Genomic DNA, 72,089 nt, shown 5'->3' with positions numbered 1-72,089 from the left:
ATGGCAGCCTGTCCCTCACCTTGCACACACCCCCAACAATGGTGCATTGCCTCTGGTGGGCTCAGGCTTCTTCCCGGACTCCTTTGGTTGTGGCACACCATTCCTTAGACCCCTCAGGCTGTCTTTGTGCTGCCAACCCCTGTCCTCTCCCCAGGGTCTGACCTCTGAAGCCTGAGCCTCAGCACTCAGCCCCTGCCAGCCCCAGTGGATGAGTATCTCAGGCTGGGTAGTGCTGACTGGCACTGATCGTCTGTGCAGGTCTCTCTCTCTCTGCTTTGCCCTCCACAAACCTGTTGCTACACTCTCCTCTGAAGCTCCAAAGCTCCCCCCTCTGTCCTGGCTGATCTCCCCACCAGTGATGGGACTGCCCCACATGTGGAAACCTTTCCTCTTTCACAGCTCCCTCCCAGGGATACAGGTCCCATCCAGATTCCTTCCTCTCCTCTCTTTTTTTTTTTCTTTGTCCTACCCAGTTACGTGGAGATTTTCTTGACCTTTTGGAAGTCTGAGGTCTTCTGCGAGTGTTCAGTAGATGTTCTGTGAGAGTCTTTCCACATGTAGATATATTTTTGATGTATCTGTGGGGAGAAGTGAGCTCCATGTCCTACTCCTCCACCATCTTGATCCACTTGCAAGTCCTTTTATTCTATATGTTATAATATTGTTTCATTTCAATCAATCATTAAGTGGTAATATTTCCTAAGAATAAAGCTTTTAAATTCTTTTCTTTCTAGCATAATTCTCAAGTCATTAATTATTAACATTTAAGTAAATCAGTTGCTATTTTATTTTAAGGAATTCTTTTATAAAGTGAATTGCTTTAGGAATACAAAGAACTTTTTAAATAACAGTTTTTTATCAGATTTCCCAGATAGAATCATCACTATGTACAAATTGTATATCTGATTTTCTTAGATGGTCAAACTTGTTTCTTCAGCAACTCGGTGGGCGGTTTTCTCTTAACCAAGTAGCCTATAATTTTGACATGAAGTTTCCTTCCTTTCAGTTTCTTTTTAAAATGAATCAGTGTTGCTGATGTACATATATCATCTCCAAGGAGACTATGAACCTCTTGAAGGTTAGGATTGCGTCTCATTTTTATACACCCTGTACCTTTCAGAGGCTGACACATTTCTGGCAATCAGAAAATGTCTTATGAGCCAATTTTATATTAGTGCTGTATGCTCCTTTCAGTATTTCATAAGGAAATAAGAAATGATTCCTTTTATTTCTCCTGTCCAAATTCTTCTTCTTTGTTATCAAATTTTATTAGGTAGCTGTATTAGTATCCTAGTGCTATCATAACAACTTACTACAAACTGAGTGGCTTAAAAACAATAGAAATTTGTTCTCTCAGTTTTGGAGACCAGAAACCTGAACTTGAGATGTAGGCTGGGCCACGCTCTCTCTGAAAGCTCTAGGGGAGAATCCTTCCTTGCCTCTTCCAGCTTTTGGAGGCTCTAGGAGTTCCTTGGCTTGCAGATGCACCACTTAAATCTCTGCCTCTGTCTTCACACGACCTCCCTCTCCTTTCTCTCTGTATTTTCCTCTTCTGTTTCTTATAAATGCATGTGTTATTTGACTTAGGGTTCAACCAGTCAATCCAGAATGATCTCATTTTGAAATTCTCAATTACATCTTCAAAGACCCTTTTTTCCAAATCAGCTGACATTTACAAGATCTAGGTAGATTTATATTTGGGGGGCCTCTATTCAACTGACTATAGTACCTAATTGTACAGAATTCTTCCTATTGAATATTTTAACAAATATCATATAGAATAGGCATAAATATTTGTACTATTTGGTATAAATGTTGACATTAAAAAAAGACCCATGAGTGGTGGGGGCGTGGGATGAATTGGGAGATTGGGATTGACATATATACATTAATATGTATAAAATAGACAACTAATAAGAACCTGCTGTATAGCACAGGGAACTCTATTTCACTTTGCTGTACAGTAGAAACTAACAACATTGTAAAACTATACCCCAATTTAAAAAAATGATTAAAAAAATAAATGAAAATAAAAAGAGACCAAAAAATCACAGTGGCCTAAATAGGTAGAAGTTTATTTCTCTCTCATCTTATAGTCTGGCCAGGCTAGGTTAGTAGAAAGGCTCTGCTCCATTAAGTTATTAAGGGTCCCTGGCAACACTGGTCTCTGCCACATCAGCATCTCAGCCCAAGAAGGGGAAAGAAAGTGGAGACCAAATCATTTCCATTTAAGCAAGTGAGGTTGGAGTTGCTCACATCACTTTTACTTTGCCATTCCATTGGTGAGAACTTATTCACATGGCTACCCCTACTTGCAAGTGAGACTGGGCAATAGTTTCTCTAGCTGGTGGCCATGTATCCAGCTGTAAATTTACTACTATGGAAAATGGAAAAATGGTGTGGAGGATAACTAACAGCATGTGACAACTTTTAAAAACTTTAATTCCCCTAATTATATATATTCAATAGATCATTGGTGGAATCAACACAACTTATGCATCTAAATACAGATTTTGTCATCTTCATTCATAGCGGGGAAAATAAATATTAACTTTCCTGATTTTCTAAAATTCCTAATTGTGTGACATTAATTATCTTAAAGGAAGAAATTATTTTTCTACAGTTCAGAAGTCATTGTTAGACACTGTTATGATTAACCATTGTTATTTTCTTATAACTCTTTAAAATTCTATTATAAAATATCTGGTTTCCATGAGGAAGTGTTTATCTTGACTTCTTGCCCTCTACCCCTTTACTCCTCCACATGGTGGTGGAATGAATTACCTGGGAGGAGGGTAAGAACTTAGGTTAATGTGTCTGTCCTCCAGATTCAAACTTTTCCTCTACTGGGTTGTCCAAAGGACTAGACTGGCAGCAGGTTGTTATACTTGGCTCTCACTCTAAGATACATTCTTCATCAACGTTTTGAACTTCGTTTTCCAGACTCATGTCTCTCTCAATTAGTTCAGAATTTATATGGTGAGAAGAAGGAGTAATTTATTAACCCCCTCTAATTCCAATAGTAACTAAATGCATTATGAAGATTTTGTTTCCCACAGGAATTATGAGCATAAGAGAGTGAATCAGAAAAGTCCCTGGAAGGCTGCAGCAAAGACTGTATTTAATGTTTAAAAACAGAGTAGTATTTTCTGTCTAAGGGAGGGATCTGTTTCCAGTTTAGACCCAATCTGAAAGTTACTCTTCTAGTCAAAAGGAGAAAAGTATACCACGTACCTTACCCCCACTCTACTCCATTCTCTCCTTCCAACCTACCCCAACCTATCACTACCAAGGGGCAGAACACAGAGGCTGCAGCCCAATGCAAGAAGCACAGAGGGTTAATGGGCTGCAAAAACAAAGAGAAGTTAATGGCTTGTAAGTATTTAGCAATGAGGATTGAAGAAAGCAACCTCCTTAGAAATGCTATTGGCAGAGATTATACTGATGGAAAATTTTTTTAATTGCAAAAAGATAAAAAATGGTTTATACAAGGAGCTGACCATTTCAACAGCCCTGCAAGAGAAAAGAACAGCACGAACAGAAGAGGATCAGCAGAGCCTTAAGAACAACAACATTCAGAGAAAAAGAAAGCAGATCAGTGACCGTTCCTTTGTTACACTTGGCTAAGGGATCAGTTGCTAGAAGGAGAAACTAGAAGTTAAAATCAAAACTTCACTGCACGTTAACAATGGGTTTAACAGAATTAGAATCAAGCTAGTCACATATACTTCTCTTTACATTTTGTGGTTTCAGCCTGTCTCAATTTATCCTTCATGTTACACCTATAAATTCCTATGTATTGAGGGAACCTCCTACAGTTAACAGTAAACTAAGGTCTTTCCAGACCACAACTGATACTTGCAGTCAAGGTTCTGATACTCAGAGTAGGCACACTGGATAAACAGCACCCCTAGAAGGATGCTTCCTTAGGAAGGCTTGATCTTACCTGAGTGGGCTTCATGTCATACATTTTTAAGGTGTGACTGCTGAATGACCATGGCCAAGCCATCTCACTTCCTTTAGATGTAAAGGTCTAACCTGTGACACTGGCAAGAAAATGATCTGAAACTCTGAATGAATTGTTGGACCCCATTTTTAAGATTTTGGTAGGATAAGATTCTTTGAATACCTAAGTATTATAATGTTTCATTTACATTATGGAACATAATTTTAACATTCTGAGATTTCTTCCCTTTCCTTCATTCCCCATATTAAATCATTCCAAGCAATCCTGATCACACCTCAAGCCATTCTATTTCATCTTTCCAAAAATATGTTGAGGCCCATATACTCTGTCTCTTAGACATGTGAAATAATCTACTAATCCTTCCCTGATTCTCCTCATAACTTCCAATAAACTTTCTAAATTCAAATCTGACTCCTTTCTCAGCTATAAAAATTCCAGATATTCTCAATTGACTATAGAATAAAATCCAAACTCTAGAAAAGTGGTTCTTAAGGTGTGTCCCAAGACCAGCCTCATCAACATCACTAGGGAATTTGTAAAAAATGCAAATTCTTGATCTCCCTCACCCCAAACCTTCAGAATCAAAATCTCTGGGGGACCCAGTAAACTGTGCTTTTAAAAGAACTCTAGGGGAACTGATGCATGCACAAGTTTGAAAGCTACTACTAGAGAATGGTGACATCTGCCTTGCTTCCTCCAGACTCACAAGTGTGCTCTGTGCATCTGTCCTCAAATCTCACCACTTCCCAAGCATATCGTACTTTTTCACACTTCTGTGCTTTGGTACTGCCTGTGTCCAAAATGCTATTCCACTCTTCCACTGTGTGGTCAACTCTTACAAGGCACATAAAATCCTTTTGGAATGAGCAGGATATAAATTAGTGTATACTCATCCTTTAACACAAAGCTCAAATAATCATCTTTGCTGCAAAAATTTCACTCCCAGACTTAGTCATTCCTTCCTCTGTGCTGTCATTGTGTGTAACATGCTGTGTGACAGTTGTTTATGGTTGTAGCACTGGAAGAGGAATCCTTGACGCCCAGTCTCACCCTCAAGGTGCCCTTTAAAATACTGGGATTATAGATTTTCCCAAGTAAATTATCGAGTAAGATCTTACTGGGTGGTTTAGCAGGCAAGTCTGTCTGCGTCTCCTGTGTTTGTTTGTTTTTTTAACTCCTTTATTTTAACTGAAGATGAATCCTCTTCTTTCTGGGGAGATTCCCTTCTTCATCCTCTTCAACTGAGAGCACAGATTTGAGAGGGGATGACACGAAGAGATGAGGGGAAAAAGTATCAGCCAGATGGGTTATTTATGCTTGGAGATCAGCAGAGTATGCCTTTCCTCCCTAACTCACACCTAATAAATGAAACAAATACTCTCTATAAATAAAAATAGACTATAATTTTTTTAAAAAATACAAATTCAGTTTTTTTAAATGTTCTCTAATCATATATTGTCTTTCAATTTTGACTTGTGAGAAGAGTTGAAGGCCATGAGTACTTAATAAATGTTGGAGAAGATATACTTCCGTGCATGTGTGACTAAAAAATAAAGGATTCATTTTGTGGAATTAATCAATATCAGTCTCAATATCAGTATCTAACCATATTTTCTATACTGAGAAACAAGGCTCATTAGCACTAGGATATTCTAAATTTTCCTTTCTCTTTCTAACAAATTTGTTTTGTTTTGTTTTGTTTTTTTGTTTTTGCGGTACTCGGGCCTCTCACTGTTGTGGCCTCTCCCGTTGCGGAGCACAGGCTCCGGACGCGCAGGCTCAGCGGCCCTGGCGCACGGGCCCAGCCGCTCCACGGCATGTGGGATCTTCCCGGACTGGGGCACGAACCCGTGTCCCCTGCATCGGCAGGCGGACTCTCAACCACTGCGCCACCAGGGAAGCCCCCTAACAAAAATTTAAAGGTGATATTTTATACTCATTTTTCTCCCTGATATCCTATATGGTATTAATTAGTGTAGAGGCTAGACTGAGCAGTACCTTGTGTGTACATCAACTTACACAGTAACAGAATTATAACAACTGCAAGGTTTGACATTTTCATCCAGTATCATGAATAAACAACAGTTTTCTAATTGAACCCTGAGTTACTATTTTCCACAGAATTGAAACTACTTGAAATGGGAAATACAAATCTTTCTGACTATTCTGAACTGGAAGTTTTATCTGTAGAGTCAGCCTATTGCTTTTCATTTTCTTACTGTGAGTAGTAATTACTAAACAATTACTTAGCTGATATGAGTGCATTCTTCCCTTCTTTCCACTAATCCTTACCTGCCATCTCTGACAAGATCCACTTCTTTTGGGTCAAATATATAGTGAAGAGCAATGAAAGAGGAGAGGGGAGCTGGAGATCCTCCTCAGGAAGATGTGTACTTGGTAAAGGATGGACAGGCATGTAAGCGTAAGGATGGCAGATCCAGTCTGGATGAGATTGTTGCATTTCCCACCATAACTGTAATGCTGGACAGAAGGCATTGTAGAAGACTGATTATATTCACAATTTAGCTCAGGGAATTAAGGAAGCCTTTAATTGGAAGTATTCTAGTTAAATACAACCCAGGAACAGAAGTAATAGCACTCTTTGGAAATGACTACCCCATCAGTAATTATCTTCCTTGTCTCTGCCATCCCAAACCTTTGGCATCACTCTGATGCACCTATCACACATGATTTGTAGTGGAGTTATTTTTCTCTTCTCCACAATTAGACTCCCCAAAGGTAGGAAATGCCTTTAATTCATCTTTACATTCTCAATGGAGTCTATCAAAGTATGTACCTTCAATATGCTCTTGTTGAACAAATAAGTTAAATACACGTCATTCAGAAAGAACTAGTTGCTAACACTGAAATAGCAACTTCATACAGGGTCCAGATATACTCATTTAAATTATATATCTTAAGCAGGTCTGAAAAGAGAAGGTATTTGTCTTTTATACAGTGCTCCAAAAGGGTGTTCAAAGTATCCATCTTGCTAGCTAGAGAGCCTACTGAAGAACAGCCCTGTTCTCCTGTTACTACCATTTGATGCAATACTTACACTTACACTTCCTTTGGCTGCAGTAGTCATTGAAAGATGCCTGACGTGTGTTTATTTGACACAGAGTTTGTCATGAAGAATTCAAAGGCTTCTGGAACCCTATTATAAAATAAGCCAGATTCTAATTTTGATCCCAGAGCCCCAAAATCTCCCCCAAAACATACCAATCAAAGAGATAAATAGAAGCAAGAGAAAGGCAAAGACATCACAGGCCACCCAAGTCAGAAGAAAAAGAGATGCCTAATAGTGCATGAGAAATAATTTGCATGAATAATAACAAATCACAGCAAGCCAATTTTAACTGTTAGCTTCAATATTCACATATCAAATTGTATTTATCACTACTTAAATTTAAGTGAAGGTAACATTTTACAGTACATGGAAATCCATAATTGTAAAATAGATAATTCAGAGTTTGCAGAGTAATTTACCATTGAATTAGTTTTTAATAGCATCTTCCCATTTTGCATTTAAATATGATTACATAACAATGCTTGACTGAATTCCCTCTTCTACCCCATTCCCTGTTCTCACAGATACTAACAAAGAAAGGTATCTAAATGACAAGCACAGTGGAAAGTCTACAACAAGGAGGCTGGAAAAGTGTACCCATTGTATGACTGACACCTGAAGAGCTGAGAAGACAAATCAGTCCTTATTTGTGATCAGGGAAATTCATGGAACTCATGCCCTAGGCTACCAAAGGAGAAAGAAAAACTATCAGCATCTCCCCAAATACATTCAAATAAACCCTCAAATGACGGACTCCATTACAATTAGAAATAAGCACTAGCAACTCTGCATTCATTTCTATATCTCTTCTTTGAACTTCAAGCATTTTCTCCTCTGCATCTAATCCTTTCCCCAGATCTTAATCCCATTCCTTCTAATCTCCTTCAGAACCTGGCTTCATCACTTACTTTCCCCCTTCTGTTCCTTAACTGTTTTCTCACTCCAGCCTTCTTTATCTCAGTTTATAAACACACTGGAACATCTCACTTATAATATCCCCATCTTCCTCATCTTGCATTACCTTCTAGCTGTCATCCTTTCTTTCCTTCCTTTTTTTTTCAGGATGATCAGAAGAGCTATTTAAACTCACTCTTTTTTTTTCTCTCTAATTTTCTATTGTAAAATACTTATAAAATTTACTATTTTAATCACTTTAAAATTTTTATTAAAGTATAGTTGATTTACAATATTGTGTTAGTTTCAGGTGTACAGCAAAGTGATTCAGTTTATATATATATATATGTATATATCTACACATATATATTTTTTCAGATTATTTTCCATTATAGGTTATTACAAGATATTGAATATAGTTCTCAGTGCTGTACAGTATGTCCTTGTTGTTTATCTATTTTATATATATCAATAGTTGTGTATATATGGTAATCCCAAACTTCTAATTTATTCCTCCCCCTCTTTCTACTTCGGTAACCATAAGTTTGTTTTCAATATCTGTGAGTCTATTTCTGTTTTGTAAAGAAGTTCATTTGTATCTTTATTTTACATTTCACATATAAGTGATATCATATACTTGTCTTTCTCTGACTTACTTCACTAGGCATTATAATCTCTAGGTCCATCCATGTTGCTGCAGATGGCATTACTTCATTCTTTTTATGGCTAATATTCCATTTTATACACATACACACACACACACACACACATACACACACATACCACATCTTCTTTATCCATTCATCTGTTGATCTGTTGATGGATATCTAGGTTGCTTCCATGGCTTGGCTATTGTAAATAGTGCTTCTATGAACATTGGGGTGCATGTATCTTTTTGAATTAGAGTTTTCATCTTTTCTGGATATATGTCCAGGAGTGAATTTCCTTTTGATTGAAAGTACTTTACCTAAGGCCCTAGTGGTTACTTTTGAAATAGATACCTAAGGGGCACTTATTGGTCCTTCTCTCACCTTGAATCCTTTGCTACATTGGGCACTGCTGACTCTTCCTTCTTTCTTAACATTCTCTTTTCCTTAGATTTCTAGTATAACAGTTTCTCCTGATCTCCTCAAATTACATGAACTTACTTTGAATTTGAAACCTGATTCCATCACTTTCCCTGTATAGCCTTTGGTAAGTTATATGAACACAGGTGTTGTGTTGAACTCATCAGTCTCTGACCTGTCCACCTATGTCAGTCAGGGTCCCAGCAGCAACAGCAGCCATAGTAAAGAGTCTAATCAAGGGAGTTTTATAAGGGAAGGTGAAGCATCAGGAAACCATTACCAGAGCTGGGAAAGAGCTGGAAACTTAAAGGCCACTCAACAGGAACTTTGGACATGGAAGAATTCAGTTACTACCAAAAACACAGTGAAGCTGGGTTGGGAAGAGGAAGAATTCAGTTACTACCAAAAATACAGTGAAGCTGGGTTGGGAAGAGATAAATACCCTGACCACCTCTCACTCTACTATCATCCAATTTTCTTCTGGTGACTCTCATTGGTCAAACCTAATTGGAAACCCAGAGCACAATGAAGATTGGGTGATGCAAACTCTAGAAGTCAACCTCCTGAGATGCACAGCAAGGCAGGGAAGAGTAGAGAATGAAACTGGATAGAGGACTAGCGAAAAATAGCCAGTAGATGAGCACACTACCTACCATCTCCTTCATTCACTTAAAAAGTATTTTGTGGGGCTTCCCTGGTGGCGCAGTGGTTGAGAGTTCGCCTGCCGATACAAGGGACGCGGGTTCGTGCCCCGGTCCTGGAAGATCCCACATGCTGCGGAGCGGCTAGGCCCGTGAGCCATGGCCGCTGAGCCTGCGCGTCCGGAGCCTGTGCTCTGCAATGGGAGAGGCCACAACAGTGAGATGCTCACATACCGCAAAAAAAAAAAAAAAAAAAAGTATTTTGTGTGTCAGGGACTATTCTCAGGAATACAGGGGATCACAAGCCAGAAAAGATGCCCATTTTCATGGTGTTTTCATTCTCCTTGGGGAAGACAGATAGTAAAGCAATAATCATACAAGACAATTTCAAATGGTAGGTACAATGAAGGAAAGGATTATATGACTCTAACATAGATGGGGTGATGGCAAAAGAGCTTAAAGTGGATAATAAGAAGAAAGGAATAATAAGAAAGCTTTCTAAGAGGTAGGGGAAGAGTATTCAAACAAGGGAGATCATCGAAGGCAGAGTGCAAACGTCCTGAGGTTGAAACCAGTTTGGCTTATCCAAGGGAGAGACAGGAGGCCAGTGTAGCTGGGGGAAGGGTGGCAGGAGATGAGGTAGGAATGGTAGGTAAAGGCCAGATCATAAAGGGCTTGTAGGCTAGGCAAGGAGTTGGGTGTTTTTGCTAAAGCAACAGAAAGGTTTTAGGCAGAGGGTGGGAGGTCGGAACATTTGTAGGTTAAGACACATCTAATTAACATTTGTAAAATACAACTTTCACAGTTCTTTGAAAAATAAATTGTAGTGGGACAAAAATGGAAATGTCCCATTATAGTCTGACCAGAGCTCCCATGTTCAGGAGTGGTATTTTGCAAAGTGGTGGCACTGTTTGGATCAGGATGGGCACCTGATATAAGAATGGCCCAACCACAGGCTGGTTGGCAGCCCATGATGTAGCTTAGAGCTATGGGCTCTTGCAACTGAATTGTGCTCCTCTGAAATGTGTATTATAGGATAAGAAGAGGGTTAATTAGCTGTCAGTAGTGTGAGAACTGATCAAAGAGGTAGAGAAAAACAGAGATACAATGGGAAAGAAAAGAACAGCTTCTCTTTAGAGGTGCCTTGATTCCTAATAGCTACTAATATATCCATATAAATACTCCTGCTTCCAACCCTTTTAATTAAGGTGGCTTCTTGGTCTCTCTTTCTTGCATGCAAATAGTCTAATGAGCACACTGGTGTATCCAAGTTTTCGCTCTTCTTCTCATTCATTCAGTAAGAAGTGACAAAGATTTGCTCTGAAAACAAACAAACAAACCAAAACACCCTCAAATCTCAGTTGCTTTAAACAACCAAAGTTGACTTCTCATTCACTTTAAATACCATCATGAAGTGGATGGGACACTATGCTGCATCATCCTTCCAAGACCAAGATTTATAGAGCATATTCTCTGGAACATTGTTGACTGCCATGGCAAAGAGAAAGAGAGTTCAGGAAGGTCTTGCATCAGCAATTAAACGCTGTGCTCATGATGCATGGGCAGAATGTGTCACTCAGCTCACCCCAACCACAAGGAGGCTGGGAAATGCAATCTTACCATGTACCTGAAAGACAACAAGAAATATTTGACACACCCACCACCATTCACTCATCCATAACCATGGCTTTAACTGCTGTCTATATACCAATGTCAAAATTTCTAGGAGAGATGCCCCATTTTCCCTCTTTATCCATATTTTCAACCACCTACTAACATGCCACAACTGGATTGTATCATAGACATTTCAAGTCCCCTGTACCAAGACTGAACCCTTCATCTTTCTCACAAACTTTCTGTATTTTTTCTCTTGGTCAGTGGCTCCAATATCTATCCACTACCTCAAATAGAAAACCCAGGTGTTATCTTTGACTCTCTCTTCTAACACCCAATCAGTCGACAAGCCCATAGCTTCTAATGTATCCCAATTCTACTAACTCCATGACCATTACCTTACTTTAGTCCCTCCTGGATTCTTGCCCAAACAATTCTGTTAGCCTCCTGTCTGGTTTTCCTGCCTTCATACCCTCCCTTGTAAACTGAAATTTATTCATTCAACAAACATTTAAAGAGTGCTTACTGATTCTTAGATTAAATAAGTAATGGGCCCACCTTGAAGAAATTCAGTGTAAAGAGGGAAACATTGATGTAAACAAAAAATTTCAACACAGCGGACAAATGATAACTATGTAAAAAGAGGGGTGGGAACAGAGACACCAAACTGGGTGTGATGGTGATGGGAAGGTAGTGTTGGAAGCTTCTAGGGAGAAAGTAAAACTTTAGCTAAATAAGGGAGTTGCTCCTCCATGTGAACCACAGGAGTTAAAAAAGAGGTGAAGGAAGCAGCTTGTGCCTGACACCTTTGAGAGACTTTGACTCAGCCAAACCAACATGGATTGAGAGGAATGGCATGAAAGAGAAAGCAGGCACCCAATCAATAAAGACTCAAAGTGTCCTGGTGGCTACATGGCTGGTAAGTGGGTGGAAGATCATCCACTGAGGTTAGAAAAGAAAGAGCAAGTCTATGGGGTACAATACTTTTTAATTATGGATACCTTCCCATATTGATTCCAGGCACAGGGCCAAGCATCATTATTATTTTATTTAATCCTCACAACAGTTTTATGAGGTAAAATTGTACTATTGTCTTCATTTTGCAATTTAAAAACAAATACTGAGATTCAGGGATTAATGACCAGTTACATAGTTACCAAATCTGTTCTGCACCAGAGCCCAAGTTGGTATCTTTCTACCATGCTATGCTGAGTTTGAGGTGCCTACAGGAATTCCATCTGGATGTGTCCATAGGCAGGAGTGCAAGGGAGGGATAGGAAAAGAGACACAGACTTGGGGCTTATCAGCATATGGGGACACAGTGGGATCAAAACTATGGGCTCAGATGAGAGGGTTTAGCGAGCTCTAAATAGGGAGAAGGAAAAAAGAGGACCTGGGGAACACTAACCTTAGAGGGCAAAAAGAAGAAAGGAAACCAGCAAAAAAAAAGGGTTTGAGAAGGAGCCATCTGATACTGCGAATCCTAAAAATGTCCCTCGGTGAATCTTTTTGAGAAGTCCCTAGTCCAGGTGTCTGGCGCTCAGTAAAGGACTTCTGGGGTCAGAAGCAGCATTCTGTCATGGTTGGGCCTTTGTACCTAATTCCTTCAGTTCCTTAAGGACCAAACGACGACCTGAAACCTACACGGAGACTTCACTACCTGGGTAGGTAAAAATTAGCAAATCCTCCTTAAAGCAGATCAAGAACTTTTTCCTCTAGTGTCACCAAAGGAGCTGTGGATGTGAACGATCAGAGGTTACTGCAGAAACAACCAACAGGTATTAGGCAAGGATCCAAGCAGCTGGCGGACTGCGACTGGGTCCGAGGAAAGGAGAGCTTGCCCTGACAGGCAGGCACGCGCACGCCTAATAGGAAGGCCGGGAGCGCCCGGCGCTCCCCGCGCTCACGGCGCGTCGCCCGACTCTACACCTCATTGCAGTCCCCTCCTTCTCCGGTGCCCGCATACTCTCTGGTCTTTCTGCCCTCCCAAACGCTCCCCTCAGCATCCCAGCCCTCCCTACGCGGTCACTACCCCTCTATTTACCCGCTCAGCCGGCGGGGCTGTGCGTCACAGGGGCGGGGCCAAAATGTAGCTCACGCCAGGCCCCGCCCCGCGCGCCTAAGGCCCCGCCCCCTCTGGCTGAATCGGAAAGGGCACTGCTTGTGCGGGGTCCGGAGTTTTCTCACTCAGCGGCATCATCCCACCGTCTCCGAGTCCTTGCCTTTTTCTGAGGCCATCTACTGCCACCTGAACGAACGCGGGGAGTCAAGGCCAGGCGTGCGGGGCGCCATGAACGGCCGCCGTCTGATGGGCGCGGCGGCGGCGGCGGCGGCGGCGGAGGGACTGGTCGGCTGAGGGCCTGTTCGGGGCCGAGGCATGTGGAGCCCCGGCGGGAGCTTGCTTCAGACTCTGCCCCGACTTCTGCAGCACGACACCCTTCCGGGCCACGCAGAACTGCCGCCCTGCTGGGCCCTGCCGCGGGCGGCGGGCGGGGACGACTCAGCGGACCGCCTTCCCCGCGGGGGCGGGGCGAGCGCGGCGGAGGCAGCGGCAGCAGCGGCCTCTGGAGCCTTGCTCGGAGCCTATCTGGGGCACCACGGTCAGCCTGCGGCCTCTGAGCTGCCGGCGCCGGGCGCGGCCTTGGCGGGCAGCCCCGGGAGCGGCAGCGGCGGCGGCGTGGTGGTCGGCGTGGCCGAGGTGAGAAACTGGCGCTGCTGCTGCCTCGGCAGCACCTGTTGGTGCCGGAGCCTGGTGCTGGTCTGCGTGCTGGCCGCGGTGTGCTTCGCTTCCCTGGCCCTGGTCCGCCGCTACCTGCAGCACCTCCTGCTCTGGGTGGAGAGCCTTGACTCCCTGCTGGGGGTCCTGCTCTTCGTGGTGGGCTTCATCGTGGTCTCGTTCCCCTGCGGCTGGGGGTACATCGTGCTCAACGTGGCTGCCGGCTACCTGTACGGCTTCGTGCTGGGCATGGGACTGATGGTGGTGGGCGTCCTCATCGGCACCTTTATCGCCCATGTGGTCTGCAAGCGGCTGCTCACCGCCTGGGTGACCGCCAGGATCCAAAGCAGCGAGAAGCTGAGCGCCGTTATTCGCGTCGTGGAGGGAGGAAGTGGCCTGAAAGTGGTAGCACTGGCCAGACTGACCCCCATACCTTTTGGGCTTCAGAATGCAGTGTTCTCGGTAAGTGGTGTCCCGCTGGTCCATCTCTTTCCAAGTCTGTTTTTGAGCGATCTTGTGACAGGCCTGGGAGGATGCTCCAACAGATAAATTGCCAGCAGATAAGTGACATTAACAACAGGAATTAAAATTACTTTCCGTCGTACCCTGAGAAATCTCAAACAAATAAAGCAAGTCTAAGTCCGGCCCTCAATAGGAGATTTGGTAGAGAAAGAGCTACTCCTTTTTTGGCATATGAGTTTGATTAAAAATGAAGAGCCCTAGAGAGTGTGGGAGGGAGGCTCAAGAGGGAGGGAATATGGGGATATACGTATACATATAGCTGATTCACTTTGTTGTACAGCAGAAACTAACACAACATTGTAAAGCAATTATACTCCAATAAAGATATAAAAAGAAATGAAGAGCCCTTTTAACTATGAGGGGAGATGAGTGGAAATATCCATTTTAAACATTTGTCATCTGATTTCTGTAACAGCTTTGGCAACAGTCAGGGAGTAAAGGCTTCACATGCCTAGCTTTCCCTCTAACCTGCGTAAATGCATCCAGTGTTTTGACTCAAGTTTTTAACAACGTGGAGCTAAAGGAAGTGTTTGGGTGAACAGTGTAGAGGGTGGTTACAGACTCCATATTTTGGAGTTTCCTAAAATTTTTAATAGGCTTTTTTTTTTCATCAAGTAATTTGCTTTTACAGTGTAATGGGGGGAAGCCTCCTTTTTATCTTTTTTGGAGGAACTTCACTTTGAAATCACTAGGTCGTAAGATAAAACAAAATAGGACAGATAACCTTTTTCCCAGTGAGAATATATTTGTCTTTTTACACACCTTCTATGCTCTTTTTGCCTTGTATTCATATGTTCTGCTTATTCAGTTTAGGTATTTCTAGTTAATGTACATCACATTGTAACTGACTGAGGAATAGAAACACTGCGAAGTGAGGAAACCATCCCATTGAAAGAAAGGAATGCAGTATTTACAAACTTAGTGTCTTTGGAACAAATTATTAACACTATCTGCCCTTGCTTTCCACTTTTCTAAGGTGAAGGGGTTGAACTGGTTACTGAGTTCCTCAAATTCAATGATTCTAAAGTTCAAAGAGTTCATATAGAGATTCCCAGGAACTCAATCCTTCAGCTAGACCTAAAGAAAACTCTGTGTGAAGAAAGAGATTTAGCACTCAAATCCATAGGAATCAATGTATTTTATGTTATTCTGACACATTGTTTTGTCTCAAAAATAAATTGTTAGTCTCTAGAAACTTTCTCATTTTGTTTTATGTTAAGAATAATTCTAACCAACCTACCTCTCTGTGATGAAGTTAAGATTTTTTCTTTTTTCTTCTTTTCTTTTTAAATGCCTTTTGCAAATCTCATGTTGATTCTAACCAACAGCAGTAATGACTGTAGATTGAAGCTTGTGGAGGCATGGAAAGAGATAAGGAGTTTTCTGTACAGATAAAGTTTGGTGTTTACAGGCAGTTTGGTATGTTCTCTTCCTTAATTTTTTACCTTTTCACAACCTCCTATAAACATGAACTTTGACCCAACCTTGGATAATAATAGATCATGTATCCTAAGACTTTGAGAGTGGGAACTAAGGAACCTGAATAGTTTCATACCTTTAGTTTGCTTCCTCTCTATTATAGTTTATTTCCATGTGCATTTTCTTGTCCACCTACCATGTGCCTACTATCCTAGGCTCTTTCCCACATATTATTTCTAATCTAAACTAACCCTGCAGAAGGTGATTATACATATTTTATAGACTATTGTCTAACAGTCTGAAACACAGGGCTGGTGCTCTGGAATTCTACTGTCCCCAGAGAATCTGTTGACCTTGGTCAAGTTACTTATCCTCTCTGTGGTTCATTTTCTTATTTGCAAAATGGGGAAAGTAACGGTACCTACTTCATAGGATTATTGAGACAATTAGTAAAATAAATACATGCTACTGACCTTGGATTAACAAACATTCACATGTTGGCTTTTGTCGTCATTACTGTTGTTATTACCCAGGGTCACCTAGGTAGAGTCAAACTTTGCACTATGGTTTGAAGATAGGGTCTCAACCCATGACTCTGTTTCTTCATTGTATATTTAATACCTAGTATAGTCCCAGGTATATAATGTGGACTCTATATATTTATTAATTAAAAATAAGTTAGGTTTTTTTAAAAGTAATCTCTTAAACATATTAAACACGTGATTAAGAAGTTATACTCCGTACTTGGAAATAATTTAAGGTAATTATGTAATTGAAACCAAACTTGACAAGGGGCAATTCTCAGTTGGCCTTGTGGGGTCAAGAGAAAAGAAGGAAAAAAAGAAAACTGGCCTCTTGAAATAGGTATTATTGGTACAGTCTTACTGAGGAAGAAATGGAGGCTCAAGCATCCAGGAACTTGTTCAGGATCACCCACCTACCAAGTGGTGGAGCTGAGTTATAAATCCCAGATCAGCTGAAAAAGTGCATGGTACTGTGTGAAATTCTCACTCTTGGCCATAAGCAGGGGGGTTGTGGAGCCATTGGATATAGTCTATTATATCTTGTTCATTTCTATTATTAACTGTCTGCTTAGTAGCTCTTTCAACCAAAACTGTTTACTGAATTCACCCAGGGTATGTGAGTGAAAAGAAAGCTTAGTTTAGGCTCATTTTTGTTTTAGCCTGACTTTCCCTTCTGCCTTCTAGAACTTCATTCTGCCTCTACACTCTCTGCCTTCCTACCCCTCAGGCTACCCACAGCTGCCCCCTTTCCAGGCATATTTCTTTTGTTTTCTTCTTCCCTACCTATCTTTTAAATTATCCCTTTTCCCCTCTATTTCAGTTAAAACTCATCTTCAGTGTCCACGATTGATTGATCTTTAATCAATGCCCATGATTAAAGAAATTTATCTGGGCCTGCTTCAAAGAGGAAGTGAAGTATAGTGGTCATGAGGGGCACAGGCTTTGGAAATAAACAGTCCTTGATTAGTCTGTGCTGAGTTATGAGGCTTCAATAAGCTAATGCAGTGAAGGCATTGACTATTTGCCTGGCACATACTCAATTCTCAAAAATTATTAGCAATTATTATTCTTAGTGGTGGTGGTGTAGTGGTTTTTATATGTTAGAGCCAGGAGCTGATTGTAAAAGGTGAATGTATGCAAGAAGGAAAGGTGCTCTCCCTTGCTTCCTATCTATTCTTAACTTTATTTCTTTCCTTCTCCCACGTGTGCTAGAAAGGGATAAGCAAACTGACACTCCACTTTTGAAAAGCTTGAAATGGAAAATAAGTACATAACACTTCATTGTATCAATTCTTAGATTATAAGAAATATAATTTCCCAAGGACATATTTAAATTTTTTCCACTTTTAAAAATGCACTTATTGTTTCTGTTGGGAAATAGTTAACCCCTCCCCCCCGACCAGTGTTTTTTGATGTAATCTTGTATCTGTAGGTATTATTGTACATTAAGACAGATTTCTAGATGCGTAGTCTGTGTGTGTTTCTAGGTACTGTTCTTATCTGAGCACGTATCTAGGATGACTGTTTCTTACTGCTTCAGTCAGGATAGGCTAAATTATGCTACAGTAACAACCCCCAAACCTCAGTGGATTAAAAAGCAAAGGTTTATAAAAAATGCAACTTGAATTATTGTTTATGATGAAAGGGAGATAAATTTAATTTATATTTTGAATTCATCTTTTATGATTTGGGGGACTATAATATATGCTTCCAGCATTTATAATACAATTAAGTTTTTTTTTATTAAATAGACTCTATATTGCATATGATGCCATATTTTTCTCATGACTTCTCATAAATATACGTTCTTTAAGTATAAAAAAAAACAAAGGTTTGTTTACTTACTTGACACAGATCCAGGTTCAACTTGGTTTGGGGAAGGGGTGGGGAGTCTCTGCTTTATGTCATTTTTACTTTGGGATCCAGGATGACAGAGCCACCATTTTTCACTTGGTTTATGTGACATGGTGAATTGCACACTGGTTTTTAAAGCTTTCACCTGGAAGTAATCTCACTTTTTACTGGCCTGAACAAGTTACATGGCTACAGCTAACTTCAAAGGGGCAGTGTGTGTGCCAGGAAGGAGAGAACTGGAGTGTTTGGTAGCAGTCTTCATGACTCTGGCACTTGACTTACGGATTCTCCCTCCCAGGCCCTTCAGTTCAGTCCACTGCCACTACCCTGGTTCAGGCATCTCAGCCTCCCATCTGGTCTCCTTGCTTCTTAAACAAAGATTTCTAATTTTTTCTCTCTCCAGAAAGATCTTTCTAGAGTGCATATCCGATCTTGGTGCTCCCTGAAGGGAAACTCTCAAGTGAGTTTTCTTCTCTCCTCAGGATAAATTCCCAACCCTCATCTTACTTCTATAGCCTCTCTCTTATCATTCCACAATTACTAAGTGCCCTTTGATGTGTTAACTTTTTTCATCCTCATTCTAAGAGATATACATGATCATTTCTGATTCAGACATAGCAAATCTTGTCTGTAGCCTCAGAATTTCAGGATTTCCTTTTTGTTGATAAAGTTGAAAACTGTAAACATTCATAAGAATAACATCCCATTCTGTATGGAGTAAGCATTAAAGCATTCTTGTAAGGTCTCCTATAAGATGCCCCCTTGGAGACATCTGAACTTCTACAGTTTAAAGTTACCACCAGTGAAATGTCAACTTTAATCCAAATATATTACACGATAATTGGTTGTTATGGGTAACACTATTCATATTGGTGCTTGCAACTTCCAAAGGGGTTTGATTTTGTTGTTGCTGTTGTTCCATAGGAGATCCTAAAAATCATTCTCTGTTTTCATTTCGGTCGTAGAAAAACTTCTCAAACAGTTCCACATGGGAAATTTTCTTTCCATCATGGTTAAATCTTTGAAACCTCAAACAAAAACATAAAACATAGCATGGGGCCTCCCTGGTGGCGCAGTGGTTGAGAGTCCGCCTGCCGATGCAGGGGATACGGGTTCGTGCCCCGGTCTGGGAGGATCCCATATGCCGCGGAGCGGCTGGGCCCGTGAGCCGTGGCCGCTGGGCCTGCGCGTCCGGAGCCTGTGCTCCGCAACGGGAGAGGCCACAACAGTGAGAGGCCCGCATACCACAAAAAGAAAAAAAAAAAAAAAAAAAAAAACATAGCATGGAAGATCCTCTTATTCATATGTTGTATACCACTTTACAGTATGCAGAGCAAATTTACATACATGATATTGCTTAATCATCACAACAGTCCTCTGAGGAGTTATTAGTGACTTATAGGCAGTTATATAGAGGACAAAATATCACACACTTGAAATTAGATTTAGTTCTAACATTTACTCTGACATCTTGAGCTACTCTTTTGAGCCATACTTTCTGTTGTAAAATGTGTTTACTAATACCTGCTACAAAGCTGCGGTAAAATATATAGCTTGCTCATTACTTACTATTTCCTTCTGTCTATCCTCTGTGTTCCAAAAAAAGGACATTGATACTCAAAGTTTTTTGTTTGTTTGTAATTTAACCGTTATTTATATTGTACTTAATAACTGCCAGGCACTGTTCTTCTAACATGTACACATTACTTATTTAAGACTCATATAAACCCTAATCCTCATCTTAAGCTAAGGTAGTTGAGGCAGAGTGATGAAATAACTATCCCAGGAACATACAGTTAGTAAATTGTAGAGTCATGAACTTACCTAAGATTCTGTTGTTGATCTGAGAAGAGCTGGGTTGCTCAGAGATCTCCTTATTCCACTGATAGTTGCAGAGCACTTGCCCCAGGACCTCCCATGTGTCAGGCACTGGGCAAGGTTCTACACAGTTGAATTAGACATCATCCCAGGAAAATGATTTGAAAAAATATCAGAAGAATAATGTTTTGCGCATGTGAGAAGTACATGAAATTGGAATTTTAACATCCATAAATAGTGTTATTGGAATACAGCCATGCTCATTCATGTATGTACAATTTGTGGCTCTTTTTAAGCTAAAACAGCAGGGTTAAGTAGTTGTGACAAAGACCCTATGGCCTGCAAAACCTAAGATATTTCCTACCTGGCACTTTGCAGAAAAAGTTTTCCTTAGAGCTACAGCAGTCACAGCCACCAGGCCTGTGCCCCTGCAACTGTAGGAAGAGGCCCTTAAGCGCTCATATATATCTTTTTACCTTTGTATTTAGCAAAACCCTTTTTTTAAAAAAGACCATATGTGGATAAAAAGAAAAAAAAAAGAAAAAGAAAAGAAATGAGTAAATTTAAAAGTGCAAGGCCTGACCCATCATCCTGGCTCACTTCTCAGTGGAACCACTTTAGAGAATTTTATGTTACCTAACTGTTAGTTACTTTGGCTATTTTTATTAGCCCACAGTAGGTTAGAAGCAGCAACAGAAAGGTTCTTTATTTGTTTTGGGAGGGGCAGGGAGCTGTGAAACTGGTGTACTGACTAAAATAATGACAGCAAAAAATAAGATTAAAGACAAAGTTGAAGCAAATGTAACTAATGTATTTTCCTAGAGTTTGCCTTGAGTAATCAAGAAAAATATACATTACTTGTTCACAATCGAACTGAAATTTATTATAATTAAATAAAAGTATTTTATTGGCTAGTGACTGAAAGACCAGAAAAATGGTAAAATCTTAGCCTCATGGATTCTTTGGGGACCTTAGGTTCTGTCTCAGCTCCTGTGTGACTTTGTGAAGTCATTTAATGATCTGGCCTCCAGGTTTTGTTATTTGTAAAATGAGATAGGTTTGACAGGGTCTCAGAGTTTGCTCTTAAAAAGACAAATGTTCTGAGTAACTAGCATTACTTTTTATTTAACAGTTTTGTGATAGTATGTTTTATAAAAATGTTTTCTCATTTTCTTACATTCTTATTCTGTGTTATTATAGATATAATCATTCATTCATACACAGATGATGGGTCATGATACTTGTCACTGTACCAGTATATCTAATGATTATTTCTTCTTACTATTAAAGTATACTGATTCATTGCCAGTGGTACAGTTCAGATGGAATAGAAAGACAGAGGCACAGTCTGTGTTTTGAAGGAGCTTGGAGTCGTCAAGTCTTGAAGGTTGAGACATGATGACCAAGTTGAAAAATGTCATGCCACCTTAGCCCACATCCTTAGACCTCATAGTACCACTGAGTATAGCTGGCTATTACTTCCTCAAAACTGTGTTCTCCTGTTTGTGCCTCTTCAGTTATCTCACCAGCTTCTGTGATTTTCATGTGTCATATATGGGGTTAGAATTCACAAATCTGTATCTCTAGCCTGTTGTATCATAGTAACGAATACAGTATGTCTTATTACCCCTTCCTAGATAAAAAATTTTCTTTAGAGGCAGAGAGTCTTATTAAAACTTATTTTAACAGTATTTGCCTTTTCTGTCTATGAAATAAGTATTCATTGTAAAAACTTTGAAAAGTATAGTAAGTACAAAGAAGAAAAATCAGTAACATTTCAGTGTTTATTTTTCTAGTCTTTGCATTTGTTAATGCATGTGCTTTCATTATATAACATTGTGAGTGAATGTTATAAATGATTTTTGTGACTTTTTACTGAATGTAATGAACATTTTGGTCATTAAGTATACTACAAAATGACTTAAAATGACCACACAGTCAGCTGTGGTTTTCAATCTTTGTATCTTTATCCCTGCTTAGACCTGGGCCTTATGTGTAGAAGGCATTTGATAAATTTTTGTTGAATGAGTAGAAGTAATAAACCAATAGTTTGTCATAACTCTATAAAGAAGATCTTTTTAACTTATGTTCCAGAAATTATATGCAGTAAGATATATATATATATATATTTCACCCCCCCGCCCCTGGGGAGGAGGTTCAATGTGTGTATTAATCAGATTCTCAAATGGATCAGTGACCCCTAAAATATTTAGGAACCATTAAAAGCAGTTCCTAATTTAGGGATAGTGAACTAATGAAAAAATCTGTATATATGAAGATGGTTTCTGCATTGTAGACAGATTTATTGTCCTATCTCTGTCAGTAGAAGCCTCTACACTGATGCTCTCTCCACCTGTTAGAGTGGGGTTTCTCAGAGCCCTTGCCTTGTTTTGTTTTTTTTGTTTGTTTTTGTTTTTTTTCCGGTAGCAAGACTTTTCTCAGTACATTCAGGGTTGCTTCCTGAACAGAGGGTCTTAACCTTGATATCACATTGACCTCAGAGGTTACTGGAAATGCTTTCAGTGTTCATTCAGTATTCACTCAACAAGTAACTGATAGGTACTACTCTGTGCCCACTGCTGTTCTAGATGCTAGAGATACAATAGCAATGAATAAAGCCATCCCAGATCCTTCAAGGTGCTTGCAGTCTAGTGGAGAAAACATTCTGGATATATCAAGGCTAATATTTTGCTGATAATGAATTAATTTCCATTTAATACATTATTTCTCTGAGGGGAAGGGGGAAAGCATGTTTAGTTTCTGAACAGCCAATTACAAGTGGACTTTGCATCCTGGCCTGTTTATAAACTGGCAACTATTATGTCTCCACTTTATAAACAAAATAATTTTAATGTTGATACAGTCTACATCCAATCAACATATATTTAGTATCTGATATATAGTAGGCATCATACTAAAGACTAGAGACACAATGAGGAACAAGACAGATGGGTCCCTTCCTTTACAAACTTATAGTCTGAGGAAGGGGTAAAGGGCAAACAGATGGTGAAACCTTCCGTTACTCTCTAGTGTGAAGGGACTTGGTGAGTAATAGTGTTCTGTCAGAGAACTTGAGAGCAGTTCTTAATGCAGACTTGGGAGCTTGGGATAGGTGTCCTAGAGAAATTGATGACTGAGTACTGAAAGACAGTTTGGGACTTTGCCCAAGTAAAAGGAGTGGGAGGAAGGATATAAGTGTTCTTGCCAGAAGGAACAATGTACAAAGGCCCAAAAAGAAAAGAGCAAGGAATGTTCCAAGAACAAGAGAATTTTGATGTGTCTGGAACATAGTGTGATGTGAAGCATGAGACATTCAGAGCCCAGGTCATGAAGCAGTTTGCATGTTGAAGAACCTGACCTTCATTCTGATGGCAGTAGGAAGGAGTTTAAGCAGGACTGGATTTGCCTTTTTAAAAGATTGCTGCAAAAGTTAGCATAGGTTGTGAGTGGAGGGTAGGTAGGTCTAGAGTATCAAGACTAGAGAGGGGGAGACTGAATAGGAATAGGAACGGACAATGGGTAGATTACTAACATATGTAAAAGGTAGAATCCATAAGAGAGGGTAGATGATTGGATGTGAGAATGAGGGACGAATGAGTGTGTGACTGACTTCTGAAGTGTCTAGGGCAACTGAGATTGGGAACACTGAAAGAGGTATTTTGGGGAGGGAAGGGAATGGGCAGTTAATGTTTTTCCTTTAACCAGTTTTTAAAATTTCATGTTTCTGGAAGTGAAAACTAGTTGCCATTTGTTGAGTATTTCTCCCTCTCTGTTTCTGAAATATTGATAGTAAGTATCAATATTTAGGATATATATTATAAAATATATAATTTATCAATAATATTTAGATGAAAAGAGCAAGTGTAGTCATTTTAACTTCTTTTGACCATTCCTTAAAAATTATTATAGGGATTCATGATTTTTTTCTGTATAATATTACTAAATATATATTTTAATTGGAATTTACTTTAATAGTAACTTTGTCAATAAGCAGCATTGCTTTTATATAAACTAAGAAACACACCTATACAGGAAGGTGTAATTTGCCAAAACTAATAGAGATTCACAAAGCTTTGGATAAAATTTGAGTTCTTCCATACACAGATCATCTTTATATTCTTCACTCGATCTGTGTCAAGATATTCTTTGTAAAAATGATAAAGTTTCTTAGTGTGTTAAATTAAAGCCCGTAAAGCCGTTGTGTAAACAGCTGTAAATAGAGAAAGCAGAGGAGCTGGAGGCAGGGTTGCCAGGGGAGCTGTGCTTTGTGCCGTGCCTGAGAGGACAGCAGGCCTCAGGTTCAGTGAGCATCTGAGTGATCCATCTAAAGACAGAGGTTCTCTTATTGTCAGCTTCAAAAATATGTGTTCAGAGAAGAATCAGCGGGGCTTCCCTGGTGGTGCAGTGGTTGAGAGTCCGCCTGCCAATGCAGGGGACACGGGTTCGTGCCCCGGTCCAGGAGGATCCCACATGCCACAGAGTGGCTGGGCCCGCGAGCCATAGCCGCTGAGCCTGCGCGTCCGGGGCCTGTGCTCCGCAACGGGAGAGGCCACAGCAGTGAGAGGCCCGCGTACCGCAAAAAAAAAAAAAAAAAAAGAATCAGCTCTTGCTCTTCAGAATTAAGGGTTTCTTTCTCTTTTTTTTCCTTCAGATGGGCACGTCTTTGTTTTCAGGATCTATCTGGTATATGGTAAAGTAATATTCTACAGTAACCCCTACTGACCCAGACAAGTGAGTTACATCTCTAAGTAAATCACAGTACCTCTGAGAATAAGAATGTGTATACTTTCATGGTGCTTCTAGAGTTTTAAAAGCATGGGAAGATGGCAATCAGGTAGCATTCACCATCCCTGGAACTCTCACTGGAGTATTTCTGATCACAGAATCTAACCAGCAGGATAACACTGACATCCTTGGCTGAGATTTCTAGGAGTCTTTGAAGTAGGAAAACAGTCCTGAGCCAAGATCCCAGGGTATTGTAGTCAGGAATTCCAGTGGGAATATTCTAGGCTCACATTTAATGTCTTTTTGGAAAGTAGGACAAGGAGACATTTCTTTTTTTTTAAACAACTTTATTGGAGTATAATTGCTTTACAATGGTGTGTTAGTTTCTGCTTTACAACAAAGTGAATCAGTTATACATATACATATGTTCCCATATCTCTTCCCTCTTCCGTCTCCCTCCCTCCCACCCTCCCTAACCCACCCCTCTATGTGGTCACAAAGCACTGAGCTGATCTCCCTGTGCTATGCGGCTGCTTCCCACTAGCTATCCACCCTACGTTTAGTAGTGTATATATGTCCATACCTCTCTCTCGCTTTGTCACAGCTTACCCTTCCCCCTCCCCGTATCCTCAAGTCCATGCTCTAGTAGGTCTCTGTCTTTATTCCCATCCTACCCCTAGGCTCTTCATGACTTTTTTTTTTTCCTTAGATTCCATATATATGTGTTAGCATACAGTATTTGTTTTTCTCCTTCTGATTTACTTCACTCTGTATGACAGGCTCCATGTCCATCCACCTCACTACAAATAACTCAATTTCATTTCTTTTTATGGCTGAATAATATTCCATTGTGTATATGTGCCACATTTTCTTTATCCATTCATCCAATGATGGACACTTAGGTTGCTTCCATGTCCTGGCTATTGTAAATAGAGCTGCAATTAACATTTTGGTACATGTATCTTTTTGAATTATGGTTTTCTCAGGGTATATGCCCAGTAGTGGGATTGCTGGGTCGTATGGTAGTTCTATTTGTAGTTTTTTAAGGAACCTCCATACTGTTCTCCATAGTGGCTGTATCAACTTACATTCCCACCAACAGTGCAAGAGTGTTCCCTTTTCTCCACACTCTCTCCAGCATTTATTGTTTCTAGATTTTTTGATGATGGCCATTCTGACTGGTGTGAGATGATATCTCATTGTAGTTTTGTTTGTTTGTTTGTTTTTTGCGGTACACGGGCCTCTCACTGTTGCGGCCTCTCCCGCTGTGGAGCACAGGCTCCGGACGCGCAGGCTAAGCGGCCATGGCTCATGGGCCTAGCCGCTCCTCGGCATGTGGGATCTTCCCGGACCGGGGCACGAACCCATGTCCCCTGCATCGGCAGGCGGACTCTCAACCACTGCACCACCAGGGAAGCCCTGATTTGCATTTCTCCAATGATTAATGATGTTGAACATTCTTTCATGTGTTTGTTGGCAATCTGTATATCTTCTTTGGAGAAATGTCTGTTTAGGTCTTCTGCCTATTTTTGGATTGGGAGACATGTTTTTTTAAAAGTCGGTGGGTAAAGGCCTACCGGGGAAAGAAGGTTGGATGGGTCTCTTTGTGGGAACAGGTATTCTAAATTAGTGTTGTTTGTCAAAGACTGGAACTAGATGCAGATTCTGAATAGGATCATGGCTTATAGGAAATGCCAGATTAGAATAATTTAGAACCTGTTTATCTTTAATACACTTAGTAATAGTTGAAAAACTGTATGTGTGTGTATTATTGTTTTGTTCTATTGGTTAAATTATTTGACACACCAGCAATACAGTTTACAATGATTACCTGAAATTAGTTTCTTTGCTTTATTTAGCTATGCAGCTTTTCAGAAAAGAACTGTATGTAAATAATAACACTTGATTTTTCTGTAGAATGAGGTTCGGTCATGAAATGTTTGATAAACTTTGATTTATGCTTTGGACAAGGGTCTTGTTAAAGAGCTAAGTGGCAGGGTTGTTTCAGATTTATGATATCTGTTCTTAAAGTAGCCACTTGGATATTATTGATGTCATCCATAAATGTCAATTATGTGTTCTCTTTGGAGAAACTTCATTACATTTAAAGATTATGAACTGAAGCTTTGCATTCTGATATTTTGAAACTTAAATATTTATTTTAAAAATAACTTCCATAACATATAATGTCATTATTAACTGCAGTGTAATAATTTTTATGATTCATTTTTGTCATATTTATTTATTTTATACATTTGACATGTTTAGTTCTAAAGAAAGTTTTCCATTCCTGTAAGTGCTCCAGACTGATAGAGGAACCTTCCTAATACTTAGCCCCATTCATGTCATTCTTTGATTAGACTCCCCAGAGCTTTTCTACTGAGTACAAACTCATTCTCCTTTAACCCAAGGCCTGTAACAAGTATCACCCTGAATACTTGCCCTGTCTTTATTTGACAGGATTCCCTTGCCCTATAAATAATCCAAACTGTACTGCTAACTTTACTAATACATCCTATATGTTCCCTACCACATTGTCCTTATTCATTCTCTTCTTGGAACACCTTAACTTCCTCATCCCACCTATCTTTGCCTGCCAAACTCATATTAGCTTGTGGAGTTCATTTCAAATTCCTCTTATTCCATAATATTGCCCTTTGGTCCCCCACTCCTACAGAGATTTTAATCCCTGTTTATTCTTTAATACTTTCTGTGTAGTTCTTCTCAAGGCTCCCTTTCTGCCTGTTTCTGAAGTAGTGTGTGTACTTGTCAGTGTGTAAATTCTTCAAGGTAAAAGTTGTGTCATACTGCCTCTTGCAGGCACCTACCAGAGCATCTTGCATAGAGCAGTCTTTGAGCCAGTAATTGTTTAGGTGAATCTTTAACAACCAGTCACTGTAGTATTCTTTCTAAACCAGCAGTGGCATATCTCCAATTAATCATCTATGAGTAGAGATAAATGTATCTTTACTGAAAACATGATTTACATAATTATTAGGTTAGATTGTAGTTATAGAGTAACCTGTAGCTGTTTAAAATACCAGATCTTAAAATTAATAAAAATGAAATTTAATAAAATAGCCACTAGCTTTCTTATATAACAGTAATACCCAGATAAGGATGTGGAAAAGTTATTCTCAAAATTAATGGCAGTAGCAGCAACAACTATAACACAAAATGCTTAGAAATAAACTAATAAGAAATAACTGATACATGTGAATAAAACCACCAAACTTTAGTAAGAAATATGGAGGATTTTTAAGTAATTATAAAAACATTTCTTGATAAGAGGACTGAATATTCTGGAGATTGCATCTCTGTCCAGATTAATTTATAAATTTACCTTAATCCTAGTATAATGTTTACTAAGTTTTTTGAGTGACAGAGTGATCCTAAAATGTATCTGTAAAAATGAATAGGTAAGAAGGTTATGCAAATTTTAAAAAGAAGAGTAATAATAGGGGTTTGAAGGATGGGAAATTCCTCATATTAAACTGATAGGCTTTACAATAATTTGGTTTCAACACAAGGTTTAAGATATCAGTGGACAGTATTAGAGCCCCAAATAGACCCCTTTATATATAGTAACTTCATTTATAATAAAGTAAACATCATAAGTTGCTGGAGAAGTTATTGATTATTCAATAAATAATGCTAGGAAAATTGGCTACTGGGGAAAGGGAGGAATAAGGAATCCTCACCTTTAATTCAAATAAATTACAGAAGGAATAAGTGGTAAATATTAAAAAGGAAAATATAATAAGAAAAGAAAGATAGGCAGAAATTAACAATGGGCTGGCTCTGAAAAGATGTTCTAAAGCTAAAAGCAATGGGAAATCAGAGGAAACAATTAATAATATATATAAATAATATATGTATAAATTTAGAAACATTTGAATGTCAAAACATAAAATTAAAGAGACACTTTAAAGGAAAATATTTACCACATATAATGTACAAAAAGTTGCCCTTGCTATAAAAAGAATAAATATCATGAATAAATAAGAAAACACTTAACATTTCAATGAACATTAGCAAATGTGAACAAATAAAGCCCTAAAGAAGTACAAATAGAAATATATATATTTAAAACTAATGTAAATATAAATTAAAATAGTACAGATTAAACAATGATCAAACATTATTTTTACCCCTATCAAACTAAGAGAGATTGAAATTTAAAACTTAAATTTGGTAAGAGTATGATGAAATGGACACACATATACATTACTTACTGATAGGTATGTAAAACTGTGAACCTTTTGGGAAAACAGTTTTTACTGTTTGATCCAGTAATTCCATTCCGAATGATCTTTCCTAAAATAATGGAGTTGCATATTAGTCATTTCTTGCTGTGCAACAATCACTCCAAAACTGAATGGCTTAATAAACATTTATTATCTCACAGTTTCTGTGGGTTGGGAATTCCTGTACAGCATAGCTAGGTGCCTCTAATTCAGGTTCTCTCTCAGTACTACAATCAAGATGCCGACCAGAGGTGCAGCCATCTTACGGCTCCACTGGGGGAGAATCTGCTTCCAGGCTTACTCTAGTGTCTGTTGGCAGGTCTCAGGTATTTGCTAGCTGTTGGCTGAAGACGTCAATTCCTTGGTACAGCAAGGACCTCTCCATAGAGCTGCTTACAACATGGTAACTTAACTTCTTGAGGGAGAGATGGAAATCCTGTTTTTTTTGTAACCTAATCTTGGAACTAATATCTCATCGCTTATGCTGTGCAGTCTGTTTGCTAGAAGAAAACCCTAGGTCCAGCCCACACTCCAGGGGAGAGGATCACACAAGGGCATGAATACTACGAGATGGATTTATTGGGAATATTTTAGACACTGTTCTCCCACAGAGGTTAATATACAAAGGTTTTCATATAGGTTTAAAAAATTTATAATAGCGTAAAAAATACATAATCACATATACACAAAGAAAGAAAGAAACAATTTTAGATGTTCTACAGCAAAAGAATGGTTAAATTGTGCTACATCCACACAGTGTTATTGGGTTGGCCAAAAAGTTCCTTTGGTTTTTAAGTAACAATAAAATATACATTTTTAATTTTCACTGAGAACTTTGTTGAACAGCGTATTCACTGTTTTGTTCCACTACCTTCTGCCATTTTCAGGCAACTTCATAATTCCATCTTTCCAAAACTTTTTCTGAGCAAAGAACTGTTCCAGGTGCCTTTTACATTCTTCCAGGAAATTGAACTTTTTTCCATTAAGAGAATTTTTTAAAGACCTAAATAAATGGAAATCCGAAGGTACAGTGTCTGGTGAATATGGTGGGTGAATCAGAACTTCCCAGCCAAGCTGTAACAGTTTTTGCCTGGTCATCAAAGAAACATGCAGTCTTGTGTTATCCTGATGGAAGATTACGCGTTTTTTTGTTGACCAATTCCGGACGCTTTTCATCGAGTGCTGCTTTCAGTTGGTCTACTTGGGAGCAGTACTCGTTGGAATTAATCGTTTTGTTTTCCAGGAGCTCATAATAGAGGACTCCCTTCCAATCCCAACATATGCACAGCATGACCTTCTTTGGATGAAGACCAGCCTTTGGTGTGGTTGGTGTGGTTTTGCTTGCCTCACGATCGCTTCCATTCCATATTATTGTACAGTATCCACTTTTCATTGCCCATCACAATTTGTTTTAAAAGCAGAATGTTTTTGTTACGTTTAAGTAGAGAATCGCATGTGAAAATACCATCAAGAAGGGTTTTTTTTTCTGCTTAACTTACAAGGAACCCAAACATCAATGCGATTAACATAACCAAACTGGTGCAAATGATTTTCAACGCTTGATTTGTATATTTTGAGTATGCTGGCTATCTCCCTTGTGGTTTAACGTTGCTTGTTCTCAATTAATGTCTCGATTTGATCGCTATCAACTTACCTGGTCTACCTGACCGTGGAGCATCGTTCAGCAAGAAATCTCCAGCACGAAACTTTACAAACCACTGTTCAGTCACAGCACCTTCTCCATACACTGCATAAATCTTTTTTTTTTTTTTGCGTTTCAGTTGCGTTTTTACCTTTCCTGAAATAATAAAGCATAATATGCCGAAAGTGTTGCTTTTTTTTCTTCCATCTTTAATAATAAAATGGCTACACAAAAATTCAATTTTGATGTTATTTTTTAAATGCACACCAATATGACAGCTGTCACAATACAATCTAACAAAATTGTTTCGAATGAAGTTAAAGACACCTAAGTGCTACTAGAGCCATCTTATGGGAAAAAAAACGAATGAACCTTTTCGCCAACCCAATAGTGTAATTGTATAATAATAATAATTTCTACCTTTTTGAGTGTTAGTCATGTGCTAGGCATTTGTTAAGATATTTACAAATATTTCTGATCCTAACAACAACCATGTAAGGTAGTGGTTATTATCCTCATTTTACAAATGAAAAAAACTGATATTCAAAGACTCAGCCTTTAAGTGTCATTCTAGAGTTACCTGGCTTCAAAGCCCAGTGACCACATTGCCATTTAAGTATGCTTATGAAGAATATTTAAATGACATGAGGAAGACTTAAAACACTGTTTTGACAGAGTGATCTGTGTGTGCGCACATTTTATTTACGTGTAAGGAAAAAACAATAGTCACAAATGTTAGCTTTCAATGGCAGAATAATAGATTAAAATTTTTCTTTAAACTTTTATTTCATTCTAAATCTTTTACATTCTGTATGTATTCCCCTTATAATCATTTTTAAAAACCAGAATGCTTTGAAAAGTAGTTCAGCTTCCTCTACTCCAAGGGAAAACTGCTAGCAAGACTTGTACCACAGTTTTATGTGAAGTTGAAATTTTATGTTGTAATGAATCATTCCATTTAATCTGCTCTTCTAGATTACCGATCTCTCCTTACCCAACTATCTGATGGCATCTTCGGTTGGACTGCTTCCTACCCAGCTCCTGAATTCTTATTTGGGTACCACCCTGAGGACCATGGAAGATGTCATTGCAGAACAAAGTGTTAGTGGATATTTTGTTTTTTGTTTACAGGTGAGTTTAAGGCCAAGGCTTGTCTTTTTTTGTTTGTTTCCTTTTTGTATGACATTACTGATTTAAATCTAAGAAATTTCACTGAAAATAATATAAGAAGATTTTTTTTCCTTTTTACACCTTTTCTTGTTCTTTCAATACTACTTCATATTTTGACAACATTTACATTTTTAATTGTGTGGATATATGGAAATATATAGAACTGAATTGACACTTACTGAAAATTCTCTTAAACACAAAAAAAGGAATGACAAAAATAGGGTTCTTTTTGCAGTGATTATTTTCAAAGTCATGACTAAATCAAATATTCTATTTTGAGTTTGTATGAAGTGTTAATACTACATTTCTAAAGATAGTGAGATTTGGTGGGGTTGGGTTTTTATCTTAGTTACTTTACCTTCAAATTTTGAAGGTATTGAACTTTTCTACTGGTATTTTTTAGATTATTATACTGGCAATGTAAATTTCTTTCTAGTACAATTTGATGTGAAAAAAAAATTTTTTAGAAAGTATTGCTTTATAAAAGGTATAGAAGTATTCCATTACAAGTTCAAATAATATTTGTATAATAGATTATTACTACCATGCAGATTATAGCATAGTTTGGGGTACATACAATTCAATATAAGAGGTTAATAAAACAGGAAAATCCTGCTATGTAGGCAGACTTATTCAGTGCCTTAAATTACATGCAGGAAGAGTTAAAAATTCATTTGCTTGCGATACATTTCATTCCTGAGATTTACCAAAATATAAAATCACCATAATTTTTGATGATTTAGTAAGATGGTGCTGATGATGGTCACTAACATTTATTGAATGCTTTATATGCCATATATTTAAGCTCATTTAATGCCTACCAAAACCTTAGTAGGCATATAATTTTATTATCTATTATCTCGAGCCAATTGTACATTCAGTGATGTCACACTGGTAGCTTGAAATTGGTCATGACGGAGGTATCTACAGTTATGGAAAATGGCAAGTGCTCTAAGTCAAGCTTCCCACCTCTGATCCCTAAGAGCTAGTTTACTAGCACACCACTGAATAATAATTTGTCTAATGTCAGAGCTGCAAGGGGTAGAATCAGAATTTGAACAAAGGCAGTTGGTTCTAGAGACCATGCTCATAACCAACGGTCTACTGAGCAGATAATACTAGTGAGATAGCTGACTTAACTTACTGGTCCCTTGACTTGTAAGTTTTAATTTATACTGTTATTGAATATATGGTGTCACATTGCAAATTTACTGTTAGTGGTATTCTCAATTTATTGAGGTACTATATTGTATTAAAAATACTACGATAAATAAAGCCAGAGTTAATTTTCTTTGTGCTTATGCAGTACAAGTTTAGTAAACAAAGTAAGCCCAGGAATATTTACATTAAACTATAAATAAAGCTTGTCAGTGAAAGGGCTTGCTTTAACAAAAATTTTGTAATATTTTTGATACTCAGGAAGTCAGTTTTTATTTTTCTTTACTATTTTTTCTTCAGAGCTACATTTTTTTAAGATAACCTGCTATAGGTTTAGAGTTTTCATTACAGTTGGTTTATTTTTATTAATGTAGCATGCCAATCACATACTAAACTTTCTATGTGTTACATAGTATCTATGTTAATAATTTATGTTTATAATCATCCCAAGGTACTCTAAGATTCTGATGTACACTACATTCTCAGATTGATTTTTTTAGTATATTTAAGCATATTTTATGTTTTTCAAGTTTCCTGAAAACAATTTGAAACATCTTTTTTTCTTGACATTGTAATTAGAATTCCTCATTATTAGTAGTTTTCAGAAGATATTCACTATTTGATACTTTATATTTCTATACATCTTAGTAAATTACTCAACTATAATCAATGGAATGTAATAGAGCAAACTAGTTCATGCATTTGTCAGTGGTGTTTCTTAAAATATAGGATGTTCTTTTTTTCTAAGAGATTTCTTACCCCTTTGCTTGAATTGGCAAATTATTTAAACTTAGGATACAAAACAGGGGGAAAAAGGTAAATGTTTCTTAGCCCAGACATTTACAAAAAACAACCACCACAACAACAAAAAAAGTGAAGGCATGTTTATGCCTTGATTGGATATATTGATGATGTTACTTGTAATTTATTTCAGGGAGGATTTAATTTAGCTTACAAAAGATATACAGGAGAATAAAAAGAGAGGAGAAAGAAGTCATCTTGAAGGAGAAGATTAGCATAAGAAAAAAGGATGAAGCTTAGGTTAAAGTTAGCAGAGTAAATAACATGAGGTTCCTCATATTCACTAGAAATGAGCCACAAATTTGCCTCCCACTGTAGCCACCTAAATAGAGTCCTCAGTGTCTGTAAAATCAAAGAAATACCAAACAGATGTTCAGAGGAAGACACAACTATTTACTGTACTGAAATCCAACTTAGATTCCATGGTTTGTCAGTTCAGTTAATCTTTCCCATATATTTTTGTGTGTACTCATCAGCCAAAACCCCATCCTAGATAAATGCAGGTTTTGATCTGCTTTGCACCTGCTCTTTTGGGGAGGTCATACAACCAAGCAAATTGGTGATATTTAATTCATGGTTGCAAATCTTCAGCTAGTTTCTCAACACTGCCCTATATTCTGTTTCCTTTGTCTTCCCGTTCCCCCATTTTCCTCAATGACTATTTCAAACTTACCCTCACCCTCCTCACAGTTTTTTCCTCCTCTCCTGGCTTCCTTCTTCATTCTCAACAGATTACCTCTCTTGCTTAACAGAAAAATCAAAAGCCTTTAAATGGGAAACCCCTCAATTTCCAACTAAGACATGTACTAACCATCTTATGTTCTGCTCCTACCCTTGGCCTGCTTTTCAGTTGACACTGGAAGAAATCACTTTCTGTATGCTTTCCTCTTTAAAGCTTGTCTTTCTACTTGTGTTTGATTCCTTTGTTTTTATTTATTTTTTTTATTCTTTTGTTTTAATAGGGAAACTTTTTTAAAAGTTTTTTTGTTTTGTTTACTTCACTGGGCTGTTGGGAAGAGTCAGTACACATTGCCAGGCCCTGGGCTGCAGAATGCCATCTGGGGGAAAATCCCATGTAAAGATGTAGCCCATTCACCCTTGTTGGGATTAGAAAGACTTTTTCAGTGGTTCTAAACTTATTTTCTGTGGGCTCACCAAATTCTTCGCTCAAGCTGTCATCACTAACCTTCTCTAAATCAGATACACTTTCCAGTTCTCATCTTAGCAACCGAAGATTCTGTTGACTATGCCTTTTATTTATTTATTTTTTACTTTTGTTTTTGAGTTTTTTTTTTTTTACAACTTTATTGGAGTATAATTGCTTCACAATGGTGTGTTAGTTTCTGCTTTATAGCAAAGTGAATCAGTTATACATATACATCTATTCCCATATCCCTTCCCTCTTGCATCTCCCTCCCTCCCACCATCCCCATCCCACCCCTCCAGGCCGTCACAAAGCACCGAGCTGATCTCCCTGTGCTCTGCGGCTGCTTCCCACTAGCTATCTACCTTACGTTTGGTACTGTATATATGTCCATGCCTCTCTCTCGCTTTGTCACAGCTTACTCTTCCCCCTCCCCGTATCCTCAAGTCCATTCTCAAGTAGGTCTGTGTCTTTATTCCTGTTTTACCCCTAGGTTCTTCATGACATTTTTTTTCTTAAATTCCATATATATGTGTTAGCATATGGTATTTGTCTTTCTCTTTCTCACTTACTTCACTCTGTATGACAGACTCTAGGTCTATCCACCTCATTACAAATAGCTCAGTTTCGTTTCTTTTTATGGCTGAGTAATATTCCATTGTATATATGTGCCACATCTTCTTTATCCATTCATCTGATGATGGACACTTAGGTTGTTTCCGTCTCTGGGCTATTGTAAATAGAGCTGCAATGAACATTTTGGTACATGACTCTTTTTGAATTATAGTTGTCTCAGGGTATATGCCCAGTAGTGGGATTGCTGGGTCATATGGAAGTTCTATTTTTAGTTTTTCAAGGAACCTCCATACTGTTCTCCATAGTGGCTGTACCAAATCACATTCCCACCAGAAGTGCAAGAGTGTTCCCTTTTCTCCACACCCTCTCCAGCATTTATTGTTTCTAGATTTTTTGATGATGGCCATTCTGACTGGTGTGAGATGATATCTCATTGTAGTTTTGATTTGCATTTCTCTAATGATTAATGATGGTGAGCATTCTTTCATGTGTTTGTTGACAGTCTGTATATCTTCTTTGGAGAAATGCCTATTTAAGTCTTCTGCCCATTTTTGGATTGGGTTGTTTGTTTTTTTCATTATTGAGCTGCATGTGCTGCTTATAAATTTTGGAGATTAATCCTTTGTCAGTTGCTTCATTTGCAAATATTTTCTCCCATTCTGAGGGTTCTCTTTTGGTCTTGTTTATGGTTTCCTTTGCTGTGCAAAAGCTTTGAAGTTTCATTAGGTCCCATTTGTTTAACTGTGTTTTTATTTCCATTTCTCTAGGAGGTGGGTCCAAAAGGCTCTTGCTGTGATTTATGTCATAGAGTGTTCTGCCTATGTTTTCCTCTAAGAGTTTGATAGTTTCTGGCCTTACATTTAGGTTTTTAATCCACTTTGAGCTTATTTTTGTGTATGGTATTAGGGAATGATCTAATCTCATACTTTTACATGTCCCTGTCCAGTTTTCCCAGCACCACTTATTGAAGAGGCTGTCCTTTCTCCAATGTACATTCCTGCCTCCTTTATCAAAGATAAGTTGACCATATGTGCGTGGGTTTATCTCTGGGCTTTCTATCCTGTTCCATTGATCTATCCTTCTGTTTTTGTGCCAGTACCACACTGTCTTGATTACTGTAGCTTTGTAGTATAGTCTGAAGTCAGGGAGCCTGATTCCTCCAGCTCTGTTTTTCGTTCTTAAGATTGCTTTGGCTATTCGGGGTCTTTTGTTTTTCCAAACATATTTTGAAATTTTTTGTTCTAGTTCTGTGAAAACTGCCAGTGGTAGTTTGATAGGGATTGCATTGAATCTGTAGATTGCTTTGGGTAGTAGAGTCATTTTCACAATATTAATTCTTCCAATCCAGGAGCATGGTATATCTCTCCATCTATTTGTATCATCTTTAATTTTTTTCATCAGTGTCTTATAATTTTCTGCATACAGGTCTTTTGTCTCCTTAGGTAGGTTTATTCCTAGATATTTTATTCTTTTTGTTGCAATGGTAAATGGGAGTGTTTTCTTGATTTCACTTTCAGATTTTTCATCATTAGTGTACAGGAATGCCAGAGATTTCTGTGCATTAATTTTGTATCCTGCTACTTTACCAAATTCATTGATTAGCTCTAGTAGTTTTCTGGTAGCATCTTTAGGATTCTCTATGTATAGTATCATGTCATCTGCAAACAGTGGCAGCTTTACTTCTTCTTTTCCAATTTGGATTCCTTTTATTTCCTTTTCTTCTCTGATTGCTGTGGCTAAAACTTCCAAAACTAAGTTGAATAAGAGTGGTGAGCGTGGGCAGCCTTGTCTTGTTCCTGATCTTAGTGGAAATGGTTTCAGTTTTTCACCATTGAGTACGATGTTGGCTGTGGGTTTGTCATATATGGCCTTTATTATGTTGAGGAAAGTTCCCTCTATGCCTACTTTCTGCAGGGTTTTTATCATAAATGGATGTTGAATTTTGTCGAAAGCTTTCTCTGCATCTATTGAGATGATCATATGGTTTTTCTTCTTCAGTTTCTTAATATGGTGTATCACATTGATTGATTTGTGTATATTGAAGAATCCTTGCATTCCTGGAATAAACCCCACTTGATCATGGTGTATGATCCTTTAAATGTGCTGTTGGATTCTGTTTGCTAGTATTTTGTTGAGGATTTTTGCATCTATGTTCATCAGTGATATTGGCCTGTAGTTTTCTTTCTTTGTGAAATCCTCGCCTGGTTTTGGTATCAAGGTGATGGTGGCCTCGTAGAATGAGTTTGGGAGTGCTCCTCCCTCTGCTATATTTTGGAAGAGTTTGAGAAGGATATGTGTTAGCTCTTCTCTAAATGTTTGATAGAATTCGCCTGTGAAGCCATCTGGTCCTGGGCTTTTGTTTGTTGGAAGATTTTTAATCACAGTTTCAATTTCAGTGCTTGTGATTGGTCTGTTTATATTTTCTATTTCTTCCTGATTCAGTCTTGGCAGGTTGTGCATTTCTAAGAATTTGTCAATTTCTTCCAGGTTGTCCATTTTATTGGCATAGAGTTGCTTGTAGTAATCTCTCATGATCTTTTGTATTTCTGCAGTGTCAGTTGTTACTTCTCCTTTTTCATTTCTAATTCTAATGATTTGAGTCTTCTCCCTTTTATTCTTGATGAGTCTGGCTAACGGTTTATCAATTTTGTTTATCTTCTCAAAGAACCAGCTTTTAGTTTTATTGATCTTTGCTATCGTTTCCTTCATTTCTTTTTCATTTATTTCTGATCTGATCTTTATGGTTTCTTTCCTTCTGCTAACTTTGGGTTTTTTTTGTTCTTCTTTCTCTAATTGCTTTAGGTGCAGGGTCAGGTTGTTTACTCGAGATGTTTCCTGTTTCTTAAGGTGGGATTGTATTGCTGTAAACTTCCCCCTTTGAACTGCTTTTGCTGCATCCCATAGGTTTTGGGTCGTCATGTCTCCATTGTCATTTGTTTCTAGATATTTTTTTATTTCCTCTTTGATTTCTTCAGTGATCACTGCGTTATTGAGTAGTGTATTGTTTAGCCTCCATGTGTTTGTATTTTTTACAGATCTTTTCCTGTAATTGATGTCTAGTCTCATAGCATTGTGGTCGGGAAAGATACTTGATACAATTTCAATTTTCTTAAATTTATCAAGGCTTGATTTGTGACCCAAGATATGATCATTCCTGGAGAATGTTCCATGAGCACTTGAGAAAAATGTGTATTCTGTTGTTTTTGGATCGAATGTCCTATAATATCAATTAAGTCCATCTTGTTTAATGTATCATTCAAAGCTTGTGTTTCCTTATTTATTTTCATTTTGGATGATCTGTCCATTGGTGAAAGTGGGGTGTTAAAGTCCCCTACTATGAGTGTGTTACTGTCGATTTCCCCTTTTATGGCTGTTAGTATTTGCCTTATGTATTGAGGTGCTCCTATGTTGGGTGCATAAATATTTACAATTCTTATATCTTCTTCTTGGATCGATCCCTTGATCATTATGTAGTGTCCTTCTTTGTCTCTTCTAATAGTCTTTATTTTAAAGTCTATTTTGTCTGATATAAGAACTGCTACTCCAGCTTTCTTTTGGTTTCCATTTGCATGGAATATCTTTTTCCATCCCCTTACTTTCAGTCTGTATGTGTCTCTAGGTCTGAAGTGCGTCTCTTGTAGACAGCCTATATATGGGTCTTGTTTTTGTATCCATTCAGCCAATCTGTGTCTTTTGGTGGGAGCATTTACTGCATTTACATTTAAGGTGATTTTCAATATGTATGTTCCTATTCCCATTTTCTTAATTGTTTTGGGTTCGTTATTGTAGGTCTTTTCCTTCTGTTGTGTTTCTTGCCTAGAGAAGTTCCTTTAGCATTTGTTGTAAAGCTGGTTTGGTGGTGCTGAACTCTCTCAGCTTTTGCTTGTCTGTAAAGGTTTTAATTTCTCCATCAAATCTGAATGAGATCCTTGCTGGGTAGAGTAATCTTGGTTGCAGGTTTTTCTCCTTCATCACTTTAAATATGTCCTGCCACTCCCTTCTCGCTTGCAGAGTTTCTGCTGAAAGATCAGCTGTTAACCTGATGGGGATTCCCTTGTGTGTTATTTGTTGTTTTTCCCTTGCTGCTTTTAATATGTTTTCTTTGTATTTAATTTTTAACAGTTTAATTAATATGTGTCTTGGCGTATTTCTCCTTGGATTTATTCTGTATGGGACTCTCTGTGCCTCCTAGACTTGATTAACTATTTCCTTTCCCATATTAGGGAAGTTTTCAACTATAATCTCTTCAAATGTTTTCTCAGTCCCTTTCTTTTTCTATTCTTCTTCTGGAACCCCTTTAATTCGAATGTTGGTGCTTTTAATGTTGTCCCAGAGGTCTCTGAGACTGTTCTCAGTTCTTTTCATTCTTTTTTCTTTATTCTGCTCTGCATTAGTTATTTCCACTATTTTATCTTCCACCTCACTTATCCTTTCTTCTGCCTCAGTTATTCTGCTATTGATCCCATCTAGAGTACTTTTAATTTCATTTATTGTGTTGTTCATCATTGCTTGTTTCATCTTTAGTTCTTCTAGGTCCTTGTTAAATGTTTCTTGCATTTTGTTGATTCTATTTCCAATATTTTGGATTATCTTTACTATCATTATTCTGAATTCTTTTTCAGGTAGACTGCCTATTACCTCTTCATTTGTTAGGTCTGGTAGGTTTTTATGTTGCTCCTTCACCTGCTGTGTGTTTTTCTGTCTTCTCATTTTGCTTATCTTACTGTGTTTGGGGTCTCCTTCTTGCAGGCTGCAGGTTCATAGTTCCTGTTGCTTTTGGTGTCTGTTGCCAGTGGCTAAGGTTGGTTCAGTGGGTTGTGTCGACTTCCTGGTGGAGGGGACTAGTGCCTGTGTTCTGGTGGATGAGGCTGGATCTTGTCTTTCTGGTGGGCAGGTCCATGTCTGGTGGTGTGTTTTCGGGTGTCTGTGTACTTATTATGATTTTAGGCAGCCTCTCTGCTAATGGGTGGGGTTGTGTTCCTGTCTTGCTAGTTGTTTGCTGTTGGGTGCCAAGCTCTGTAGCTTGCTGGTCGTTGAGTGAAGCTGGGTGTTTGTGTTGAGATGGAGATCTCTGGGAGGTTTTAGCCATTTGATATTATGTGGAGCTGGGAGGTCTCTTGTTGACCAGTGTCCTGAAGTTGGCTCTCCCACCTCAGAGGCACAGCACTGACTCCTGGCTGTAGCACCAAGAGCCTTTCATCCACATGGCTCAGAATAAAAAGGAGAAAAAGTAGAAAGAAAGAATTAGTAGAAGTAGAAAGACCGAAAGAAAGAAAGAGAGAAAGGAAGGAGGGAGGGAGTGAGGAAGGAGGGAAGGAAAAAAGAAAGAAAGAATATAAAGTCAAGTAGAATAAAGTATGATAAAATATAGTAAAGTTATTAAAATAAAAAATAATTATTAAGAAAAACATTAGGAAAAAAACGGACAGATAGAACCCTGGGACACATGGTGAAAGCAAAGCTATACAGACAAAATCTCACACAGAATCATACACATACACACTCACAAAAATTGGAAAAGGGGAAAAAATCATAAATCTTGCTCTCAAAGTCCACCTCCTCAATTTGGGATGATTAGTTGTCTATTCATGTATTCCACAGGTGCAGGGTATCAAGTTGATTGCGGAGCTTTAATCCGGTGCTTCTGAGGCTGCTGGGAGAGATTTCCCTTTCTCTTCATTGTTCTCACAGCTCCCGGGTCTCTGCTTTGGATTTGGCCCCGCCTCTGCATGTAGGTCGCCGGAGGGCGTCTGTTCTTCGCTCAGACAGGACGAGGTTAAAAGAGCAGCCACTTTGGGGACTCTGGCTCACTCAGGCCGTGGAGAGAGAGGGGTACAGAGTGCGGGGCGAGCCTGTGGCAGCAGAGGCTGGCGTGACGTTGCACCAGCCCGAGGCGCGCCGTGCTCTCTCCCGGGGAAGCCATCCCTGGATCCCGGGACCCCTGCAGTGGCGGGCTTCACAGGCTCCCTGGAAGTGGGGCGAGGACAGTGACCTGTGCTCGCACACAGGCCTCTTTGCAGCGGCAGCAGCAGCCCCAGTGTCCCACGCCCGTCTCTGGGGTCTGCGCTTTTAGCCGCGACTCGCGGCCGTCTCTGGAGCTCTTTTAAGTAGCGCTCTTAATCCCCTCTCCTCGTGCACCAGGAAACAAAGCGACTATGCCTTTTAAAAACACCTTCTTCTCTTAGCTTCTTTGATACCACTCTCCTGATCTTTTTTGCTGTTTGCCTGGCTCATTTATCAGCACCTCCTTCTCTTTTCACCCCTAATTTGGTCTTCCTCAAGATTCTAGCCAGAGCTTTTTAGTCTCACTCTGAAAACTTCTTCTTGGTAAATCCAGTTACTGTGGTTGCTGCTGTTATGTTTATTGCAAGGACTCCCTAATACACATCTTCAGCTTAGCCTTCTTTCCATACCTTTAGACCCATTCACTCAATTGCTTTGGATATCTAATAGGCACCTCAAATTCAGCATGTCCTAAGCAGAACTTAGCATCTCATCCACACCCTCCCCCAATCAGTTAACATTTTTTTCATCTCTTTACATTGTATCGCCATCCACATAGTATCAAACTTAGGGTGTTCAATAAGTATATCTTGTGTTTTTAAGAGAGCTCACATGTTAGAGAACAAAGACAAGATTTAAAGGCCTACGTTTAAAATAACTAATTTGGGGCTTCCCTGGTGGTGCAGTGGTTGGGAGTCCGCCTGCCGATGCGGGGGGCACTGGTTTGTGCCCCTGTCCGGGAGGATCCCGCGTGCTGCGGGGCGGCTGGGCCCGTGAGCTCTGGCCGCTGGGCCTCCGTGTCCAGAGCCTGTGCTCCACAGTGGGAGGGGCCACAGCAGTGAGAGGCCCGCATACCACAAAAAAAAAATAACTAATTTGAAGGGAACCCTTTTACAGTGTTGGTGGGAATGTAAATTGGTAGAACCACTATGAAGAACAGTATGGAGTTTTCTTAAAAAACTTAAAATAGAACTACCATATTCTCTAACAATCCCACTCCTGGGCATATATCTGGAGAAAACTGTAATCCAAAATGATACATGCACCCCAATGTTCATTGCAGTACTATTTACAATAGCCAAGACATGGAAGCAACCCAAATGTCCATCAACAGAGGGATGGATAAAAAAGATGTGGTACATATATACAATGAAATAACTACTCAGCCATAAAAAAGAATGAAATAATGCCATTTGCAGCAACATGGATGGACCTAGAGATTATCATACTAAGTGAGGTAAGTCAGACAGAGAAAGACAAATATCATATGATATCACTCATATGTGGAATCTGATTTTTAAAAAAGATACAAATGAACTTATTTACAAAACAGAAACAGACTTACAGACATCAAAAACAAATTTATGGTTACAAAAGGGAAAATGGCAAGGGAGGGATAAATCAGGAGCTTGGGGTGAACATACGTGCACTACTATATATAAGATAGATAACCAACAAGGACCTACTGTATAGCACAGGAAACTCTACTCAATATTCTGTGATAGCCTATATCACCTATATGTGGTAGCCTATATGTGGTAGCCTGAATCACTTTGGTATACATCTAAAACTAACACAACATTGTAAATCAACTATATTCCAATAAAATTAAAATATTAAAAAAAGAAAATGTTTTAAATAAGGATGAATAAAATGAATATCTTTGTTTCCTATGACATAAAAAATAAAATAAAATAACTAATTTGCTTAGAATTGTATTAAGTAATGGGTATTCACTTAATGTACAGATTCCCTTGTGCAAGTTCCAGATTCCCCCATCTACTCAACCTACCTTACTCCCAGTATCCTGCCCTTCCCCCTACCTCCCTCAACACTTGTATCTAGAATATTTCTCCCATAAAATTATAGGTAGACTTAATTGAAACAGTGTTATATTTAAGGATCACTATCCTTAGAGCAGCCTTTGAAAGCTTGCTGGGACATTAAACAATATCTACTGAGAGTATTTGCTATGAACTCTAAAGAACCACTTTAAAATGAACTTTGGAATAAATACCATTTAAAAGATGTAGATTGCTTAGACATTCATTGCGCTGAATTGTATGTAGAATGTTTAAGCACAGAGGGACCACAACTTTTGGACAGTGGGAGAAGCCCATCTGGCTTAAAGGGACTTACCTGAAATCACAGCACTAGTGAGTGGCTAAAAGAAGACTAGAACCTGATTTTCAGTTTAATGCTTTTTCTAGTTAACCCTTTGACTGGTATTTTTCCCCTCACCATGTTTCTTTGTTTTTGTTTTGAAAAGTATAGACAGTTTCATGTTCATAATCTCTAGTTAATTTCTTTTGAAGCTTCTTGGCATTTCAATTTTTTTAATTGTTTAAATTAATTTATTTATTTTTGGCTGCGTTGGGTCTTCATTGCTGTGCGCGGGCTTTCTCTAGTTGTGGCAAGCAGGGGCTACTCTTTGTTGCGGTGTGTGGGCTTCTCATATGGTGGCTTTTCTTGTTGTGGAGCATGGGCTCTAGGCACACAGGCTTCAGTAGTTGTGGCACACGGACTCAGCAGCTGTGGCTCACAGGCTGTAGAGCACAGGCTCAGTAGTTGTGGCACACAGGCTTAGTTGCACCATGGCAAGTGGGATCTTCCCAGACCAGGGCTTGAACCTGTGTCCCCTGCATTGGCAGGTGGATTCTTAACCACTGCGCAACCAGGGAAGTCCGGCATTTCATTTTTTAAAGTGTTTCTTAATATTTTTAATTTTGGCTGCACCAGGTAGGTCATTTGCAAATGGTAGTGCTTCTCTCTAAGTGGGCTTAAAAATACCTACGGACATTTATAATTCTGCACAGAAATAATACTACATTAATAAAGTTTAGCCAGTATCTCTATTGTAGAAATTTTTTTTATTCCTTGAAGGAAACTTTTTGGTACAAAGAGAGAAGCTTGACTTGTATCAAACAAACATCATTTAATATGGACTAAAAGGAATGTATAGTTGCCTTGTGTTAACTGGATACCATATAATAGTTACCCTGTAGATTTTGGCCCTCCACACCCAGCAGTCAAAGGAAGAATAAATGACAACTGTGTGTAAACTATTTAAAAATTTTACCTAACGGTATTTGACAAGCATCCTGTTTGTAACATTTCTAAGACAAATATTTATTGGATATATTTCTCCCCTTTTTCCATGTAAAATATTGTTAACTGTAATATTTTATTTTTATTCACAGATTATTATAAGTATAGGCCTCATGTTTTATGTAGTTCATCGAGCTCAAGTGGAATTGAATGCAGCTATTGTAGCTTGTGAAATGGAACTGAAAACCTCTCTGGTTAAAGGCAATCAACCAAATATCAGTGGCTCTTCATTCTACAACAAGAGGACCCTAACATTTCCTGGAGGTGGAATCAATATTGTATGATTCTAATGAAATGTATGATTGTCAGAGCCTAGTGTGCGGTCCAAGGTCTAGCAGTCCCCTCGCTAGTGGGCAGATGCAAGTTCTAATTGTATTACAGCACAAAAAAACAAAACAGAAACTGACTAGTTTTTAAATTGCACATTTTTTAAAAAGCAAGAATAATTTTCTGGATAGGTAAGTGTAAATGTAGATGCAATTTTGGCTGCAACTCTTTATCATGTATTATACCCAGAATGGCCTATAGGTCTGCACTTTAGTTTTTCTTCATTGTTTTCTTTATGGGTACTTATGAACAGAGAAAAAATCCAAATATTTTTTTGCTTAGTGTCTTTATTTATAAAGTCTATGAAGAGTTGTAAGCATCTTTGCTACTTATAAAGATGAGTGAAATATGCAATTTTAAATGTATAATATTATTGGACATTCTTTGCTTTGGTAGTCTTTCCAGAAAGGATAAACGGTGTTGTTGTTGTTTTTTTCTAATTGTTTTAGGTGGGACCACTTTGCTTTCCTTTTCCTTGCTAGTTAGAAAATAGACATGAACTTTTGTTTGAATGTATTTTTGTAAGAATCAATTATACCGATACACACAAGCTTAAATCCTACATTGTGGGACTGAAGTGCTCTTAAGATACCTTTTTTAGTTTCACTGTGTAATATGCAAAGCAAAAGGGAAATTATTTAAATGGGTGGTGGCTCAAATTAGAACTTGAGTTCTAATTTCATTACATTGGTTTTACCCTCCTTAGGTCTTCCATCAAAGGGCTGTCCTATTGCAGTCTTACTAAAACATTTTATTAAAATAAACTTCTTTTTCTTTTTATATTCATAATTAGGCTTTGAGATAAAGATGTTATTCCTTTAAAGTGGTGGGCTTACCATCATTAAAGATGTCACTCAGGTGGCCTTGTTTGATCAAAACGCCTTTCTAAAAAACCAAGCTTTAAAATCATGTTTATAATTCCATTGAAGTACGTATATATTTTTCCCATAGTCTTCATCTTTAAAACTATAAGTAATGTTAACTTAATGCCCAGATTTGTATTATTTGCCGTACTGTAGAGTAGGCTTATTTTGTTTGGTTTTTGGTACTTAATTTTCTCTAAGACTCAGGAATTCTGAAATGTGAAATTAAGTCTTGCAATTCTTTCTCTTGTAGAATGAATTGAGTGTATTTATTCATAGCACTTATGTGTATAGAATATAATGATTTGGCAATATGATTCATGTGACATATTATTCCTTTATCACCTTATATTTTTAAAATAGCTTAATTGTGAACTTAATGATTCGTTTTTTTACAATGGAGATTATAGATATGAATGCAAATTTTCTAATAGGTATCTCTTTTTTAGCTATGAAGATGTCACCTTATCAGAGACCTCCCATTTGCCTTTTCATTAGGGTAAAATCTTTGCCCTGATTTACTAAAGTGCAAAAGAATTATTTGTAAGCAGATTATTTTAGTTTTATTCTAAAGATGCATTTGACCACTTTAATGTGTAAATTTTTTGCCCTGTTGCAGGTATAGTTGTTTTCCTGTCCTTCATAATGCCTAAGTTTGCTCACCTTTGAGTAACAGTGAAGTTCATATGTACATACCAAGAAGAACTCAGTGCAAATGATCTTATAGGCACCTGGGTCTATAGCATTCAATTGGCCTACAAATCCTTCCTTCTTTTATTGGTAGAAAAAAATATATAGTATTGGAATATCATTATTCTTTTTTGAATCCTAATTACTTATTTGGTTATCTTTAGAAATTATTTAGTTTAATTATCCCAGTAAACAATATGTTTGATTTATTCTTTTCTGTCTAACTTGACAGTATTTCTCTTGTGCTTCTTGTTTGTGTTTAGTTTTTGGTAAAGAAATCAATAATTTAAGATCACTACTTTCATACACTTGTATTACACTTCATGTATTTTGAAGTGCATTTATTTAATTAGCATTTTGTAACTTGAATAATTTTGCCAAATGAATACCTTTTGGTAGTTTGTCATGAGTTCTTCCAACTGTTGCATTTTGCTTAGTACTTAAAATAAATATGTAAAGGTAAAAGAGAAGTAATTTTTCTGTATTCTGCCAACATAATTTTATATAATAAAATCATCCATTTTTACTTAAAATAGTATGGATTTACTATTTCTAAAATACTAATCTAAAGCTGCTGTTTTCCTTTTGTTCATCATCTCTAGCCTCCACATAAACTACTATCCCTTATAGTCATGCTATTTGATAGCTGTTTTTTTATATGAGCTGTCTGTAAATTGTACAAAGCATTACCATGCCTTATTCACTCCATCTTTAACCCTGTATCCCAGATTTCTGGCAGCAACAAATTTCTACAGGATCCTTTTATGTTGCCCAAATATTGCATCCAGTTGTAGAGTATATATTTATAAGAGAAAATGTTTTGGATTTCTCAAATCATTTAAGTGCAATATAAAGTTGCTTTATGCATATTTTTAAAAGCACACAATATACCTTATCTCAAATCTGATGAAAGATATGTTCTATTTTTCTATTTTTAATTCGTTGGGCCTTTTTCTTAGTTTTCCACATTTTCTGGTTTATTACTAATGATTTTGTTTACTCTTTGCCAAGTTCTTTCATGTAAATTATTTTTAAACAGCAGCACCTCTTTTAAAAAACACATAATAATTTACTTATTATGTTTTCATGTCCATTTTCATTTGATCATCTGATTTGTGAAATAACTTGAAATCTGTACTTTGGTTTGTGAAAATAATAGAACCAAATCTCTCTCATTAGAATGTGTATTTTGAGTTTATGTTCAGAAGTGACTTTGTGGGTTTGTTCAGAACCAACCATACTCTCCTTTTATGTACTTTGTAACCAACTGCAAACCTTTTAAGAAGACTTTCCCCTGATAGGATCAAGCCTATGACTATAAAACATTTCCCTCCCTGAGAAGCTATTAAGTTCAGTATCTACTCTTATTTACCATTGTTCTCAGGCTTCCCTGGTGGCGCAGTGGTTGAGAGTCCGCTTGCCAATGCAGGGGACACGGGTTCATGCCCCAGTCCAGGAGGATCCCACATGCGGGGGAGCGGCTAGGCCCGTGGGCCATGGCTGCTGAGCCTGCGCATCCGGAGCCTGTGCTCTGCAGCGGGAGAGGCCACAACAGTGAGGCTCGCGTACCGCAAAAAAAAAAAAAAAAAAAATCCATGCTTTGCCCTTACTCACCTATTTATTCATAATCTCTGCAGGTAGGACCTAGGCACTGACTATTTTTTAAGAGCTCCAGGTACCTTGATACCCACTGAAGGTTGAAACCACTGAGAAAAGATTTTTTTCTTAAGATGGAAGTGACTGAAGACTGTTTAAATACTGAGGAAAATGAACAATCTATAATTTATATAGCTTATTGATTATATGTTATAATTTATTGATATGAGATACCATTAGCTTATATCAGAAGATACTGATATTAGAGAATTAAACAGATCATTGACCTGGGGGTTAAGAGACATATGCACTTTATTTCTGACTGTCACCAATTTGCTATATAATTTTGTGCAAGTCAAAAAATATCTACACATGTATACAGTGTGGAGGCTATGATTCTGTACCTAAGGACCATTTCCATCTCAATTTCATTTTATTTTTCATCTAATTCTTGAGCAGAATCATGGCTCTCTAGAGTAAGTATCTAATTTGTATCTACAGTTAAATATAGTTCCAATTCCAATTAATCTTAGGATGTTTCCTTAACTTTCCTTTTCTTCCATCTCTGAAATAAAAATTGCAAAATGTTTACAGGATGAAGCACATCCTAAGAACTGCATGGCTTAGAGGAAACTCATACTTCGTTTACTGCGTTCTCTTCTACTCACAACATTCATACTCCAGGGAAATTTATTTTTAAATTAGTTTGTTCAATTTTGGAAAAACGTGTTTTAAAGCTGAAAGGAATTAAGATTCATCTAGTTCTGCATTCTCATGTTGAAAGAGAAGGACACAGGATCAGAGAAAGTTAGCAACGGAGCATCTTATTCCCCCATTCTGTGCCTGCTATACTAGTCTACTCTTTGGCAGATGGGAAGCCTACATAAGCAGTGACAGAAAAGCATCCAGCCTGTGTTGCCTTGGTGACATGGGAAGCTTCAGAAGCACCACAAAGCCCAGGGACCATCACCCTGATTAAGTGAAAGTTTTATTACATATCCACTTAAACTTGATATAATTTGATTAAGGCTGAATTAAAAACTCACTTTCAAAATATCAAGCCCTAGAAAATTGCATCTATAATAATAACAAATAATTATCAAAATAGTTTGAGGCAAATGGAAAAATAGGTATTCCAATCTCTTAGTTTTAAATATTTGTCATTGAGATCAAGAAAAAATGGATTTTAGGGCACTTAGGTTAGACAGTATCACTCAGAAAAAATTTGTTATATGTAAAAATAGTTATAATTCCCATGAAGCAAAAGAAGCAAAAGCTTTTTTCAAAATACAGAGAAATTTACAAAAAGTAATTAAAAGGAAAAGGAAGGTAGCAGTTCTTAGGTAGCAGTTGCAAGCGTTATCGTATCTCCTGGATGTAGAAGTAGGGCATCAGTTGAGTTATAAGATCATTTCGGCTCCAGCATTAGTCTCAAGCTTAAGAAATGATAGTGAAAGTTCTAAGTATGCATATGGTTATAAAATGCTTTCAAGGTTAAATATGTGCACTAAACACTCAGGAGTAGATGTCAACTGAGCTTATAATCAGACTTAGCTTATGGACTTTTTGTACTTATTGATTTGATAGACAAAATTAGAACTAAAATAGGATTTATTCAAACTGAAAGAAACAATTTTAGTTGTAATACTACAGAAAAGTTGAAATTTTATAGAAACTACTTTGACAAATCATTTAACTTAAAATTCTGAATTATTTAAATGAGTTAACTCTGCAGAGAGGAAAGTGAACAGTAGTTGGCTTCTGATTCAATTTTTGTACTGTATCCCCCCCCAAATAAGTTAAATGCAAAGCACTTATCCCATAACAGACATTTAAGAAAGGTAAATTCCTTCCCTCACTGCTCCCCATTTTTTCAGTGACAGACTTAATTACCATTTCTGCAGGGGACACTGTATAGAGGCTCCATGGGCAAAAGGGAGGCCCTAATAGCCTCACTGAGATATGAGACCAAATAATTTAAAATTATGTCTCTGTTGGGTATCAGAGTTACTCTTGGCTCATCAGTTAAGAATAAGCCTATTTAGGTGCAGCTTTTAGTACCATTTAGTATCACATAAGTACACTAAATTTCTTGCCTTGTTACTCCTGACAGATGAGCTGAAAACTCTTCATGTTGATTTAACTCGAAGTCAAAGTCAAAATTGATAAAGCATTTTAAAATTTTATAATCAAATTAGAAACACCTCTCTCATTTTGACTTACCCTTTCATATCATCATTCAAATAAAAAATAAATAGAATGGTGTACTATTTTTCTTACAGGGATTATAATATATTTAAACTTTTAGCTGTTCTGTTAGCTGGGAATGAGTGAGCGGGACTGTACTATCCTTGTAACATGAAAGAGGCAGTTCATCCCATTGTTAAATCACACATTGAATTCTCTCAAATTATCATGTCAAGTTAGTCTTCTTACAATAATTATTCCAAAGCATTGTTCTTGATTTTTATTTTAATAAACTGATGCATGGATCATCTGCAATAATGAAAGTGTGAAAATGTCCAGGAAAGTTTAAAAAAAAAAAAAAAAAAGGTAACAAAAGAAGACTTTCTGTGCAAAAATTTCATATGTAATGTCATTGAAATCAGAAGAAATAGTTAGATTAGTGGAACAGAAGAGAAAGTGTAGAATCAGACCCATGTATACATAAGAATATATTATGTAAAGAAGGTGATATCAATAAATAGCATTGTGAAAACAAGCTATCTTTTGAAAAAAATAAGGTGAATTAAAGATTTAAAGTGGAAAAAAAAAGAATTACAAGGTGCTACCCTCAGAATTAATGAACAAGGATAAATTTTAAATTTCTAAAAATAATTCAAGCCTAATTCCACCTCCCTAAAATTTAATTTTTTCAACTATTATCCTACACATATTGTTTAATGCAGAAATGTATGTTCATTATGTTTTACATTCCATTTTATTTAATGTTGCATGATTTGTCTTAAATCTATTTAGTATTTTTAGTTATTTTAATGAAATCTTATCTTTTTAACAGGTATATATAATTCACAACTAACAATTTAGTGTAAAGATTTTTGGATTTTTTCTCTATAAATATGTATCTAAATATGTTTGTATGCATTTATCTCACTGACAAAAATGGAGACATACTATATATACTATCACAATCCTTAATTTTTTTTCTCTATTCAATATGTTTTAGAAATGACATAACCTTTAGAGTCAAATTCTCTCATTTTGAAGTTCAAAACAAAAAGACCTTCTGTGGTTTTATTTGGAAACCAAATTGTAAAGAAATCATTCTTTTCTAAATTAATTTCTAGGCTGCATTTAAATTTTTTTCTACTTTATCTATTTTAAAGAATTTACTATTCCAAATTATTTTTATTTTTATCTGAGATTCTACTTATTTTGATTGATTAATTTTTGCCACTTTTATGTTTTGTTATTTTACTTTATAATTTAAAAATTTATACTTCTCCCTTTTCCTTTTTCCATTATGGTGTTACTTGTATGATATGCACTCTATTTACATTAATATTTTAATAATGTTTGAAAGTAAATATCCTACTTTTAACACTTTATAAATGAGTTAAAGCAATTCACAGTCATAATACTGCAATTATCAATTTATAACTATCTAATCAAGCATCCTATATTTTTGTTTCTTTTTAAGGAGAGAAAAATAATTTTATGCTCTTTAATGATGTTTTCTGTTCCCTCATTCTTCATCATTAATTAAATGGGAAAGTCTTTTTGTTAGTTTTAACTAATGTTTCAGTATTCATAATAAGTAGTAATATCACATCCCTTACCTTTCTAGAGTATTCATAATTACTCTTGTTCTGTCAGTAATTACACCAATTTTTAGTTATAGTAAAGTTTTTTACTCATCTCTAAACTACATAATACTTATTCTAAATACTGAACTGCCTCTGTTGGGACCTCTTTATCCCTGTCCACAGGTTGTCTTGAGTTTTCTAGAGATCTTTACAGGAAACATATACTTGGGTAATAAATATTGCAGGTCTAAAAATGTTTTTAGGTACTTTTATACACAGATGATAGCTAGATTAAACAGACTAATCTTTGACTACATACTTTTAGCTTTTAATTCAACTTTTTTTTATTTTTAGATAATTGTAAATTCAATTCACATGCAGTGGTAAGAAATAAGAGATCTTGTGTACTCTTTACCAATTTCCCCAATGGTAACATCTTGTGAAACTAAAGCTCAATATCACAACCAGGATTTTGACACTGATATAGTCAAGAAACTGAACATTTCCATCACAAGAAAGGAAATTTCTTTCCTTTTATAGCCACAGCATGCTGTTCTTTTATAGCCACATTCATTTCCCTCCTCCCACCTCCTCCTTTATCCCTGGTAACGAATAATCTGTTCTTCATTTCTATAATTTTGTCATTTCAAGAATGTTATAAAAATGGAATCATACAGGATGTAAACTTTGGGGACTGGCTTTTTTCACCAGTATAATTCTCTGGAGATACATCCAGGATGTTGGATGTATCAATCATTTCTTCTAATTTATTTTTTCTAAAAGTTTTATAGGTTTATAGTTAAAGTCAGTGATTCATCCTTGACATTGAAAATTTTCCCAGGACATGTTTGATCTTGGTTTCTGTTTGTTGGTTTTCTTCTTTACTTCCTCCCCGACTCAAATCATATTTCTTAATATATTGAAAGGCATCTTCAGTTTACAGTTGTACCCCTTATTAGTGATTCTGGGGTTTTTTTTGTGTGTGAATTCTTTACTTAGCACTTCTGTTATTCAAAAATTTGTGTCTGTATCTTTTCTTTTCACTGGTGCATATCCTGCTCTTAAAACAGCACCTGCCACATGGTAGGTGCTATATAATTGTTAAAGGATTAAATAAATATCTTTAATGTTTCTCAGCTTATCTGTCCTTTTCTTTCTCTGTTATTTTCCCCTCATATTTTGTATTTCTTCCTTAAGTTTATATACTATTTCACTAAATTCAATTTTGGTTTGTTTTTTTGTTTATTTTTGGTTTTGTTTTGTTTTTAAAGGTACAGATTTTTTTAACATCTTTATTGGAGTATAATTGCTTTACAATGGTGTGTTCATTTCTGCTTTATAACAAAGTGAATCAGCTATACATATACATATATCCCCATATCTCCTCCCTCTTGTGTCTCCCTCCCACCCTCCCTAGCGCATCCCTCTAGGTGGTCACAAAGCACTGAGCTGATCTCCCTGTGCTGTGCAGCTGTTGCCCACTAGCTATCTATTTTACATCTGTAGTATATATAAGTCCATGCCACTCTTTCACTTCTTGATTGGACTATTCCAATGATGATAATAACTTGTTTCAAAGACCTGGTGTTTATAAAATATTTTGAGATGGAGTGCAACAGTGTCCCAGAGGAAAGCCTGGGGTTGCTCAAGGAAGGAGCACAAAGTCTAGTGGTGACCTAATGAGGTCATGAGATTGGTTTTATACATGAGGAATAAATAAACACACTGTGTATAATGGAAGTCATGTTTCTCACTGTGATAGGAAGGAGCTACAAATATGGAAAGCAGGAATGTTAGAATGAACTTTTTGGCATTGGATTAGAATTTCAGTCTTGATTTTCTAAACAGAAATAGAGATATATAAATATATATTTATATATAAGTATGTATGTGTACACATATGTTATATATGCATATAGATTTTTTTTTCTATCTCTGTTCACTGAGATGGTCTGGGAGCAGTGGCACTCCAATAATAATGAGAACACCTAGTACCCAGATCTTAGTTTCAAAATGCCATTCTCTGCTAAAAGGAACCAGTGCTCCTTGGACAAATGGTTAATCCTAGTTGGGACAAATGGCTAATCCTAGGTTTGTTTTTTTTGTTGTTGTTGTTGTTTTTTTCACCAGGCAAGGGCAGCTGTGTTCTTCCTTCTCAGACACTTTCTCACCCAGCCTGACCATGACCCAGCCTCGTTCCCACCTCCCTTTGTCCCTCCTTTAGTCTCGCTCTTTTTGTGAACAAAGCAGAACAATGTGGTCCTGGAGCTGTTTTTTTGTGGTGAAGAGAAGGAAGTGCTCGAAGAATGATAGGACACCTCAAAACAAGCAAACAAACAAAACAAAAGAATCAGGAGCCAGCCTGAAAGGACTCCTGCTGGCCAAATCTGGAACAATTTGAGCACCAGCATAAATAAAGATAAAAACAAGTCATAGCCCATTAATGAAATAAGAGTATATGAGTCAATACTGAAAAAAAATTAGTAAAGAAATGGGAAAAATTTTTTAGAGAAAGTAGAGAAAAGCTCTACTTTATAGCAGAATGCCAACTAATAAATCTAGAAGTTATTGTGGAAATAAAAAATCACCATTCAGCAACTACCATACTTGTGGTGGAGAAATCTGGCTGGTACCACCTTTAACCAAGTGCATATCACCAGAAATCGTATCATCAAAATTGTATACCACCTATATGGTGGCCATGGAAGTGCCCTGCTGAGAAAACATACCTTGGAGAGAAAAGCTGCTGACACTTCCAGCCACTATCCCTATGAATGCTGAGGTCCGCTTCTCTTAGTCTACTGCCAGCCAATCACTGAGCATGGTGGGGATACTTAAGCCTGTCCATTCCTGCCTGATGTGGGATTCCTCTAACAAGAAACATTTTCTTGGGGACACCCCATCAGTCTGTCTTGAGATTTTCTCAGAAATGCACTAGAGTGTGAGTTCTTACCTCCTTCTCACCTTTCTCAGGTGTTTGTCCCAAATATTGGTCTAAAGACCCCCTCTCTGCCAATTTCTGCTTCTCCTTTATTCTTCACAGGCATTTCTCCCAATAAGTCTCTTTTGTGTTTAATTCAACTTGGCATCTTTTTCTTGGAAGACAATCCAATATGAGGCAATGAGGGGAAAAAAAGCGTCACTTCTGTTATATTTATGCCAAACAATGCATAATCTGAATCTCTTTATGAGACAAACCCACACTGAGGCATCTTGTACAAAATAATTGACCTGTAATCCTCAAAAGTATTAAGAGTATGAAAATAAAAGACTGAAAAACTTTTCCAGGTTAAAAAAGTCTAAAGACACAATACAACTAAAATGTAACATGTGATCCTGGATTGAATCTCTTAGTCACAAAGTCATTATCAAGATAATCGGGGCTTCCCTGGTGGCACAGTGGTTGAGAGTCCACCTGCCGATGCAGGGGACGCGGGTTCGTGCCCCGGTCTAGGAGGATCCCACATGCCGTGGAGCGGCTGGGCCCATGGGCCATGGCCGCTGAGCCTTCGTGTCTGGAGCCTGTGCTCCGCAACGGGAGAGGCCACAGCAGTGAGAGGCCCGCGTACCACAAAAAAAAAGATAATCGGAAAGCTTGAACTGGTTCTTTGTATTAGATGGTAAAAACGTCTTGATGGCAGAAGAGATACTCACTGAAGAATTTAGGGACTATGAATGCATCATCATATCTGAAACTGAGTTCAGGAAGACCTTTGTCTTTGCCCTATACCTGAAAATTTCCTGTAAATTTGGAGTTCTCATTTTTCAAAAAGTAAATCTGGTGGTATGTGGAGTATGGATTAGAAGAGGCCAAGAAGTAAAGTCTCCAGACTTTCACAGGTACCCAGATGAGAAAGAATGGGACAGCAGATTTGGCAAGCAACAATATATTCAAGGTAGATTTAAGTGATAGAATTAATGACTCATTAATAAATTGGATATGGGGGCGGGTAGAAAAAGGGTGTTTTTTTGTTTGTTTTTTTTGTTTTTGGCTGCACCAGACAGCTTGTGAGATCTTAGTTCCCCAACCAGGGACTGAACCCAGTCCCACGGCAGTGAGAGCATCGAGTCCTAACCACTGGACCACCAGGAAATTCCAAAAGAGGTTATTAAAAATAAATTTTTGTTTCTGGCTTTAGCAACTGAGTGGAGGCTAGCCATTCAATGTAGCAAGGAAGATGGAGGGGTTAACAGGCTTGGGAAGAAATTCATGAGTTCTGTTTTAGACATGTTATAATTAAGAATCCTAGAATTATTAGGCAATTGGTTATATGGGTCTAGAACTTAGAGTAGAAGTTTGGGGCAGAGATGTAAATTTAGGAGTTATTAACATATAAAAGCCATTGAGATGAATGAGATCACCTGCAGAGAAAGAGTAGCCATTGAAGAAAGAAAGTCCATAAATTAAACCTGGATGATCTCCAACATTTACATATCAGTTAAAGGAGGAAAGCAGCTAAGTAGACCAATTCTGATGGAACCTATTTAAATAATTGCTCATCTGTCCCATACTTCTAAAATGCAAAGTAGATAGGATCTGCATATTTATCCAAGAAGAAGGCATGCCAGAGTGCTAGGTTTTTCAGCTCCTCTCTCTCTATGGTAATTTTCCCTTAGGCTATGTGGACTGACCATTCCTTCCTTCCAGCATTATCCTCCATTGCAATAGTAGCTGAAAACAGATGAGCTCTAAATCTGGTTTTAACTTTGCACATGCAACAATAGGCTCATTCCTTATAAGAACTTGGGAATTATTGTTTCTCCTGGGGCTCATTTAGAAGCTTCCTAGCGTTAACAAACAGGTAACTATTTGCCTTATTACATATATAAGAGAGAGAAAACTACTCTCACTTTCAATTCACTAGCAGTATAATCATCAAAGGGGATTGTAAATGAAAGTTTTCTTAAGAAATACAGTTAGCTTGAGACTACTTAAGTATTCTTCCACAAAATTTTAACTCTGTCTCTGAAAGATACAAAACATATGTGGATTGATTTTATATATTTTACGTTTGCTATTACACAAATTCAATAAAAATAGCTGGCATTTTTATTTTTAAAGATAGGTCATGGGCTTTTTGGGTACCCCAGTAACTGGTGAGTGGGAAAGAAAAACAAAATTAAGTAGCCATTAAAACAGTTCTTCCTAGGAGCAGGATAAAATGGATGATCCTGATGACATTTTGGCAGGGGGATTTCTCAGAATATGTCACAGATATTCATAGTGACTCCAAGGAAGATATCTGGTCCAGTGTTCATAAGATATGTACTTTGTACACCCTTACAAAATTGTATCAAGAGAGATATTTAGAAAGCTGATGTTGAAAGACTTGAAGAATCTTACTTGATCTGTAAATTTAATAGAAAGAGTTCTATCTCAGCTCTTCCATTCACCTGTGAAAGACTTCACTAAATGGAGTTTGGTCCTGACATTTCCCTCAGTTCGTGTTTTCTGTCCTTCTCATGTTTATGAACAAGCATAGCTAGAGTTCTTGGCTCTAACCCTCCAAAATTTTAATAGTAAAATCAGTAGTAGTAGCATATTGAGTTACTTGAATGGTATTTGCCATTGCACCGAGTAAAAGAAGGGGCCAGCTGGAGAAAATCTCTCTTCCTTATCACTAGCCTGTACACAACTGCTTTTCTTCCCTTTCCTAGAATAGACCAGGGACCCTGATTAGGGCTCAGCTGAAGCAGAAATACAGAAACCAGATGTTTCATGGAGTCTTAGTCATAGGTACTAATGTATATTTAATTAGTTTACTTCAACATGCGCATTCTCTCAGAGGCACTTGTCTTACTCCCTGTTTTGTTCATCACTGTATTGCCAACACCTAGAATAGTGCTTGGCATCAAGTAGATACATTACAAACATTTGATGACTTACTGAATACTAAAATGAATATGACGTTGTGTAGATGGAATATGACTTGCTTACTTCACTGTATTTAATAAATATACAAAAATGTTGACTCTAGGGAATTCCCTGATGGTCCAGTGGTTAGGACTCTGCACTTATACTGCTGAGGGCCTGTGTTCAATCCCTGGTCAGGGAACTAAGATCCTGCAAGCCACGCAATGTGGCCCCAAAAAATTGTTGACTGTAAATAATTTTTCAATTTTCATATTTGATATAAATGCTAGGGAATATAACTTAACACTCATAATTATACTATACCAGGGCTCATTCCTTTTCTGCATTATTGAAAACAGGAACATTTAATTTTTTTGTGAATTTAATAGAAACTTTCTGAATACTTTTATAAATTCACTGAGGGATATTGTAGAGCTCAGTGTAATAAGTACAGTCATTAAGGTTTAGAAATTCGTTTCTTTCTTTACTTTCAGTAATTCAATGTTTATTTTCTTAAATCTTTTATCAATACCTTAGAAATTTTCATAAAAATGAGGTAATTTATTGATTAATTGATTAACCCTTTGATATTTGTATAGGAAGTATTTTTCCCAATTTATTTTCATTTTATTTTTCTTAGAGTTTTATAGATATCTATAATAGCCTGATATAGATATAAGTTGTTATATGTAAGCCTCATGGTAACCACAAAGTAAAAACCTACAGAAAGTACACAAAAGGTAAAGACGGGAATATAAGCATACCACTACAGAAAGTCATCAAATCACAAAGGAAGAGAGCAAGAGAGGAAGAAAGGAACAGAGAAGAACTACAAAAACAGCAAGAAAACAATTAACAAAATGGCAATAAGCACATACCTAGGAATAATTACTTTAAATATAAATGGACTAAATTCTCCAATCAGAAGACATAGGGTGGCTGAATAGATTAAAAAAACAAGACCTATCTACATGCTGCCTAAAAGAGACACACTTTAGCTGTAAGGATATACACAAACTGAAAGTGAAGGGATGGAAAAAGATATTCATTGCAAATGGATACCAAAAGAAAGCTGGAGTATTTATACTTATATCAGACAAAATAGACTTTAGAACAAAGACTAAGAGACAAAAATAATAATAGACAAAAAGGGATATGATAAAGGGGCTAATCCAAAGAGAGGATATAACATTTAAAATATTTATGCACCCAACATAGGAGAATCTCAATATATAAATATTAACACACCCAAAGGGAGAAATAGACAGCAATACAATAATAGTAGGAGAGTTTAATACCCCACTATGCCAATTGATAGATCATTGAGACAAAAAAAATCAATAAGGAAACATCTGCCTTAAATGACATGTTAGACCAGTTGGGCTTAACAGATATTTACAAAAGGTACCATCCAAAAGCAATGGATACACCTTCTTCTCAAGTGTACACAGAACATTTTCTAAGATACATCATGTGTTAGGCTACAAAACAAGCCTTAATAAATGTAAGGGGATTGAAATCATATCAAGCATTGTTTCTAACCAACAGTAGAAATGAGAAATTAATTACACAAAGAAAACTGGAGAATAAACATGCTATGGAATAACAAATAGGTCAAAGAAGAAGTCAAAAGAGAAATTAAAAAATACTTTGAGACAAATAAAAGTGGAAATGTAACATACAAAAATTTATGGGATGCAGTAAAAGCAGATTGAAGAGGGATGTTCATAGAGATAAACACCTACCTCAAGAAACAAGAAAAATCTTAAATAAACAACTTAACTTTACAGCTTAAGTAAGTAGAAAAAGAAGAACAAACAAAGCCCAAAGTTAGAAGGAAGAAAATAACAGAGATTAGTGCAGAAATAAATGAAAGAGACTAAAAAGACAATAGTAAAGACCAATAAAACTAAGAGCTGGTTCTTGGAAAAAAGTTAACAAAATTGACAAACATTTAGCTAGAGTCAACAACAGCAAAAAAAAGATTCAAATAAAAAAAAGATTCAAATAAATAAAAATCAAAAGTGAAAAAGGAGATATTATAACTGATACCACAGAAGTACAGAGGATAATGAGACCAATATGAACAATTATATGCAAAAAACTGGACAACCTACAAAAAAATGGATAAATCCCTAGAAACATACAACCTACCAAAACCAAATTATGATGAAATAGAAAATCTAAACAGACCAATAACTAACAAGGAGATTGAATCAGTAATTTAAAACTTCCCAAAAAACAAAAGTCAAGAACCATAGGGCTTCCTGGTGAAATTTCACCAATATTCAAAGAAGAATTAATACCAATTCTCCTCAAACTCTTCCAAAAAATAGAATAGTGGGGAACTCTTCCAAATACATTTTACAAGGCCAGTATAACCTGATACCAAAACCAGACGAGTTTGCCATACACACACACACACACAAAGAGAAAATTACAAGCCATTCCTAATGAATATATATGCAAAAATTCTCAGCAAAATATCAGCAAATCAAATTTAACAACACATTAAATGGATCATACACCATGATCAAATGGGATTATTCCCCAGATGCAAGAATTGTTCAACATCTGCAAATCAATCAGTGTGATACACCACTTTACACCATTAATAAAGTGAAGGATAAAAATGATATGATCATCTCAATAGATGCAGAAAAATAATTTGACAAAATTCAACACACATGTATGATAAAAACTCTCAACAAAACATGTATAGAAGAAACATACCTCAGTATAATAAAAGCTGAAAGCTTTTCCTCTAAGATTAGGAACAAGACAAGATGTCCACTCCCACTACTTTTATTTAACATAGCATTGAAAGTCCTAGCCAGAGGAATTAGGCAAGAAAAAGAAGTAAAATGAATTCAAATTGGAAAGGAAGAAGAAACTTTCAGATGACATATTATATACAGAAAACCCTAAAGAGTCCATCAAAACACTATTAGAACTAATAAAGAAATTCAGTAAAGTTGCAGGATACAAAATCAATATCCAAAAATATGCTGTGTATGCTTATTAGTGTATGAGCCATCATAATGAGAAATTAATAATCCCATTTACAATTGCATCAAAAAGAACAAAATACCTAGGAGTAAAGTTAATCAAGGAGGTGAAATACCTGTATATTAAAAACTAAAAGACAGTAATGAAAGAAATTGAAGAAGACACAAATAAATACAAAGATATTCCATGTTCATAGGCTAGAGAAATTAGTTTTGTTAAAATATCCATACTATCCAAAGAAATATACAGATTCAGTATAATTCTTATCAAAATTCCAATGGTATTTTTCATAGAAAGAGAACAAACAATCCTAAAAGTATATGGAACCACAAAAAACCTAAAGAGCCAAAGCAATCTTGAGAAAGAATAAAGCTGGAAGCATCATACTTCCAGATTTCAAACTATATTATGAAACTATAGTAATTAAAACAATATAATTTTTGGAATAAAAACAGACACATAGATCAATGGAACAGACTATAGAGCCTTTACAACAAAGGAACCAAGAATACACATTGGGCAAGGAGCAGTCTCTTCAAAAGATAGTGTTGGGGGCCTCCCTGGTGGCGCAGTGGTTGAGAGTCCGCCTGCCGATGCAGGGGACGCGGGTTCGTGCCCCGGTCTGGGAGGATCCCACATGCCGCGGAGCGGCTGGGCCCGTGAGCCATGGCCGCTGGGCCTGCGCGTCCGGAGCCTGTGCTCCGCAATGGGAGAGGCCACAGCAGTGAGAGGCCCACATACCGCAAAAAGAAAAAAAAAAAAAAAAAAAAAGATAGTGTTGGGAAAATTGGACAGCCACATGCAAAAGAATGAAACTGGACAACTATCTCACACCATACACAAAAATTAACTCAAAATGGATTAAAGGCTTGAACATAAGACCTGAAACAATAAAACTCCTAGAAGAAAACATAGTCAGTAAGCTCCTTGACATGGGTCTTGGCAATGATTCTTTTGTATCTGACACCAAAAGTAAAGCAAAAAAGCAAAAATAAACAATTGGGAATACACCAAATTAAAAAGTTTCTGCACAGCAAAGGAAAATATCAACAAAATGAAAAGTAAACCTACTGAATGGGAGAAAATAGTTGCAAATCATATATCTGATAAGGGGCTAATATCCAAAATATACAAAGAACTCACACAACTCAACAGCAAAAAACAATCCAATTTAAAAAATGGGAAGAACACCTGAATAGACATTTTTCAAAAAAAGACATACAGATGGCCAAAAGCTACATGAAAGATACTCGTCATCATTAATCATCAAGAAACTGCAAATCAAAACCACAAAGAGGGCTTCCCTGGTGGCGCAGTGGTTGAGAGTCCGCCTGCCAATGCAGGGGACACGGGTTCGTGCTCCAGTCCGGGGAGAACCCACATGCCGGGGACCGGCTAGGCCCGTGAGCCATGGCTGCTGAGCCTGCACGTCCGGAGCTTGTGCTCTGCAACGGGAAGGCCACAACAGTGAGAGGCCCATGTACCACACACAAAAAAAAAAAAAACACAATGAGATGCCACCTCGCACATTTCAGAATGGCTATTATCAGAAAAAATAAGAAATAACAATTGTTGGCAAGGATGTGAAGAAAAGGGAACTCTTGTGTACAGTGGTGGGAATGTAAACTGGTGAAACCACTATGAGAAATGGTATGGAGGTCCCTCAAGTAATTAAAAACAGAACTAGCATATGATCTTACAATTCCACTTCTGGGTATTTATCCAAAGGGGAAGAAAACACTACCTTAAAAAGATATATACATGTCCATGTTCACTGCAGCATTATTTACAATAGCCAAGATATGGAAACAGCCTGAGGGTCCATCGATGGTGAGTAGGTAAAGAAATTGTGGTATATATCTACAATGGAATATTATTCAGCCATAAAAATAATGCAACGTTGCCATTTGCAACAACATGGATGGATCTTGACAGCATTATGCTAAGTGAAATAAGTCAGGCAAGGAAACACAAATACCACATGATCTCTCTTAGATGTGGAATCTTAAAAGAAAAAATGCTCATAGATACAGAGAACAGACTGGTGGTTGCAAGAGGCCATGGGTGGGTGAATTGTTTTTGTTTTGTTATTTTAGTTTAAATAAATCTAATTTAAATTTTTTTAAAGAATTACAAACAGTATTAATTAGCAATAATAATTTTAAAAAGAAAATGAAAATAGGCAAATCAGAACAGATTTGTTTACAACTAAAGACATGTCTCAAGGGAAAAACATGGTGACATTTGCCAGTGAAGCCATCTGGTCCTGGGGTTTTCTGTGTAGGGAGTTTTGGGGCTTTTTTTTTTTTTATGTAAGAAAATAATAGATACCACAGAAATTTTACCCAGTATCTCCCAGTGGTAGCATCTTGCATAAGTATAGTACAGTATCAAAACTAGGGATATCACAACTATTGCTACAGTCAAAATATACTACAGTTCTATCAACACAAGGATCCCTCATTTTCCTTTTTCATAGCAACACCCACTTCTCTCCTGTCCCCACCCCCTACTTAATCCTGGAAACTATTAATCTGGTCTTCATTACTATAATTTTGTCATTTCTTTTTTTTTTTTTTTTTTTTGCCGTGCCACACGCCACGTGAGATCATTTTTCCCTGACCAGGGATCAAACACACGCCCCCTGCAGTGTTTCAAAAATGTTATATAACTCATGGCATTCTGCATGGCACCCAACTTCAGGAAAGCCTGAGACGCCATCCTTGTGGGGAAACACAAGTAAGGCCGGATCCAGGGCTCAAACCAAAGCCTCAGGCAGGGGGTCCACAGCCCTCTTTCTGAACCCCCCAAAACTCTTATGCCCTAGACTCTCAGGAGGCCTGCCATGCAGAATGCCATGAGTTAGAAGCTGGGGGAAGGAGGGCTTAGAGATGCTTGAGGGACGTCCTTAACCTACGTGAAATGTTGGAAGTTGAGGTAAAAAATATGGCTTTGATATCTTCATGGAAAACTGCATTATTTCAATCCTGAATGTGGTTCAGTTCCCTTACTGACTTATTATTATATTAAACAAGTTTATTTAGCAGTGATTGTAAAATGAAAGTAATTAACATGCAATGTTTTTTTGTGGGGAGACTAAGGGGAAACAGGTGTTCAGCCTAGAAAAACATTTCTCATTGGATTTCCTGTGAAGTCAGTGTGTCTTGGGTTTAACTTTGAAACAAATTAAAAAAGTTAAAATGTTAAAAAAAAGTTATATAAATGAAGCCATACAATATGTAATCTTTTGGCAATGGCTCTATTTCACTCAATAATTCTCCAGAGATTCACGCAGACTGTAAATAATTTGAAAAGAATTCAACCTAGTAATAAAGAAAGTGTAAATGAAGATGATTATGATACTATTTTGTTAAACTGCCAAAGCTTAAAAAACAAACACACAAACATCCAACATATGTAACACTGCAGGGAAATATATACTTTCATGAAAAACAACTAAGATAGCTAACATTGATTGAATGCCTATTACTCAGGCAAGGTTCTAAGTATTTTTCTGTTTTAATTTACTAATTCTTACACAACGTTATGAAGTAAGTGCTACTATTATCTCCATTGTATATATGAGCAAACCAAGCACTGAGAGGTTAATTTGCCCAAGGTCATAGAACTAGTAAAGGTCAGAGCCATGACTCAACATTTATTTCCTAGTTATTTTCAAATAACAGATAAGCATTATTGTAACATCAAAAATTCATCTGCTCATAATTAAAAATCATTTGCTCTCCTAAGGTAGTGACCAAGTGTTCTGGCATCATAATTATTTCAATGCTTCACTTTATCTCCTATGTCCTACAGTGCTAAGCACCAGAGCAACAAATAAAAATCGGTATTATTATCTCTAATACAAATAATAACCAAGTTATTTCTATATTTATAATTTTTAAACTTTTTTTCTTTTTGATTGTGTCCAAAAGCTCTGAAATCGTGATTATCAATACTTAATTTAATAAAATGCTATAACAGTAAAGTGTATTAACATTTTACTCAGTGTTATTTCCCAAGTTCTAAAATATCTGAGGCATCTACAAAAAAAAATGAAATTTATTTCTTAAAAGGGGGAATTTATTTTAGACATACAGACACAGATATTTAGAAATGAAGGGGAAAGAAATCAATTACCCTGAAAATATCATCACCTAAAATAGTGTTTTAAAACTGTAAGCATTCTTTATGGAATCAGAAATCCACATTAACTCAATGGGTTGCAAACAATCAAAACTATTATGTTTATCTAAATGATTTCTGAGTGTATATAAGTGAAACATAGTAATAATTTATATAGATTATGTTAATCATTTAAATAGTGTACGCGGGCCTCTCACTGCCGTGGCCTCTCCCATTGTGGAGCACAGGCTCCGGACGCGCAGGCCCAGCGGCCATGGCCCACGGGCCCAGCCGCTCCGCAGCATGTGGGATCCTCCCAGACCAGGGCAGGAACCCGTGTCCCCTGCATCGGCAGGCGGACTCTCAACCACTGCTCCACCAGGGAAGCCCTGTCTGTCTACTTTTGTAATAAAAAGCTATTTACCATTTTTTCCTCTGATATTTGTTCCACTCTAAAAGTGCTGTTACAGTTTTTCAATTTTAAAGCTATACTTTATAAATATATGTACATATATAATAATCGGAGAAAGAATATTACATAATTATCTTAACATTACTCAGTTAAAAATAAACTATTTTTCTAAACTTTAAACTACCATTTTATGATTACTGTGGCTCGTTGCCTTTAAGTTGTGATTAAAATTACATCAAAGCACTTATGCTTTCAGGCAAAAGTGTTGTAAATATGATCAGCTTATCATTATACATGTAACTGTGAAGGTATATAGACAATCTACCCAATATTAACACACCAAAACCAAAACAAAACAAATAAAAAGTAGTCACTGAAATGTCTGTGAGCCAGAGCACATTTGCATGTGAAATCCCTTACTTCAGATACACAGACTTATTCTTGTCACTAGAAATAATAACAATAAATGTATCTTTCTTTTGACCCCTGTGCCATTATAAATCAAAGTTGAAAATGTGTTCATCTTGGATTTTCTTCTTTTTTATGCTTCTTGAGAGTATAAAATACTACCCCATACAAAATTATTGTGTAATTTTGTAAAGAGATTCCTTTGTAGCAAATTCTCCATAGGTGAAAATATAGAGAACTCAAAATAACTCTCAACAGATTTCAGATATTAATTATATGTTCTAGCGGGAAAAAAGTACCCATTAAATTTGCCTTTCTGCCATGGAACATATGAATTGGCTAAATGAGATGCTAATTACATGAATGAGATAGAATCTCTGAGAATTAAATTCTATTTAATATTTAAGTATTAACTCTCCTTTCATATTAACAACTATTCGGTTTGATTCACATATTTTGGCTCTTTTCAAGGTAAGTAAAATTATTTCTTGACTTCATGAAATTCACATTCAATTTTATAAAGTTGTCAGGTAATAATACTTATGCAAAACCCATATTATCTTAGGTTCTTAATGGTCAAAATAAGTAATTTAAATGATATTTTCTTTAATGTAGAAAATAGTTTCATTTCTGAAATGGGACTCTGTGTTTAAAATACTGTAAATTACATCATGTTTGCCCACTGAATTCTATTGTATATCTAGAATTATTCTTTGGGAAAATGTAAGCCACAATCTGGTTTAGATGTGATATGGCTCTTAAGGGCAGAGCATGAAGATTTTGATGGTTATAATGTAGCACTAGCTCTAGTGACCCATTCATCTCATGGGAAGTTTGTGTACCTCTTTACTCCATATGATCTGGCTTACTCATATTTGGATAGTACCAAAGTTTGAGTACAAGGTAACAGCTAACTTTTTTTGAGCTCCTACTGTGTATTAGACATAATTCCAAGCACTTTCAGGGATGATCTAACGCTGTGGGGTAGAATTGATTAGCCCCCTTTACAAGCGAGGAAACTGAAAGTCAGAGAGCTCTCATGGCTAAGAAGGGCTTGAGAACACAGTTTGATTTCAGAGATGAGTTTAGGACCACTATGCTATGCTGCCTTCCCATTTTCAAGACTAGAGCTTCTCAATCATGAATGGGTGGCAAATATGTTCAGATATGGGCCCTCTCAGCCCTCGGGATTGATGGACAGGACCTGGAGCCCAGAACCCTGGTCTGTTCCCACGTCTGTGAGCAGCTTCATTTAGTTACACCAGTGCGGTACACAAAGATGATTTTCTACGTGTGCCATAGTGTGAAAAAGTTTGACAAGCACGCTGCCCTAGAGCAAGGAAAACATTTAGAGATAAATATATTAACTGTGTTCCTAATTTGTAACTGACATTAAATTTTCAGAGTCAGCAATCTTCTGACAAGGGATAATTTATATACCTTATATAATTCTACTTTATGTTGCTTTGCTAATAATTTCCTCCACTGATATTTTGTTATGCTTCATATTAATTCTTAACTGGCAACATTACCCTGACTAGAATTACCATGAATTCTTTTTTTTTCAATTCCAGAAATTATCACTTTACTATACAAAAAAACTAAACATTTACAAAGGAAAATCAAAAGAAGTTGCATTTTTAGACCTCATTGGGAAAGTTACACAAGAGTCTGATGAACAAACAATATCATAAAACGTCTCCGTACCATGTCAGTACCATCCAGAGAAATCCAATCAACCATTATACCATAGGTTAAAGTGTTCAGTACCTGAAAGTCAACCCAGTGCCCTCTTGGTTTATCATTTGCCTATAACAGTGTAAAACTCTAGCATCTTTGCAAAACATGGAATTGTTGTCTATGAACTTTATAGGAATAAAATTTTGTTAAAGGAAATAAAATAGTACAAAGATGACATGGTTCCGCTGCCAATCAATATTAACATGCATTAAGTTATAACAGTCAGTCCAAGCAACATTTTAATAATTTTAGAAATGTGACTATAGTGTGCTGATATTTCAAGCAGTCTTGCTCTGGCATAGTTTTATTTTACATATATCCAAGTCATGTTATTGCATATACACATCAAGAAACTACTCCAGTTATCACATCTCAAAGGTAGTGCCTATTTTTTAGGCCAAAATTTTCCTTTGGCTTCTTTCTCACAACAAGGGGCATAGGCAGCCATTCTTTCCAAGAGTTTACTACATTCAAGGAAGTCTGGACTCCTAGCTTGTTGTTTTCCTCATGGAATGATGAGCAGTATTGAGGATTTGAACTGATAAATAGTATCTCTGAACATTTCAAACACTAGCTACACTTTTGATTTCTGTGCTTCTACAAGACTGTATGACCCTTTCATGTTAGCTTTTCTAGCAAAGTAAATAATCATTCCAATGGCAGGTATTATTATGGAGGATGCACAATAGAGCACAAGAAGTTCAGGAGAATAATAGTCCTTGTTACTTTCTCTTCTTTTAACATCAAGTGTTATGCTTGTTAATTGCAAACCAACTTCATTTTTAGATTCACATTCATATACTCCCGCATCCTCTAACTGGGCCCTGTGGATGGTATATGGACCATCTGTAGACTTAGGTTTAGACTCTGCTTTTTTCTTCAGGATTATCAAAGATTGGGGAACATTTCCACACGTACAGGAGATAATGACAGTGTCTCCTTCCTTGACATTCTCAGAAGGAAAAGCTGTTAAGTTGTATATCTTTTGGAACAAATTGGATAATTAATTTGACTTCTTTTCTGCTTATTCCAATCTGGTTAATGCTTTCACAGACATAAATACCAGAATCTCCCATTTTTGTAGACATTAAGTTGAGAGTGATATTCTCAGAAAGAGGCTGTAGATCCCCATTACTTAGCAGCCTGCTCCACAGGATTTTCGAAGCTGGAAGGCCATCACTAGAGCATGTCATATTCACAGATCTACCTTCCTCCAGGATGGAGGAGGGGCTGACCAAGAGGGTTGTATTGCCGAGAGCAACATTAACATATAGTACCTGTGTACTCTGCCTTTGTTTAGGTTCAAATTCCATTTCCAGACAAACAAGAACTTTTCCAGTATCTTCAGTGGTGGGGATGAAGATCATTTCCAATCTCTTGGTCTCTAGGGATTTCTTACTTACATCTTCCAAAAAGATTTTATTTTTCATAATACTCTCCCCTTTAAGTAATTCAATCTCCAGCCGGTCAAAAGGATACACATCAGGAACCTTGCAGCTTACAGTGACCAGGTTTCCACTCACTAACAGACGACTCATCTCAATTTCTGGATCTCTAGGGAAGGAGTAGAGCTCCACCTAGATTCCCTTTTCCAGTTTCTTATGCCCACATGTCATGGTACACAGGTAAAAATGTTCGTTCTCAAATCTCACAGGGCTCAGGGTCAACGTGGATTTGGACCCCTTGCTCCTCACCTTCCCATTCAGAGGGCTGTCCATCTGGGTTCTCCAAGAGAAAGTTGGGGACTCGCAACCCATGGCATCACAGGTCAATACAACTGAGTCGCCAATCTGAGCAGCAATCTGGGATCCAGGAGAGATTTCTACAGTAAACATTTTCTCTTGAACAATTAATTTTTCCTCTTTTCTGTCTTTCCCAACCAGGTTAACTCCTTCACACACATAAATTCCAGAATCTTCCATCCTCATAGCAATTAAAGTGAGAGTTGCATTCTCAGAAAGGAGCTGTAGATTCCCATTGTCTAATTTCTTGCTCCAGAAAAATCTGTGGAGCTGGTAGACCTTCACTGGTACATGTCATCATCACGGAGTCACCTTCTTGCAGGCTTGTGAAGGGATTCACAGATATAACTGTGTCCTTGGGTGAGACGTAGACTTGAAGTTTTTTTGTAGTCCCCCTGTACTTGGGGTTGAGAATCAATTTCATTAATATGTACTGTAGCTTGACAAACAAGAGCTTTCCCAATATCCTCATCAACAGGAGTGAAGGTTACTTCCAAACTCTTCATTTCCTGGGACTTCATTTCTGAAGGCCCCAGAAAGTTCTGTGTCTTCACAGAACGGTTGCCCTTCAGTAATTCTATCTCCAGCTTTTCAAATGAGTAAACAGCAGGGACCAAACATGTGACTGTGACTGGCTTCCCAACTTCCAGGGAGCCACTCAAATGAATCTCTGGGTCCTTAAGGAAAGAGTAGATCTCCACTGGGATTCCTTCTTTCAGTTTCTGAGACTCACAAATCACTGTGCACAAGTAATAGTGTTCATTCCCCAGACTAACAGGATCCATGGTCAGCATGGATTCTGCCCCCTCATTTCTCACCTTCCCATTCAGCGGACTGTCTATCTGAGTTCTCCAGGAGAACAATGGGGATTCGTAGCCTGTTGTGCTTTAAGTCACTGAGATGGAGTCACCAATCTGAGCAATAATTTTGGATTCAGGGAAGATGTTGATTTTAAAAGCTTGAGCTGCTAGTATTGGAGGGTCTCCTGCCGAGGTGGGGGGTGGCTGTGGCTTACCACGGGGACAAGGACACTGGCAGCAGAAGCTCTGGGAACTACTCCTTGGTGTGAGCCCTCCCAGAGTCCGCCATTAGCCCCACCAAAGAGCCAGGGAGGCTCCAGTGCTGGGTTGCATCAGGCCAAACAACCACCATGAATTCTTGAAATCATTAAAATGGGATTTTAATTATTCTTGATAAATTATTTTTTACTGTTCATATGGACTGCCTACTTCTCAATCAGAATTGACAAATATTTTGGCTTGAATGCTGGAGTACCACAAAGCACATGAGGGTGAATACAGTATTGATAAATAAGGGAATGCTTTCTTCTTTTCTTTTTTTTTTAAAGATGAGGGGGCAGGCTCCCCAAATCCAAGGAGAAGAGTTGCTCAGGGACTTCGAGGTCCAGCCTTTTTTTCTTGCCCCTGAAGATTTCTACTGTGGTCCCCCCACGCTTCCGCAGCCCCAGGCTCGGCTCCATGCCACTTCCCACACCTCAGCCACAGTTCACCTTGGCCCGCCACTGACGTGGGCCCAGCTCCTGGAAATGCTTTCTAAAGAAGTGATGCTTGAAAGTTAAAAAAAAAAAAATATATGGAGAGTCTGCTTCTGTTTTGTAAATAAGTTCATTTGTATCATTTCTTTTTAGATTCTGCATATAAGTGGTATCATATGATATTTCTCTTTATCTGTCTGATTTACTTTACTCTGTATGACAGACTCTAGGTCCATCCACCTCACGGCAAATAACTCAGTTTCATTTCTTTTTATGGGTGAGTAATATTCCATTGTATTTATGAACAACATTTTCTTTATGCATTCCTCTGTTGATGGACATTTAGGTTGCTTCCATGTCTTGGCTGTTGTAAACAGTGCTGCAATGAACACTGGGATGCATGTATCCTTTCAGACCATGTTTTTCTCTGGATATATGTCCAGACTTAGAGAATGACTTATGGTTACCAGGGGGGAAGGATGGAGGGAAGGGATAGTTAGGGAATGTGGGATTGACATGTACACATTGCTGTATTTAAAATGGGTAACCAACAAGGGTCTACTGTGTAACACAGGGAACTCTGCTCAATATTATGTAACAACCTAAATGGGAAAATAATTTGAAAAAGAACTGATACATGTATATGTATAACTGAATCACTTTGCTGTACACCTGAAACTATCACAACATTGTTAATGAACTATACTCCAATATAAAATAAAAAGTTAAAAAATAATGGAGAGAATAGGAGTGCTGTCTTAATGAGGAAATTGAGCTGTTTAGAAGCCCTTGTACAGCACTGAAGTGAATTTTGAGACTTCACATCACTTCAATACCAGGATAAAATTAAGACAGAATAGTTTAGAATCCCTGGGCACCTTAGAAACCGCACAGGGAAACCCAACTGGCAATCCCAACTGTCTTAAGTCAAAGTGTAGTGATGCATAAACACTTGCTCTCAAGTGTTTTCACTGTGTTTAAAATGATTTGTTCACAACACATTAACCATGGAAGCTCATCTGGAAGTGTGGTTTGTCGTTTTCCAGATTTTACCTCCATAAAAGTTTTCAGGTAAAAATAAATATTGCAGGTGAGTCAAAAAGGAAAAAAATAATAATAATTTCCTCTTGGTTGCAATAGACAGAGAATGATTGCCCAATTACACATGTTCGTTCTGGTTTAGAACTTTGATGGGGGCCATCCTTGGAATTTGGACAGTTTGCCATATGGTCTGAGTATGTGATTACACATGAGATACCAGGGAGGGGGAAGGAAAGGTGACTCCAAAGTTGTAAGCCTCACTGACTCAGTAACAATGGGCCATTGTCAAGGAAAGTATTACCAAGAAGAGGAGCTGGTTGGGTGTGTTTGGGGTGGAGAG

The 72,089-nt window shown here is 37.4% G+C and overlaps 1 protein-coding gene and 1 pseudogene across 2 annotated transcripts in view; one reads left to right on the top strand and one right to left on the bottom strand.

Moving 5' to 3' along the window:
- Window positions 1–13,370: 13,370 nt before the first annotated feature.
- TMEM64 (transmembrane protein 64) lies at window positions 13,371–47,434 on the top strand. Its single transcript, XM_081258473.1, has 3 exons — window positions 13,371–14,431; window positions 31,696–31,851; window positions 44,773–47,434. Exons 1-3 carry the CDS (start codon window positions 13,631–13,633, stop codon window positions 44,962–44,964), a joined length of 1,149 nt encoding a protein of 382 aa, XP_081114599.1. The 5' UTR covers window positions 13,371–13,630; the 3' UTR covers window positions 44,965–47,434.
- Window positions 47,435–68,045: 20,611 nt separating this feature from the next.
- LOC308604761 (vascular cell adhesion protein 1-like) overlaps window positions 68,046–72,089 on the bottom strand; it is a 9,467-nt pseudogene continuing 5,423 nt past the window's right edge. The window contains exons 2-3 of the transcript in view: window positions 68,679–70,223; window positions 68,046–68,437 (exon numbers count right to left, since the gene is read on the bottom strand). The product of the transcript in view is annotated as a vascular cell adhesion protein 1-like (transcript). The remainder of the gene's footprint in view (window positions 68,438–68,678; window positions 70,224–72,089) is intronic.

Source organism: Mesoplodon bidens, assembly GCF_964165515.1.
Source record: "Mesoplodon bidens genome assembly, chromosome: 16".
Classification (NCBI taxonomy): Eukaryota; Metazoa; Chordata; class Mammalia; order Artiodactyla; family Ziphiidae; genus Mesoplodon; species Mesoplodon bidens.
This window is presented reverse-complemented; position numbering and strand designations above follow the sequence as displayed.

Bases quoted from the DNA above. Each gene is read 5' to 3' on its own strand.
- TMEM64 (XM_081258473.1), top strand. From the start codon at position 13,631: ATGTGGAGCCCCGGCGGGAGCTTGCTTCAGACTCTGCCCCGACTTCTG. The intron at 14,432-31,695 runs GTAAGTGGTGTC...CTGCTCTTCTAG, and splicing joins TTCAGAATGCAGTGTTCTCG to ATTACCGATCTCTCCTTACC. The intron at 31,852-44,772 runs GTGAGTTTAAGG...TTTTATTCACAG, and splicing joins ATTTTGTTTTTTGTTTACAG to ATTATTATAAGTATAGGCCT.